At 37.9% G+C, this 72,089-nt stretch overlaps 2 protein-coding genes across 2 annotated transcripts; both read right to left on the bottom strand.

The window, feature by feature from the left end:
- Positions 1-222: 222 nt before the first annotated feature.
- On the bottom strand, positions 223-15,296 carry tmem184a (transmembrane protein 184a; the record flags this gene model as incomplete). Its single annotated transcript, XM_079253205.1, has 8 exons — positions 223-452; positions 2,353-2,547; positions 2,635-2,804; positions 3,917-4,008; positions 8,070-8,145; positions 9,622-9,712; positions 10,646-10,811; positions 15,081-15,296. The coding sequence occupies 8 exons, from the start codon at positions 15,294-15,296 to the stop codon at positions 223-225; spliced, it is 1,236 nt and encodes a 411-aa protein (XP_079109331.1).
- Positions 15,297-17,241: 1,945 nt separating this feature from the next.
- psmg3 (proteasome (prosome, macropain) assembly chaperone 3) lies at positions 17,242-20,211 on the bottom strand (the record flags this gene model as incomplete). Its single annotated transcript, XM_079253277.1, has 3 exons — positions 20,081-20,211; positions 19,073-19,295; positions 17,242-17,394 (listed from the first exon to the last, which is right to left on the bottom strand). The coding sequence occupies exons 2-3, from the start codon at positions 19,283-19,285 to the stop codon at positions 17,242-17,244; spliced, it is 366 nt and encodes a 121-aa protein (XP_079109403.1). The 5' UTR covers positions 19,286-19,295; positions 20,081-20,211.
- Between the last annotated feature and the right edge of the window lie 51,878 nt (positions 20,212-72,089).

Raw genomic sequence — 72,089 nt, forward strand, 5'->3', positions numbered from 1 at the left:
GGCTATTCAGCTATCAATCTTAAACCTGTTAAATTTCATCCTTCACTTGCTGCTTAAATTATCACTGAAACAGAAGTAGGCAGTCCGTTTTAAATACTGGGATGATAAAATTAAACACCTGGGTTCAAGCCAGCTCTGCGAGATATGACACAGCTGTTTCCTCAGGGGGTGTGAGATAAGGATGGAAAGGGCACAAACACCTGGATCTTGCCTGAAAACCAACTAGAACTCATCATCAGATGTAATCAGCATGATCTTGTCGGACTTGCGGGAGTTCTTGTTGCCTGTGGCCAATTTTCCATTGGTGCTGGGTTGGGTCACCTCCTGTGTGGATTGTTGAGTGTACTGCTGATAAGCTGGAGAGAAGTTGTGGATGGCATCCTGCACCATGTCTCCTGGGTTTATGGTTTCCTTTAGACCACTCGAGATGCTCTGCATTGGGGGGATGCTCTCTGCAGGAACAACAACAGTACAGTTACAGAAGCAGATTAATGGCTACACTGTGACGTTGCAGCTTTAAACCACAAAATAGTAAAAACTAAAGGAAGTGAATATGAAAGAGAACCCTGGACTTGTTTCAGCTTAGAATGTGACACTTATTGGAAAACAAAACAAGAATTACAGAAACTTATCCTCTGAGAAATACTGGGCATTTAATTAATTATCCAAACTAGTGATGCACCGGTACAGATACTGCTCAATACCATGTGTGTATACTCGTACTTGTTAATAATAAAAGTGATCGATACCACAACAGATACCACACTAGTGAAGCCAGTGCAGATGTGTGTGATGACATGCTTCATATGTGTTTTTCAAGAAATAAAAGCAAGACCTTTGTTTTAAAATTTAAAATTGCACATGTATAGTTGTGTTTTGGTGAAATGTGCCAAATCCAAATAAAACTGTATACCTGATCTTTAACGTTGTTACATTTGTATTGGTGAGGTAACTTAAAAAAGGATGGGTAATTTATTACAGCCTAATGAAATCTTACACAGTTAAAACAGCAATAATAACCATAGTCACAATGATGTTCACATAAACAGATTTGGTATCGGCAAATATTGGTATCTGCAGATATTCAAATTTCAGATCTCGGTATCGGATTGGAACTCCCAATAAGAGGATCGGTGCATACTTAATCCAAACACTAAAGCTGTGTTCACAGAGGAAAAAATGCATTTTAGGCAGCTAAATAACCTAAAAAAAGTGTTTTCTTGCTAATTAATAAACCAAACATTTGTGTGTTCTACTGCTACTGCATTGCTGCTGTTTCTTTGCCAGCTGTGGTGGATAAATGGACTGAACAGAAATCAGTAACAGTCCCAGTCTCCACTGATGGCCACTGAGCACCCAGCTGTGAGTCCAACTGATTCTACTCCTGCACTAAAAGATGTGCAAAGCAAAAAAAAAAAAAAGTAAAGGAAAGAAAGAAGAAGCCGACAGACAACCACAGCTTTCTGTTTCAGGGTCACTGGCACAACTGACTGCATTGGCTTATGGAGGTGGCAAAGTGAAGGGTGAGACTGGGATCTTGTGGGGTGTAGAGGGCAGTTAGACATGGTCTGCTGAGTCTCTCCTACCAGCCAGCCTGCCTGGTCCACAAAGCTGAGGAAGAGGAGGGATAAACCACAAGTGTGGCAACCTCTGGAATCCTAAAAACATCTGTAAATTTTAATTCCATTATCCTAAAAAGTTCATGAACGAGGTGACTTGAGCAGTAAACAAAACAAAACTTTAATTCTGATGCTCATTTGTAGCAGCTGCACTGACCAGACAAAACATGTGCTCCCATTTGCATTTCCTTTAAAATAACGCAGACATTGGGCTTATTTTACTTTCATGGCAACTGTCTTTTGAGCAACTTATATCAGTACCTGTCCTTCAGCTGGCTACCTCTGAAGCTGGACTAACAGGCACCCCTAACAGCACCAAGCTGGTAAACTTCAGATGAACAGATTTAGCTCATGTATGGTTTTAAATCCCTTTTTTCTCTTTTTTTTTGCTAATGAAAAGTATTTTTTTATGTAATTAAAAACTATCACCGATCTAATCTATGCAAATCCTTTAGCAAGTGTTCTATTCAAGTTATTTTATATATATATCTATAAAAAGGTTTTACAGCTCTTTTAAAGGGCATTGCAGGACTTTATGAGTGAAAGTCATTTAAGGTTCAACAGAACACTGTAATGGCAAGACTGCAATTTTAAATGCTTGCAATACTGTTACTATTGTGGCACAGAGAGGAGCAATTAACCTAAAAACATGGCAACATATTTTTGGGGTGAGAGCAAGATGTAATAATCAGTTTAAGTGATTTTCCCTGCTCTGTCTCCAAAGTCTACTCACCAGGCACATCGTTCTTCTCCTGGTAGACTGTGCAGGTGAAGGCATATCGGAGGGCAATGGCAGCAAAGAACATTTCAATGCAGATGATGAAGTTCTGCCAGCCTGCCGCCACAGTGCCGGCACCCACCTCTTGCCCATCAATGAAAAGCGCTTTGGGAATGACGCCACAGCGTTCCAAGATGGCAAGAACCATTCCTACAAGTGAACGACATTTTCTATTAGTTTTTTTTTTTACTTTTTCCATGTGAAGGCGGCAGCGGGGATGAAGGAGTATGAACTCACCTTGCCAGAATGATAAGAAGATGACAGATTTAATTGTGAGAAATTTGAGAACCGGTTCATACGGCCTGAGCAGATCACTTGTGGCGAAGAAGAAGAGGAAGAGCGCGTAGAGAGCCAAACTGACTGAGAAGTTATAGACGATCGTAATGTACAGGTATCCTCCATTCACACTGCAAAGAAAGAAAGCAGGAGAGCACCATACTGCATTTACAAAAGGCTGCAACTTCTCCCACTTGGGTATATTTATCCTTTGACTTCATTTATAAAAGCAAGCTGGATTAAAAACAGCAGCATGTAGTCTATGTTTTAGGAAAAGGTTTTCAGCCTTCTTAAGAACAAGAACTTAAATACGTATTTGTAAATGACCTTCTCATTTGTAGGATTCATCACATAAACAGGCATATTGCTTCATTTGATTGTCAGTGTGCCCTCCTGTCCCCTGTTTTTCATTCTAGAGAGGCTCTCTGAAGATTCAGCTGTGACTGCGCTAATTACTCCCATGAAGTACAGCGAGCACGGTTGACTGAAAGCGCACAAGTAAACAATCTGCGAATCATCATGGTCTTTCTGCAGAGCCTCATAAAAATGTACCCAAAAGAAAAAAAAAAAGGAAAGAAAAAAAAGCTATTTTTCCCTGATCACTTTGAGTTATTTAGAGAAATGAGAAGAACTTGATCTTATCTTTTAGCATGACAGTAAGAGGATGACGATAAAGAAAATTCTATGAATCCTTTAATGAAGTCTGCTGAGTTGTTAAAACAAGTGTTGTCACAGCTGGCTCTTCAGATACAGACAGCAAGCTGAGAAGCACCTGATAATAAAACAGGCCGGGGACAATTTTATTAGATAAATTACCCTTATTCTGCTGAGACATTTAGTGGCACTTACAAACCCCCAATTGTCATTAAAATATATTTATTGATACAAAAGCTTGAAAATGTGCAGACTGAAAGTATGAAATGATGCAGCATCTCTTACTTTACAATATAGTTTTAAATTATGTTCTTCAAGCACAGCATATGATGCTAATCACAAGGCTTCATCTTAAACACACTTCAACGTTTCTCAAGATCAAAAGCTGTAAAAGTGAGAGTGACAGCATGCACATGCAAAGTTTGATCCAAAGTTTAAAATAACTTCATTCCTGCTGTCAGAAGGTGATATAACCATCTTAATTTCTAAACTGTTTCCATGTGCGCACAAATAGCAAACAAGCCTTCTGGCAATGACATGCATGAGCAGGATACATAGAGAATGAAATGCAAAGAGAGGTGCTGCTCACTTAAAATCTCCATCATGATATTTGCCAAAGGCCTGCAGGATGATGGTGATGGCTGCCATGATGGGTTTGACAACGCAGAACTGGAGAGTCGCCTGGAGGACACATGGCAGTTCAGAATGAAACAACAAGCAAGGACACAAAGAAGAAGGACGACATGCCAGAATCTGTTTGGATGTCAAATGAGATGGGGAAGACGTGCAAGTGTCTCATTTATTGTAACCAGTGGCCATTTGTCAACATCATCACCAGAGTTACATGTTTTCTGTGAAATCACTGAAGAAAACATGCAGGTTTCCAAATGTGCTGACTTAGCGCTTTATCTAAAAAGATAAAGCTGTTGTTCAAAACAGATGCAAGGGTTCTGTCCATAAAATGATCAAAACAACATCCATGATACTGATTTAATGACACTGATGTAGAAGATGGAGAACTGCAATGCAAAGCTGCAGGACAGTTGTCCTCTACGTTGTGCACTCAAGCCCGAACCAACCAATTTGACAGAGGCTGCCATACATGAAAGCAACAGACCAGAAGTGTTCAAGCTGATTAGCCAAAAGGGAAGCTTTTCTGGAATGACCAGAGTTGGTAGTATGCTTAGCAACGTGGTATTAATAAGCATATATAATACTGTATAACTGATTTACTTTGAAGCTTCCAGTGCTGACAGTTTCAACTTGCCCTAAGCCTGTTCTGGTACCAGTTAGTCACTCTGAATATCCTCAAAGCAATTTAGCATGCTTGCTGACATGCTTGATATTTAAACACACAACGCACGTTCATGGTGGCAGTGGATTAAAAGTCAACAGTGGTTTATTCATCTTGTAAATTTAGAGTGTGTGACTACAGTTGTGTAATCTGCACTCCGTAGAGATCGGGCAATAAACTGTAAGACTAAAGAAAATGAAATGAAATAAAGATAAAACGTAAGATATGATGACAAGTTAATTTTACAGTGTGTTACGGCCCAAGCCTGCTGGAATGTGGAGGAAGATGTCCCAACACCCGCACAAGACCAGGATTGGCCAGCCTTCCGCATCTCAGCCTCTACCCTTGGTGCTTTAGGATTGGTGGAGGACTTTTCAGGACCAAGGCTCATTGGCTACCTCCTCCGCCACTCTCCTATTTAAGGGACGTCATCAGCCTCATTCAGGGCAGCTGTGTTTGAGTGCGACACAGTTTGCCACTGTTGTACTGTTTGTGGGTTTTACTGAGGTTTTGCCTTCTGGGACTTTTTGACTTGCTGTAGAGTTACAGAACTTGTAGTATTTTTGTCTGTGATCACAGAGCTGTTTGGGTTTTGTGTTATTGTATTAAGAAAGTTATCTCTTCCGTATTGGGAAGTTTTGAGTTATCCCTTATTGTTTTGGTAAATTCACCTATTTGTGAATAAATTTATTGGTGAACTTTTAGTTACTTGTTCTGTTTTATGTTACCATCCCTTTTTTAAACCCCTAGACTCCACAGGGGTCGTAACAAGTGAACGAAACAATAAAAAGTTATTTTTAATGCAAAACTGAATAATGTTGAAGAGAACAGTCTGAAATGCTGTAAAGAGTCAGTTTTGACCAAAACTGTTGTTTTTTTCACTGAAATTACTCATGACAGCTGCTAAAAAGACTATTCTTAAGACACCTGCATCTCTTTTCCAGCTCCTGAAGAAACTAATGGGTTGTTTAGAGTGCCAAATGCTTTATCTAACTGCTCACTAAAGCCTTGTTCACGTGCATTTTGACAAGTTCGACTGCTTCAACACCTCTGTACCCGTTGCCGACATGTAAACTTTCTGAGCAATAAGAGGCATTTCAGGAGCAAGCCTTCCACAGGGATGATTTCCTACTAATCAAACTGGGACACTCATGCATTAGAAAGCCAAAGTTAGCTGCTACTAATACATTGTATTTGTGTGTGTGCATACATATATAGAGGTGCCAGGTAGGTTGATACAAGTGGTGCACTAAAAATACATGTTTTTCCAGACATAGTGAATGATTGTGATTAATAATCGTGATCTACCAAAATAATCGTGATTATTATTTCGGTCACAATCGTGCAGCCCTATTAAGTTCACATTAAAAAGCTTCTTAACTTCTCACATATTTACATATAAATGTACAATTCTTGTTATTACTGGAAAACAGAGGGGTCAGAACATCATATGGTGTTAACCGTGGCACAAAGGCAAATCAGCACAGAACCACTGGCCAGTGTTTCCGGTTTTTGGCGAGACCTATCTGGACGTCTCTTCGGTGTGATAACATTAGGAATAAAATGGTTGTTGCAAGAAATGAACTCATTTACTTGTTTCAAATACTAAGTGAGCAGCATTGCCTGCTTGTTTTATGTAAAGAAATCCCGGCTAGTGCTCAAAGAGAAACCGCACACTGAACTTTCTGCAGGTGGGCATCAGTGTCAACATCTCTGTCATATAAACACTGGAAAATAATAAGGCAGCAACTGCATGTATCACATACAGTCTGATGGCTTTGTGTTGCCCCTAGTTGTGTTTTGCATTTCCAAATAGAAATTTTGTAAACAGTGTCACATGGATGGAATTGTTTTTTGTTTTTTTTTGCAAATGTAGAAGGCAAAAAGCACAGTTTGTCAAAACAACATATGCTTATGTGGACAGAGCTGAGCAGAACGCTCGCTCTTCAATGCAGAAGGAAGAATGCAGTTTATCTTTGCATTTTAATGATGAGAAAAGCTATCTACTCTGCAAATCCAATGCTTCACATTCACGTAGGATATCTCTACAGTTCTATCACCAGAGCAATCCACAGTGATATTACACTGTCTGTAAATATATACAGTTGTTCAGATAAACTAACCTCTTAATGTCAACACCTTCCAACTTCTCACTCTGTATCCTCATGCATAAATAATATAACTCAACTGTAATACCAGTTTAGGGAACCAAAACTGCTAAACCTTCTCAGACACACCCATTCAGAGTTGATTAATTATTAACTAATTTGGAACCAGTAAACAGCTACACCAGAAGGCCCACAGGGTTCCTACTTGTGTCCAGTTCCAAGAAAATAAGTCCCTCAAATATCTGAAAATATTATAAACGACTTCAAACTGTAATGCCAGTACAGCTGGAGATGCAAGAGCTGCTTATCCTCCAGCTTTATCTTCAAAAGTCCAAGCTGCTTTTTCATATCAGTGATTGGTTTGTTAAGCTCTCTGGTAACGACATGCAGAAGTTTCCCAGAAATGTGACAAGAATTCTGATGTTTCTTTATCTTACAAAAAAATAAGATCCTTGTTTTGTTTTTAAACTTTCGTTGTTATAAAAACATTTCTTCTCATTTTCTATTAATATTGTGATCAGTATATGCAAGACTATGAAGAGTTCAGTTAAAATAAATAAACATCACATTTTTTAATCAACATTTTGATACCTTGAAGAGCTCATGTCATATGGCTTTTGACAGAACTTTATTAACTCCATTAAAAAGTGCTGTTTATTCATTTCCCGTAAATGTTCTGTGTTACACATTTAAAAGTGGAAAACTTTCATTTTCAGGCCATAACAACAACAAAAAAAACAAAACAATGATAGGTGGAATTTAAATATAAAGCTTCACTAAATATGTCCTAAATATCTCCCAACTGCTCTCAAAAATATTATTCACTGTTTTCATATACGTCACCCTGCAAGGTTTTCTTATTAAAAGACTTCACATAATATTCCTATCAAAGCACACTGTTTATCTCCCAGGTTGGAAAAAATGCTCTTTACCATTTATTTTGTTTTGAAGACACACACCTCAGCTCTAATATCCATCAGTGCTACAGAGCAGAAATTTGTGCAGCATCCCAGATCCTGGAGGGGAGCTCCGTGCTGACACTTCATATCATCTCTCATTGTGTATTATCAAACTGCTTTCACCTGGACGCAGCTGCTTCTGTTTTGCTTTTCTGTTTTTAACTTGGGGACGTTATCCACTGAGAAGTGCACAGCCAATTAAAAAACCTGTCATTTTTTAAGGAGTCTGGAGATCTGAAGTAAAAAGACATTTTCAGCTCAGTTCTTTCTCTCTCTGTTTTTTTAAACAGCATTTTAATGCATTATTATTTTCAGCAGGAGAATTTCTTTTCAGTGATAAAAGGGGATCCTCTCTGGGGCAGAAAATGAGGAAATGATCACCTGTTTGCAGAATCTTAAGAAGCCGATGGAGTAGCTCATTCCAACAAGGCAACATGTTCCATACAGACAGCTTGACCTGTGAAAACAGAAAGTAATGCATGAAAAAACGGTTAATTGTATCTCTGCATAAAAAGTTTGATGAATTAAGTGGAATGTGAATATTTGATACATTAAATATATTAAAATATGCCCAAATTGCTGAAAAATTTGACATTAAAACTTAAACACTCACTGGTAGTCAACATTATGAGTAATGTTAAAAGCAAAACATCCACCTGAGGGGCCTCATGTTTAAAAATTGTGCCCATTTCCCATTTATTTCAGTATCCCAACACAAGTACACAAATACAACCAAATCACTTGCAAATAAAGAGGATAGACACTCACTCAAGACAAATTCTTCATTTGAATTTTGCTGAAATCTCTGTCGTGTTACATCTGTATCTAAAGAGGATTTCTGAAACATTTTAACTAAAAGACATGCTACTATTGATTCAATATGGACAATTCAAGTCAACATGACTGAGCTTGATGCTGTTCAGTCGAATTTTAATCTTAACAGCAACCAGACATCAGTAATCAATACGTTGCTGAATTTCAACCCAAGTACCCACATCTTTCCATTTCAGCAGCCTTGTTTTAGACAAAGTGTCTCTATGCTGCAGTTGCTTAAGTTTTCAGTGACACATTATTTTTCTGTGTTACAAAAAAAAAAAAAGTGTGAGGTAAAATCAGTCTTCTGGGCGGAGCTGACAAACCACCATAAAACAAGACGGTGAAACAACATCTAAGGTAGTACACACACAGAAGAATATGTGTGTATAAACAATAAAACAAAATTACTTTGGGTTTTTTGGGACAGATTTTAACGCTGTATTTCTGAACTGGGACAAGTATATCAGGAGAGCTGTGTGGTGGAATACAAGTTTTTGAGCCGAAACCCCCACACTTTAAGCATTTACAAGGGGCACTGAGACTTTAATTCTGCTTCAGTAAGAATAAATCATCCAATCCAAGAGACAACCCTGAAATAAGTCACAAGCAAACCACATCTGACCTTCTCTGACTGGAATGACTGATAGTGATATTTAATTTGCTGATAATATCATGCATCCCTAACTGTGAATTGTGCTTTTGACTAAACAATGCATCTGAAATGATCAGCTGGAAATGTTGGAGTTTCTTTCCAACCTCAGAATAAAAATAAATTAAATCAATATAAATGTTAACAGGCCCATCAGAGAGAAAAACTGAACTTTTCTAAATGAACACACTCACGCAGACTTGACATTTAAAAAGGGCTCAATGTTATTATATTTATTTTTTAAGACTCTTAAGCTGAGTCAGCATACAACGGCCAATAAAGATATTTCAGATGACCAGAGGTCATTTGTGAGAGCTGTTTATTGCCAGCAGTTTCCCTTGTACATCACAGCTTTTATTAGCATACAGATATAACCATAAAATAGATAATAAAATGAATTAATGTCTTTAAGTATAGTGTGTACATGTGTAATGCAGCTGTAGCATGCAGTGGACTGAGTGCACTCACTGTATGGGCTTCCCTCGAATCTCTGACATGATTGCACTTTCTCCTCCAAGATATTCAAAGGACAAACTCAGGAAATTGTAAATGACAAACGCTGCAACACAAAGAAAAGTTATTTCTTTTAGACCCGACATCAAATGCGTCTCATTATGTGATTTTCACTGCAAAGTAATTTCTCATCAGCTTCAAGTAAAACTTCACTATGAAAAAAAAAAAAGGTCAAATCATTTCATAAAAGGGAAAAAGAAGAAGAAAAAACTTTCGACATGATAAAAAATAATTAGTCCTACATTTTGGAACAATGAACATTTCAGTCCTTACATTAAGAAGCTTCTAAGGGTTCTGTGTCTTGGAAATCCCTAACTAATCCTTTGTTACTATTTAAGGAGGGATTAAATTAAACTAATGCAGATGGTGTCCAGTCAAGAGAAGGTTCATTACATTTTAGCCGGAGCTGCTGGTGGTTTCTCTGATTTCTGGTGGAACGCACTATCAATCAGCCACAAAATTGGCTTGCAAACAGGACACTAATCTGTGGAATAATGAATTTCTTATTTTCCTCCCCTCAAATTGCATGTAATCCATTTAGCAGAGGATTCACCTCTGGTATCGGTGAAGTATTCTGGCCTTAAAACTTCAACAAGTAATTCCAGCTTTACTGTACAGCAGATGTTAAACTGCATGCTAGAGATCAAGGTTTAAGTTATATTTCAATTCATGATGGAAAAGCAAAATAATTTCAAAAGAATTTCCCCAAACTAGGTGTTGTAAAAACCATTATAAAAACGGATAATTATACAAAACAAAAGCTCCGTGGAGGCTTTTAAAATGACTCATTCTGGAGTTTTACGCCCCAGATAAAGAGGTTTGTGTATCCGAGAACAATGACTAGTGTGAAAAAACTAGTTTGGCTACTTCCTCATCTTTCCGTTTCAAGCAACTGTCTGAATAAAGAGGGTACAAGAAAGGAAAAACATAACCGTAGCTGTCTAAACAGGAAACTTCATTTCCAGCTTGTGATACATACCTTCGTAGCAGTCTCGGACAGAATCAAAATAGACATAGTACTGGTCGTTGCTGATGAAGAGGAGGCTGAGCCACGAATCAAAAGCATAAACTGGGACAATAAAGAGGATGCGGATGATGTAGCGCTGCTCATTGGGAACAGTGTAGGATCGAAGGTGGGTATAGATCTACAATGAAAACACAAAGCACAAAAAACAGACGCTATGATGGTGGGAACTGAAAGACAATGTGGAACTTGCAATCTTTGTTTTAATTTTGTGAGGCACAGCAAAAGATCAAAACTAGAAAAGCACCCCACCAAGCCGCTCATTTCCACCCATACTGTGAGTTCCACCATAGGCTATAGTTCTACATTCATTTCAATGTAAAACACTATTAGATTCTGAGATTCACTCATAATGAATCCGGTATCTCGGCCACATTGTGGTCTGAATCTGTTCTCTTGCTGTGATGAAAATCCCAAAGATCCCCCGTTTATCATGTTCTGGATCGTAGATCTAACTTTGACATCTTGTAAAACCTGTTGGGAACTTCTCTATTTTTTGGCCAAGCACCCTGACGTTTTATTGTGGAGTTTTATCCATACATAGGCCTACTGAGAATGGCCTTATATTGCAGTGATGAAGAACCCTTAAAAAAAAATGTCTGGATCCAGATCACTCCCAATATTTGCTGATTTTAAGTTAGACCAAGACCCGCTCTCAGAAAAAGAAAGAAAAAAAGTGAAAGTCCAGTAGTTTTTGCATAAAGTTGCAGACACACAAACAGATAATCGCCAGCAAAAACATTACCTCCGACCTCCGCCAACTCCCTGCAGGAGGTAACAATGCAATGTGGCTAATGTGTAAAAACTGCATTAGCACTAAAATGACCAATTACAACATAAAGTCAAGAAGGAAAATATTCAACAAAAAGGCAAGTGCTCTGCAGAAGTGTTAAAGTGAGATATTAAAAATCTACTCATTAATAGTTGTTTTTAAAATATATGAGTGTTAGAATTTATGGGCTCATTAAGTCTTGGACTGACTCTTGTCTCTGCCATTATGCAAAAGCAAGGTTGCCTTGAATAAATAAAGATAACCCAACTCCCATTTTAATGACTTCCCAGAACAATCCTTTAAACCAACCGACCACACCTTATAAATTGCTCTGACTTCTCATACAGCAGCAGACAATAACATCAGTACATAAATGTTGTTTCTCGGAGCTTTTAAAGGTCTTAACCTTTAGTTTTTAACTCAAACAGACACACGGCTCTCCCTCGTGGCTCCATATGGCCTCCATAAATGGAATGTGGTGCATCTGACAACAGTTTGGGGAATACACACAGCATATGGCAGACAATCCCCTGATCATGCTTTACTGTGACCTTTAGGTTTAAGATAAGGGCTCACATTGTTAACTAACATTTGAGAGATATGGTTTTAAACCAATATGTTTAATTTAAATGTCAAAAAACATTTATGCTCAAACATACAACTGGTAATGAAGCTAAGAAATTAACAGGATTTACAGAATATGATGTACGTCAGAACGAGGAGATGGGTAATCAGCCGAGTGAGGAAAGTGCAGGTAGATTGTTCTTTTCAGGGCTTTCAGATAAGCTACCATCATCACATGACTGCAGGAACTAATGCCATGTGAGTAAACAAAATCAACAACAACGCTGTTGAGAAATACTTTTTGATATTGCAAATGCACTCTGACATGAAATAAAACTCTTATCCAACAAACAGCGGGATCGCTTCAGCTGAGCAATTAGCAGATTTAATTGGGAAAAATAAGTCTGATCCCATCTCACGCATTCTTTTCACTCTAAAGATGACTGCAGTTATGCAGAAAATGCGCTCAAAATGAAGTGCTTATTAAAGATCACAGCATTTAAGGGAATGTTTTTGTGATGCCAGTCAGAACGGATCGCAGTCGTCTTCTGGCAATCTTAATGAAAGGAAAAAACATCTAAAAAAAGGAAAATCCTCTAAATTAATCACAATGCTAATGACTTATTAGCAACTCAAATCGCACAAAGCTACATGCAATTTACTCTGACATTTATTAATTTCTCAAAAGATAGAAAACGTAGAAGTTCATAAAAGCTCACAGTTGCAACAGAGGATAAATGCATTAGCTCCTACTTCAACTGGCATGGGCTTTCAGAAGCACTGTTGAGAAGTTTTCACTATTTGGTCACATTTTTGTGTCTAACAATGGATTCTAGTTTATAATAACTGAAAAATTGTTAAATGATTAACCTGTTTTTTTTGTTTTTTGTTTTAATTGGCAATCCCAAGTGCCTCTAAATGGAAATGTCTATAGCATCGTGTGTTACTATTAGCATGTCATCAGTATCAGCTGGTAAACACTACATTAAATGACCAACTTTAGGATTGCCACTGCCTTGTTATCTAGTTTGATTAAATCAATTACAGTTTTGCTTAAAAAATAGTACACAAGCATGTGTGTTCATCCCCAACTAACTGCAACTTTCACAAATAGCAATACTAAATAATATCTTGATCCCATTTCAGAAGAGACTTGATGATCATGCATTTGTGTTTGCAATTAATTGGAAAAACATATTAGTGACTGGTAAACTTACAATGCTGTGTGATTAAGGTAAAGGAAGAATCTTTCTTTTTTTTTTTTTAATCAAAAATGAATACTAAAAAGATGACATTTTAGCATTTCACTAAAATGTGCTGAATTAGAGGAATCAATGTTAAGTTCCAAACTGAACTCCCTCACAGGTGTGACTGTACCAAAAAGCTCTGAATATTGCCAAGTATATACAGTATCTATAATAAAAAATCATTGTCGAACCCACTGGATGTTAAGTTATTTCAACATAAAACCTACTATGAATGGATATGTTTTACATTTTAAAGTCCAACTCAACATCTATGATCTCCCCTCAACACAGGAGCTTGATTAAATATCCATTAGAGGCTGAACATTAAAACCTGATTACTATGGGGGTGGGGTTCATCTCTCCATGTGAACTGAGGCAAACTGACCCTGCAGCTACACAATCGTTACAAGCTTAGTTTGATGTCTGCACTGAATATAAATAACCTAAAAAAGAAGTGCAAAGTACAAAGACTCACACAGGGGTGCATAAGACTGATCTTGATGCTCTTAATCCAAACACTTCAAGTTGCTCAGAGTCCAATGAGACCACCATGAAAAATGAGCCACCTTCCACAAATCTTTAGCCAGAATAGAACTGGCTACATCACTGGGAAGCGGATGTAAGGTCATTGTCTATCTGTGTTTAGTATTCAGAAAGTGCATTTAAGAGTCTATAGCAATTCTCCAGAGTCGAGTCAGTTGAAACACGAGCAGCATTACAACAATAGTCCTGCAGACCATTTTATTCCCCCACAGTGAAAAGATGCCTGTTGCAAACCTGCTCCACGCTCCCGCAGGAACACTTGCTATTTATTTGTTCAATTAAAATGCCTTGCTGGCAAGTGCTGGGCCAAACATGTACTATATTAAAAAGATAGAAACCAATTTGTGGGATATTGAGTTACAAATCCCTAAACAGTTTTTTTTTTTTTTAAACCTTTGTCTTACCGGATGCAATGTGTTGTTGATCTGCGAGTACTTCTCCCTCATGCAAAGCACAATCTTTTACTTACATAACACGCAATTGCATGTTAAGAGAAATTTCATAGGGAGGCTTAAGTGGATGAATGCACACCCAGCATATGAGCTGCATAACATGAAAACCACTGTGAAATGGGAAAACAACATTCTCATCCTTTATAACGCGGTAAATGTAATCTCGGTATCAAGTGATTTCCCTGCTGATAGAACACAGCGCCCTTTTGCATTCTCTGCAAATGATAAAACCTTAATGATAAGCTATCATCTCTGCACAGGGGGAACTCTGGCGCACAAGAGGAAACGCTCATTTTACAGCAGTGAGTAAATAGTTGTGGATAAAGGTAGTCTGTGCTGAGACATTTCTTCTTCCTGGTCATCACCTTCCCCCATACAGAGCCGTCTCACGGTGTTTTCATTCAGCTAGAGGACTTCCGTACATTTTTAATCTTAAAAACACTGTTGTCTATAAAGTGAGCACAATTCAAGCGAAGCCAGCACATTAATACCTGCCTGGAAAAACAGTGATGTCTTTAAAGCTGATAAGAAAGAGTTGGAATATTATAATAAGCAGTGTGAGCTCAAAATCCACTGAACTGAGCGGAAAGGAAATAGGCCTTTATAAGAACATATAAGAATATGTTTCTAACCTCAGGCAGGGGATGTGCAATCTGTTGACCCAAACCCTCTCTGATTATGCATTTACATAATTGGGAGTGCAGTGCTTTCAGGCCAAGCTACACACTTGTGGGATTCAATGAAGTGATTTTCAGACACTGACATTTGGAAAAATCCCCATCTAAAGCTTTTGTGGAGTCATATAATCTCACCTGGTGGCATGTTATGAGCAAGGCAGACCAGACAAATATCCCAGAGATGGCCTGAGCAGCTGTTGTGTTTAGAAACATCTCCTCTATGATTGACCCGTTTCCCGTTTGAATAATGGTCATGTTGGAGGGGTCCGACTTGTCTGGGAAAATCGGCGCATCCAGGTGGATGACTGAATCATTGTCAGCAGATGAATCAACGTCCATGGAAAAGTTCATCTGAAACAGACAGGAAAATAGTTAAGACTCAACATCACACCTTCCCCTGTGAATTAGTGCACCTTCTGTGCACATGATCAAAATTTATATTGTTCATCATATTTCTTTTGAAATGTTAAGCCCATATTTTCTAGGAGAGAGTGCCTACCACACATTATTGAACTGATGTTATGTTCAGTTTCTTTGCTGTCAACAAAAGGCTCACCTTGTCCTGGCGACTAGTAGAGCAGCTTTATCCTGTTCAGATGGTGCTGTCAACAAACAGCACAGGATTGTCACAAAGCCAGCTTTACAGGATCAGTATCGAGACTCAAAAAGCTTTGTAGAGCTTCCCATCGAAGCGCTTTCCTGCCATTTACTGTAAATATCTAAACTTCATCAACTAATGTTTTCACCGGCCAGACTTCCTTGTTTGAGACAGGTGCCTTTCTGAGGTCGAAGTCCAGTCCGATAGCAAAAAAGAAGAAGAAGAAAAAAAAAGCTAAACTGACATTTCTGACATCCAAACGCTAATAAAGTATGAAAAGCTTATCGGTTAAAAGCCTAAAAAGTTTTACTGTAAATTAGAGAGATTTTAGTTTATCCTATCGTAGCGACTGAGATCAGCAGCAGAGATAAATAGGTTGGGCGCAGGTGAAGACATCACGTGGTCTCCGCCTCCGAGCGTGTCGTCATCACGTCGCTTCCGGATCGACGGGTTGTTTTGACCTGGGTGCGACAGACCTGAATACTTTGTGTTCTTACAAACATATGTGGATCCCCGGAGTAAGAATCAGAGTACACGTAACCTTCAAAAGAGAAAGTTTATTAACATGAAAATGCATATTATATTGTAACATACGAAATTACTTTTACCTTTACTTTTATTTAAAAAAAAAAAAAAAAAATGTATGTATGCATATCTGTTAATTTCTCTGCATGCCCTTACTTTATTTGTAAAATAATTGTAAAATAGCTGTATTTCTTGTATATTATTATTATTCAATGTTTTTATTATTATTTTTATTATTCAGCACCCTATCACCGAAACAAGTACCGAGTCTGTGAATTGTTCAAAGACAATGGCAATAAAAATCTTTCTGATTCTGTAAGAGCAGATTTGAATGCACAAAATACTTATTTCTACTGGGAATAATAAATCTCTTTAAAAAAAAATCCAAACTATGTTTCTTTCAGTCGCTTTTTTTCTGGTTTGACTGGTCCAAGATTTTTAAAAAAAAAAAGTCATCATGTGCAATTACTATTTCACAATATTTTAGAAATTAAAATAGATTACAGTATATTTTTAATAATCATTCATGAAAATATTTCCACAAAAAACAACTCACAAGAAAAACCATTATAACCAAGCAAATAAAAGTAGAATTAATTTAGAAAAATTTCAAACTGCCAAAAATCAATATCTGAAAAGGTGGAAATATGAAAACTTTTATGTATGCATTCCCACACAAATCGATAAAGCTGTATGAGGAAATGTCAAACCATATGAACTTCTGTGTTCGCATTGTGTAAGGAATTATTTATTTAAATGCATTACTGCTTTGGATAAACAGCTATAAACTATAAAATACTATAACAAAAGAAAACAGCTTCATAAAGACTGGAATGACCTTTTCAAACTGGTCTTTGGAGTTTTTTATTTGTTACATTTTCATAATACAAAATTCATTATTTGCATTCTGTAGTACAAAAATAGTGAAAACTATTAAACATAACAACGGTAAGGCTGATGCATCTTACATACAGAAATGAAACAGGAAATATCAGTCAACAATTTTCAAAATAAAAAAAAAACTCACTTTCGTCTTGGAGGAAAAAGTTTTCATGACATCAGATTTCATTAAGAACAGTTACAGTTTCAAACTATGGGGAGGAAGGTGTGACAAAGAAAGTATCCAGAATATCGGTTGCACCAAACTTTCAGCTTTTTTTCGTTTCTGATTAACTACCACACTTTACAACTTCTGATGATGTCTTTAATTTCTTTTATTGTATCTATGGAAGAATCCTTCAGAGCCAATCCCAGTAAGACAGGCCTGTTTCCAGCTTCATGGGATATGAACATAGCCAGGTTTTTGGCACAGACATGTGTCAGTGGCTAAAAAAAATGGGAAACACAAACATAGTATTGGATTATCACACACATAAATGCAGCATGTCTCAAGTTAAAATCAGAACTAATTTGTAAATTATCTTGTTTCAAAAGCCGAGCATGACTCCAGTGGTCCGTATAACATTCATTCATTATCCTAACTGCTTAGTCCAATAAAGGGTTGCGGAGGAGCTGGAGCTATCTCAGTTGTCTTTGGGCGAAAGGCGGGTACACCCTGGACAGCTCGCCAGTCCATTGCAGGGTCAGTATAACAAAGGTGTTTTAAATTTACCACGAATATCTGAAACACAACAGGCTTTCTTGTCTTGAAAAAGGATATATTCATTCAAATAATGTGGCATTTGCTATAATATAGCTGGTGAATAAATCAATCTGCTTCTTCTGCTGTGCAGCTTCATTAGTTTTTCTCCCTCGTTCACACACTTCGAGTCCAAACAAATTAATTTTTTTGACACTTCTCTAAAGGAGGCAGCATTTCTACATCTTAGTATGAAACTTGATTCTATTTTATTTATTAAAGGGGTGCTATTATGGTATTTGGAGTTTTCTAAGCTTTCTACGGTGTTACAGTGTTGAATGTGAACGGCACTGTTTTTTATCACCTAAACGCATGTTTGAGTTTGAGTTTGAGTTCCAACATTCTCTCCCTTCGGTTTTCATGGCAACGAAAAATGCGTTGTTTTAGAGTTGTTTCTACTTGGAAATCCTTGTGACGTCCCGGGGGATAAGGTTCGGTGATTGGTTACCTTCTACTGGTTAACAAGGGCATGTACAAATACATCAGGCGGGTGGAAAACGTGGGATAAAGTTATTTCCAACGATGGCTGGTGAGTTTACCAAAGAGAGACATCCTGCTGCGTTCGTTGCTGTGGGTTGCTGTTTTCCACTTCGTTTTCAGGGTCTGATTCAGGTTCCAACATGTAGGGCTGTATGCCATGTGTTGACATTGTATTTTGTTTTTTTTATTGAGTTCATATTAGCCTAATCCTTCTGTTTATGAGATATGTTACAATGACGGCAAAAGCAGTTGCGGTGCGCATGTAGTGCATGTGACAGGAGGCGGGGCTTAATGCGGAAGAGTCTCAATCCACTCGTTTTGCCCACAGGCTGATCTGACAGCCTACGGAGAGAGTCGGTCTGAAGTAAATAAAGCGATTTGTGACAATAACTCGATCAATCCCAGCCCTTCTGGGCTCAGAAAAAAAAAAAAATTAGCCTGAAATACACATAATAGTTCCACTTTAATGGATTACATAATGTAATATGGCTTCTGTGAAATGCAGGTTATGTGACAAGAAACCTGATTACTTTTCTTCAGCAGTCATTTAAGAGAAAGTCTTGAAAAAAAAAGTTTAATTCAACTTCATCTACAAACTTTGTACAAATTTATTTGTCTACTGATGACACATCCCCTGCAGTGTGTACCTGTTAAATGACAAGCTTATGCAGTGATGAAATGAGTTTCCTTGTGTAAATTTTAAAAGATCACTGAATTACATGCCAGCATCTAATTTCTCCACATTCCGCCAAAGCCATTCAGAAGAAATCTCATCTGCCCTTTTCACCGCATGAAATGAGTTACTCCATGCGACGACACGTCTGTCCGACATCCCGTGGACAAGTCTATAATCACACTGACACAATATTCATCTGAACAGCATACCTCGTCTTTGCCCAGCAGTACTTTCGTGGAGAACGTCGGAGTGCTGATGTCATTAGATCTGGAGTCGGGTGTGACCGAAATCAATGTCCCGATTTTGCCGTACTGAGTGAGAACTACAAATATGTAATTACTGAACTCTGTGCAGACGACTTCTGTTGCAATTCCATTCACTTCTTTCTGTGCTTGTTTTGATTTGATGATAGCTTCAGACATCTTTTTAATCCTGGAGAGAAACAAACAAACAACACTAGACTAAGACAATTGAAAAGCATCACTCTGACTTATTTGTCATAATATTGATCAGAAATAATGATCTCTGAAGGCTCATCTCCCATGGCAGGCTTAGGCTGTGTTTGTTTGATTTGGCAAAAGGTTTATCGGTTTAGAGTGATCAGTCTTCATGATGACTAAAAATTAATTATTCACTATCATAAAACACACGCAGTGAAATCACTTTTTCTAAAATAAATAAATAAATGTGTGTGTGTAGATGGTGGCAGTTAATACTCTACCATGTTGCCAAGGATTTCAGCTTTATTTGGTGCTGATTTGTTACAATAAATTCAAACATGGTTACAAGTTTAGTGATAGCTGTATTCTTTGACACAAAGGAGATTGCTCTGTGCTTCCGTATTTTTGATAAACTACACCTTGTCAAATATGAAGATTTGCTGGACTGTTATGGGGACAAAACAACAAAAGAGGATTTTTTTTTTTTTTTTTTTTACATTTCATTACTTTACAAAGAAATCACTGTTTATTTGCCTTATGACTCCAAACAAAACACAATTGGCAGCTAATTGAGGCAATAAATGCCTCAACGGGCAGAAACTATAACAATATATGATAAAGTTTAATTACAAGCACGGAGAGAAACACTAGCTCAGTTAAGCTGGTGCTATAGCACGCGGGCTAACATTAGCTTCAGCTACTGTAAGCTCCGGCTGTCAACTCGACGCTTTGAGCAATAATAACTATTATATCTACATTAATGTAAGATTTTCTCACTCTTTATCTCCGTCTGTCCGTAGGTTGATTCTTTTTATGCTCGTAATTGTTATATGTTTAACAAGTTCAACGCAGCTCTGTCATTCTTGTCACGCCTCCATGAAAACAAACTGAAACCACAACGTGCCTCGTTTTGCCTGGAGACGCACTCTGCGTAATGACGACACTCCTGACGTCCTACCGAACGTCACACGGCTCTTGGGAAGCTTCAGATATTTCCAAAGAATGTGTAAGAAAAGTGGCTCCATCACATTGATCCTTTAGATTATATTGCTCTTTTTAAGCAAATGAATCTGGAATTCGACACAATCTTATGAAATATTGTCTTGTTCATTTTAATGTTTTACTTTATTTCTGTTTCCCAATTCTGGTCCTCAAGTACCACTGCCTGTGGGTTTTAAGTAGGCTAGTCCTACTTTAACACACCTGAATGAAATGACCGGCTGCAACAGTCTGCAAAAACCTTAAAGTGGAAGTTCATTAATCTGTGTTAAAGTAGGAGAATGTCGAAGACATGCAGGGCAGTGATCTTTGAGGATCAGGATTGGGAAACACTGCTTTTTAATTTTTCTGGCACTGAGAAGAGTATTTTTCTCCACTAAGTGTCAATATGCAGTCGCCAATTTTATTTACTTATTTATTTATTGCTTCTGTCGAACATTTCTTGCATAAAGACCATTTTAGAATCCCCTTAGCTTTTCTCATAAATGAATTCAAGGTTCTGTCTCTGTTTTATGTTATTACACCTAATCTGTAATGCAATTTCCCTAGAAATGGCAGTGGAAAAGTGAGGATGATTAAACATAGCCTTCATAAAGCACTGCATTTGTGAAAATAAATTAGTTTGTGTTTAAATTAAGCTGCGTCTCTCGCCTGGCACTTTTCAACAAATATTTGGAAACAGAAACAGCTGTTCCAAAGCAAGCATTCTCACAAACAGGATGCATTTTAATTAATTTTCAGTGAAGCTTTAAAGCAGAATATAAAGTCTTGTTTTTAATTTTATGTAAAGTACTGTGAGTAATACTTTTTTTTTTTTTTTTTTTTTTTTAACTAAAACAACTTTGTTCCACTTCAGGCAGAGAAAAATCCAAATGGCCAGAGTACATGAGCATTGGCTGTCAGTGAGACAGGCATTTCATCTCATGTCTCACAATGATATGAAATGAGATCAAATCAATACATGGAGGCGGATGACATGATCTGCATGACTTCTTTTGTCTGGGGAGAATTTTCTGTGTGACTGACAGAAATAGATATGGATAAAGTTAAAAACTTGTTAATTCAACTTCTAAATGCCCATGGGGGTTAAATCAATACAGAGTACCGCCTTGATATATGAATTGTATTCCAAATCTATGTATAGTACCTGCAAAGATGCAAGATAGTCGGCTCTTACTTATGCAGTCACTACTGCTTTTACTGCTACCAGAGATGGGCTGTTGAGGAATTTTCACTGTTTGCAAAAGTGCTTGCATGACATTTTTATTTATTTATTTATTTTTCCAGGTGAATGTGAGGCACCACTGAAGTCTGTGAATGCTGCATCTGGCTGACTCAAAAGGAGCCATCCCTGTGAACATGACACATTCACAATGTCAAATAGAACCGGCTCAGCGGAATTGTTATTCACTCTGAGTAGGCAGCAGCAAGTATGAAATTGGTTGGACCAATCCCTCTCCTCCCTGACTGCCCATGAGTGTCCTTGAATGATCACTCTGAGCTAAACAAAATTCTAATGTAAATATAAAAAAGCAGCATTTCTGCATTAATGTAAAGAAATCAGTTTGGCCGGAGGTACTGCGCGTTGAGAATCGTCTACTTCATTTTCACAGAGTAAATCAAAAGGCTCAGAGCTTGGAGTGGCAGCATGAGTCTTTGAATGTAAACTTATGAAGGTACAGAACATTCTGTAATAAAAAAAAGACAAAAACTGGTAATACTAATTATATTATGATTAGTATCAAATTTAAGGCAGAAAACACAACATCTCTGTGAATCCATCCTTTTGATTAACTACTTAGTCCAGCCAAGGGGAGCCTATCCCAGGAATCCGAGGCAGGGTACACCCTGGACAGGTCGCCAGTTCAAATATAAGATATATTAATCATTCATTCATTGATTATTCGAACCGCTTAGTCCGATTAGGGGTCACAGAAAAGCTGGAGCCTGTCCCAGCAATCTTTGGGCCAGAGGCAGGGTACACCTTGGACAGGTCATCAGTCCATATAGCCTATGAGATATATTAATCAATTATTTATTTATTGTCCTTTCTACTGTTAAACTTCAGAATTTATTGGAAATATTCATATATAGTCATCTTTAATTAACACTTTTCTGCATTTCTTTTCATTAATTAAATGTAATGACTGACATTGTTAGTTTCAGATTTCTGAAAATAACATGAAACCAAGGTCCTTCCTGCACCTGTAAATCAATACATTTTCAACAATGAGATAAAAAAAAAAGGAAGCTCTAATTAACATTTGTTTCTACATTCATACAACTCTTTCTATTTGCAGATGCATACACTCACACAAAAACATTATGCCTAACCAGTGACATATAAGTCATCTTATAACAATATCAATGTGGCATCTCCAATTTTTTTTTTTCATTCGCTGAGTGGTGGCAGTTAATCTCTTTGAATCTTCAGCACATCCACTTTGACATGACAACGTAGAGATGGGTTGTCTTTTTTTTTCTCTGATGAGAAAGGTCTTCTGAACTGTGTTTTTTTTCTGAGTCATTGATTTTGACTTTACATTTTCAAATGTTAGCTTCTGCTCAGAGAACTAAAACCAGCGTCTGACAGCAGGTTTCTGACAGCTCCTATAGAATTTTTTTTCATGGTTAAAAATACCAGAGAGACTTTAAAAAGTGTTCTGGACTCAGATCCCTCAGTCCATGTCAGGTCTCATTGTGAATTACTTAGTCTTTGCTTTGCATAATGAATTGCTGCAGACTCACACTAATGGGTGCAATGGCTGACGCAGGGCTTTGAGGATGCTTTTTGTTTCCAGGGAAAATGCAGAACAGTTTAATTCATTTTGATGTGATTCATGTCCACATGGCGCTGGTTAATGTTCTTCTTTTTCCTTCAGTTTAGATGTTTTCATTCATTTTTCCTCATTTTTTCTGTTTTGTGCTCCATCTTTTTGAAGATGTAAAACTTCTTCTCAAAACCTGAAATCATTTTTAAGTTTGTAATGAAATATGTGGGCCATTTGGTGAAAATAACACAATTCCTCTTTATCCGTCTCTTCTGCAGGGGTTTGCTCAAGTGGAAATGTGTCTATAGCATTGCTTGACCATACAAAAGGCTTGGTACAATACACAAAATGCTCACATTTACTTTGTTTAATGTTTGGTCCTGAACCATTACAATCCCTCTGGCTACAGCCTTAAAGTTAAAATGGTCTAGCTTAATATAAAACTAGACCAAAACATATATTTAAGATTGTCAATCACACATCAGCTCCACAAACTGTGTTTAAGATTTTGAAGGCCACTGTTTAGAACTATTGCATGTATTAGCCCCATTTCACCAGTGGTTTAAGGTATCATGCTGAGTTCTTTGCAGTGACTTATTAATAAATAAATGGGAAATCTAAATGTCCATATTCTGACTGTGAAGTAATTAAAGAAAACATAAAAACAAGTCAGATTTTTTTCGTTGAGAAAACCATTATCTAAATCACTGCTTGAGTATAATTAGCTAATTTGGTTCTTAAGTGAACTAACAGCTAGTGAAAATTTGCTCTTAGTAGCAACACAACAGGCAAGAGGAAAAATGTCTGATTTCTGACATCCTAGACACAGCGAAAGCAACATCATTTGAAGTTGTGCATAGAAATCAAGATAAAGATTTTAATTCTATGAGCTGGACGAGGAATGTGATGGACTCATTTCCAACTTGTCACATGTAATTCCACTTTATTAAGAGTCCTCCATGTCAAGATTTAAAGCATAGGGTTTGTCTATGCCATGCAGCGAACATTTATATTTCTGCATATTAATACGTTGTAGGCAAAAAAAACTAAAAGCAGCTAAAGTAACAACAAGAAAAAGCCTGCTCTACAAACAACTACAAGTGTGTATATTCAGAATAGAATACACACATTAGAATATAAAATGTTTATGTAAATTGATCCTCCAAACATCTGATTGAAAAGAAATAGATTTGAAATAAAAAGTTCATTTCACTTCACTAAAATTGTATTTTTCACATTTACTTTGCAGCAAAACCTTGGATGTTCAGTTTGAGCGTAATGGGATGTGTGTAAGTCAATTTTCTACACCTACTCTGATGGAAATATCCAGGTTATTTATATGTTAAAATGGCTGCTTGCTGTCGGGGTATGGCTCAGCGGTAGAGCATTTGACTGCAGATCAAGAGGTTCGCAGTTTGATTCTGGGAGTCCCCTTTCCCGCAATTTGCTTCGTATATACTAAGCCCAGTAGGTGAGAGCCACTCCATCATGTTCATGAAATCAAAGTATTCAGATTATGGTGTACACTCACCTGCCACTTCATGGGTACACCTTGCTAGTCGTATGTTGGATACCTTTTATGGTCAGAACTGCTTTTATTCTTCTTGGCATAGATTTAACAAGGTGCATGAAACATCCCATATCAAATAGTATTACACAGCTGCACCAGAAATTTAGATGTGATAAAGATCTCCTTTTCCACATCCCCAAAGTGCTCTGTTGGATTCAGATCTGGTGCCTGAGGAGACCATCGAAGTACAGTGAACTCTTTGTAATGTTCAAGTAACCAGTGCAAGATGATTTGGACTTTGTGACCTGATGCTATATCCTGCTGCCAGCTGAAAGTAGCTATTATGAAGAGAGGTACACTGTAGTTATATAAGCATTACCAGCAATACTGAGATAGGCTGTGGTTTTGGTACTTTAGTATGGGGTCTATATTGTGCCAAGACAACATCCCCCACACATGACATCACATCACCATTCTGAACCTTTGATATAAGATGGGATGGATCTATGCTTTCATGTTGTTTATGCCAAATTCTGACCCTACCATCTAAATGTCACTGCTTTAATAGAGTCTCCTGTTATTCATTTCTTTTGTTGTCCAGTTTTTGTCAGTCCGTGTAAATTATAGCCAGTGTGGTCAATGGCTTCTGGAGGAGCATTAGCCTCAAACTTTGACATGTGTGCTCGGAGATTATATTCTGAATTGGTTGGCCTTAATGAGTGGTTTTATGCAGTTACTATTGCCTTTCTATTATGTCCGGACTACCCATTCACTTTTGACTATTAAGGCCTGATCCAAACAACTGCTGCTAACTTAATATTTTTTCTGCTTTGGAACATTCTCTGCAAACATTTACACTATTCACAAAAAGTTAGGGATATTCAGCTTTTGGGTGAAATTTCACAACAAGCCTAAAATGCATTCAAACCTGTACAGGTGAACTTAATGTGATCTTCTCTAAGCTTTTAAATGCACATGTCCAACTGTTAAATGTTTCAATAAATTTTGCACAAGTTGCTGTTCTCTAACAAGGAGCTTAACGGCAAAAATCACAGCAGGTGTGTGATCCTTGAATTGACCAATAAATGTCCTGGTTCAATTAGAGCTGGTGTTTAAACAGTTGTCCTCATCATGCTGTTCACATTTTGACATCATGAGACCAAGACGACACCTAACAATGGAACAACAGTCCCTTGCCATTACGATGCTTCAAACAGGACGTTCTCAGACAGAAGTGGCCACTGAGCTTGGAGTGTCACAGAGTGTCATCAGCAGGTTGCAACAGAGATATCGAGAGACTGGAAGAGTCACAGAAAGACCTAGAAGTGGACGTCCTTTGGCCACATCCCGTGCTGATGACCGCTACATTGTGAACACTGCCCTGAGAAAGCGGATGATGAATGCCACTCAACTCCAGGCCCGTTTAAGAGAGGTGAGAGGCACCCAAGTGTCACATCAGACCATTCGAAACCGTTTCCATCAGCGTGGTCTGCGTGCTAGACGACCTGCACGGGTACCTGACCACACCACCAGGCACAGGCATCATCGTCTTGCATGGGCCAGGGAGCATTTACGCTGGACGAGGAACCAGTGGGCCTCAGTGCTGTTCTCTGATGAAAGTCGATTCACACTGAGCAGAAATGATGGCCGGCAACCATGTTGGAGACGTCAGGGAGAGCGCTATGCATCAGCCACTGTTGTCACCAGGCGAGCTTTTGGTGGTGGCGGTGCTACAGTGTGGGCAGGGGTGTCCACTTGGTACAGAACCGCCCTACACTTTGTGAATGGTACAGTGACAAGCCCATACTACCTGAATAACATCATTAATCCAGTGATTGTGTCCCTACATGAACAGCACAGGCCTAATTTCATCTTCATGGACGACAATGCTCCTGCTCATCGAGGCCGCATCATCAGGGAACGGCTGTTGGAGACTGGTGTACCTCAAATGGAATGGCCTGCACTCTCTCCAGACCTGAATCCCATTGAAAACCTGTGGGATCAGCTGAGACGTCGTGTAGAGGCTCGAAACCCTGCACCCCAGAACCTCAATGACCTGAGGGCTGCCCTTCAAGAAGAGTAGGATGCCATGCCTCAGCAGGCAATAAGTTGCCTTGTGAACAGCATGAGACGTCATTGTCAAGCTGTAATTGATGCTCAAGGGCACATGACGAGATATTGAGATGTTCAAATGTTTTGTTGTGGTGTAACTACCATTGTTGTTACCTTTTGTGTTGAATGAATTTTTTGAGATGAGGAAATCAGTAGTGCATCCTTCTACTTAAATGACTTACTTTTATGATATTATATCACTGTAGCATGAACATATTGCATTTTCCATAAATTTCACCTGAAAGCCAAATATCCCTAACTTTTTGTGAGTAGTGTATGTGTGAAAATCCCAGTAGATCAGCCATTTTTTTAATTTTCCAAAGTCACCAAAATTCAAGCTTTTCCTCATTTTAATGTTCAATTTAAACTTTTGCAAGTTGTCTCGACCATGTCTACACGCCTATATGCATTGAGTGTTTGCCATGTATTTCATATTAGCTTTTCATGCAACAAGCAACTGAACAAGGGTGTCTAATTAAAATGGCTGGTGAGTTCATTTTTGATGTTAGACAAAACTGATGCATTGTTTTGAAAAATAATGCTTGTCAGGTGTTTGTTTGGTCTGACTTCCTGATGTTTCTGAAGTTTGGCTGTGACACTTTAAAGTGGAACTATTATGTGGATTTCAGGCTAATTTATTTTTATTTCTGAGCCCGAAAGGGCTGGGATTGATCGAGTTATTGTCACAAATCGCTTTAGTTACTTCAGACCGACCCTCTCCGTAGGCTGTCAGATCAGCCTGTGGGCAAAACGAGTGGATTGAGACTCCTCCGCATTAAGCCCCGCCTCCCGCCAGATATAAGTTGCCACTGATTGGTCAGCTGCCACTGCACTACATTGGGAGCGCGCACCGCAACTGCTTTCGCCGTCATTGTAACGTCTCATAAACAGAAAGATTAGGCTAATATGAACTCAATAAAAAAACAAAATACAACGTCAACATGTAGCACACAGCCCTACATGTTGGAACCTGAATCAGACCCTGAAAACGAAGTGGAAAACAGCAACCCACAGCAACGAATGCAGCAGGATGTCTCTCTTTGGTAAACTCACCAGCCATCGTTGGAAATAACTTTATCCCACGTTTTCCACCCGCCTGATGTATTTGTACATGCCCTTGTTAACCAGTAGAAGGTAACCAATCACCGAACCTTATCCCCCGGGACGTCACAAGGATTTCCAAGTAGAAAAAACTCTCTAAAACGACGTGTTTTTCGTCGCCATGGAAACCGAAGGGAGAGAGTGCTGGAACTCAAACTCAAACTCAAACATGCGTTTAGGTGATAAAAAAAACAGTGCCGTTCACATGTCTGATGAGGATTTAACACCGTAACACTGTAGAAAGCTCAGAAAACTCCAAATACCATAATAGCACCCCTTTAAAAGACCTGATGATAATTAAGGAGTCTCTGTTCAGAAACATCCTTCTGCAGCTGGTTCAAAGCATTTTCTGTGTTTGGGAGCTTCATGCTCAGGTCCTGTTTGTCAAGATATCTTTCGACATTAAGACATCCCATTTGCCAAATTAATTAGCTTCTGGTCACCACTGACCTGCATATCATCTTTACATTTAATTGGCTGCTTGTTTGCCTCACCAAAACTCAGTACATAGTACATACATATCAAACATGCAGATATCTTTCTTTTTTAAATCTTAGACAGAAGTAGTTTCAGTGAAATGTGTTCCCACACTTACATAATAAAGCTGGGGAACAAAAAGCCTTTGATGCCTCACTGTAAGAGTCACTAGCCTTTAAACTCATGCTTGATTTTTTTTTTTTTTTTAAATTAAATATTTATTTAAGTTTTTTTTTTTTTTTTTTCAAGGGAAATGACTCTTGGTATGTACTTGTGTACCTCTATGTGTTGCAGTGGACTTAAAAGAGCATCTCACTACACACTCAGTGAGAGGCTTGTTTCCTTACTGTGTTATGCAGAGGGTGCAAAGAAATGTATATAATGTTCAACAACATGTGCAACATTCTTCTCCAGACAGTCAGCTCAGGCAGTTCCAGTCTCTACTGCTGCCCCTGTTGATGGCTTCATAGCAGACTGTCATTTATTTCTTTTTATTTTATCACAGTATTTCTACCTTTATGAGGACACATACGTATGCAGTGCATTTCTTGGCACCTTAATCATGGCTATACCACGTACCTACCCTCACCTTTAGGTCTGCCATGAACCCACACCCAAATTTTATAGCTCAAAGAGAAGGAGAAGACCAGTATAAATGACCCAAAAAACACAAGGTTTGTAATTTCAGCTGGTCCTCATAACTATAGCCATACAACACACACATACAGATATTACCCTGGTGGCCACTAGAGTGCTGTGCTGCATTACTGATAGAACTCAAAAACAACTTTATCATGACATTCTAGGTTTGAGCTCATCCATTTTGAGATTAAACACTGGGGATTGTTTCCATTAACTGTTTTTTTTTATTTTATTTTTTTTTATATAGCCATAGGGGGAAATATTAGCTATATTTAAAGAGGGTCATACACAGCCAGTGAGTTATATTTATTTTTTATCTGGAGGCCATGTGATTATTATAGTTTTGTCTTTGTTATTTCTTTATTATATTACTGTGTGGAAGTAGTTTGAAAGTGTAGGTTTTAGAAAAAAAAGGACTGTATCCTAGGAGAATAAGAATAGTTTATTAATAACCAAGAATTGCTTCACCAACCATGGTTTTTGGACAGTTCCAAATCCGTAAGTCTCACATGAAAAAATAAAAAAAAATCCCCAGGAGCAATCCCATGCTTGACCAGTCTGCCATCCACTTTTCATTTATTTTAAACTTCTCTGTAATGGAGGGCACTACAACAAGCAGCTGTTCAGCAATGCAAGACATTTCTTTCTTAAGACAAAGACAACATTGCAAAACCACAACACTATGCTGAAAAACAAAGCAAGTCTCTTAGTTTTAGTCTCACACACTCCTGTCAAACACGAGATCATTCTTGTTTGTGACTGACAGACGAGAGATTCCAATATTTTAGAAAGGAAAACAGAAATCAGGGAGGCATTAAAGACATCTCCATCTCTGTCTCATCTTGGCTCCTGACTGTGCTCCAGAAAACAGTACAAGATATCCTGACTGAAACATCTTTCAGTCCATAAATGTTTTTGGATCAGTGTTTGGTTGTTTTTAAATTGCTCTGCTACTGAAATCTCATCACACATGAGCAGGAATGACGCCTGCATTTTTAAAACTGTGGGCCTACATCCTATTTCATGACTCATTCAAAGAGTTGTTGCAAAGTTGATCTTCATCAATGACTCTCAAGTTTTCAGATAGTAATTTAATAGAAACAGAGATCTAAGGAAAAATCTAACATTTCTTCCACTGGTTTATTAAGGAAAGTTAATAGTCAAAGTTTGGGTAGATCTATATTCTCCTCAAGTGAGTACATTGATGTTTTCACATGTTTTACTGGTAATCTATGTGTTCACAGAAAATATATATAAAGCAGAATGAGAGAGAAGGAACAGAAGAACCTCACGATTTTAGAAAGCTGTGTGAAGTGAAAGCAGTTGTAGTAATTCAAACACTTAGTATGTTGGCCTTCTTGACTGTGACTTTGTAAAACAGAGAGATTTCTGAAAAGATTTGACAAAATATAAATTATTTTTTGCATATTAAGTGAACTTGCTGTCAGCTACTTAAAAGGTTGTATCTTATACAAATCAAATAACAAACAAAATGAACAATTACAGCTCTATTTGTTCCTTTTTTTATTCAAACTTCAGATTTTTATGGATAATTATAAACTATGACACTATACTAAAATATTTTAAATGCTATGATTTAAACATTACCCCAGGAAAAGGTTGAAAAAGCACAATTTGGAAAATTGTGCTTTTTCAACCTTTTTCAACCTTTAGATTTATCATATGCTAGCATTTATTATAAAAAAGCCATAGATGAATGAGCTTAGCAAAACACTCATTTTGTTTGAAAATAAAATTGTAAAGTCATCAATGCAAAGCAGTCCATAACAGACAGAGAGGAGTTCATTAAATCACCACACTGAAAAGAAGATAGGATAAAGCATTGGAGAAGAGGTGGGTAGAACATACTCAATTAATATTTCAATCATGTTAAAAGTGAAACTTCATTCTTTGGTTGAAAGCCACAAGGTGTTACATAACTGCCAACCCCTCAGCACCTTCAGATTCCTCAGTATTCGAGTCACTGAAGCACTTTGCTTGCCCTTGTCTGCAGACCACTTTTACAAACATCTTTATCTCTTCTGGATCATCACACAAACGTGTCTAGTTACAGCGTGGAAAGACCCTAAACCTCACTTTTGAACAAGATTATTTCAATAATTAGCTGCAACACAGCCCTGCTTTGAACAAATTGCTCTCATCTCCAGGGTACTTAACATGTTAAGCTCTTCAGATTTTCTTTGTTCTCACGCATTATGCCTCAGTATTATGTCTTCAATCTTATGTTTACGATGATGAATCATTACTAATGACCTTCGTAAGGTCTTAGCTTATCTACATGTTCATGTTTTTTGGGTGCCAGCTGAGAACCAGACTTGGCTAATTAAGAAAATATAATGGTCAACCGAAGATGAAATTAATGTCATTAAAGTGAGGAGATGTTGATGGGGTTTCAGCCAGACTGTATAAATTGTGAAGCATGTTTGGCTGATGTGTTCATTAATGGTAATCAGTTTCTCTTGGCTCTTGACACATGTATAAAATGAAACATAAGTAGTGAGGCCTTTAGTGTTGTTTAAATTTTCACTCAAACATATCCCCTGACTGATTGAAATAACTGTGTTAATTTGTGCCACTGATTATCTGCCCGGTCTGTGATGCAGCACCTCATTAGATCAGAATGGCCAGAAGGCAGTCTTGCTGAGAAATTAAATATTCCAAACAATTAATGTGGTATACAGAAGCACGATGTGCAACAATACAACAAAGAAATAAATCCACATTGATGTGTTTGAAAGCCAAAACAGCAGTGCACTCCAGACAAAACAGCTGAAGGGACTGAATGCACTTTGGAGTTTCTGAAGGACAATAGATAGATTGCAGATTTAAGTGTGTGAAAAAGTATTTTCTGTGTATGTTTTCAAAATGGATAAGAGTTTTTTTTTTCTTGATGCTTCAGGAACTGCGCTCGAGCAGCAGTCATTAGTTTTCTGTTGTGTTGCTGTGTAGTCCCGTGGAGAAAACACCCCACACCTTCAGACCACTGATGCCTGGAAACCCAAGGCCTCCAAGAGAAACTGGGCATGTAAACAATGGAGTCCATCTTCCATATAATATGATTAGTTTAAAGCACAAGCTCTGCCTGTGTCAAAAAAAATCTTTGAAAGTTTATGGAAAGGTCTGTGAATTAGAAAAATAAATATTAAAAAATCCGATGTTCTCAGGACTAAACTTTGAGGTCATTTTCTTTCCATTCATGAAACATCAAAGACATATTTTATCCTCTAAAACATTTAAACAACTATGTATGAATAAAAAAGAAGGTATTTGCAGTGAAAGAGAAAGCTCACTGTATGTAGGCAGCAACATTTAGCTTTTTTTTAAGCTAAATGCTGATGCCTATATTTTTTTCTAAAATGTTTACAAATGAAAGACAACATTTTTAGTAACAACAGATCCTTCCTTACTGACAAACTAATGAACTTTCTGCAGCAAATGATCCAATTTCTATGTGATAGGGCAAGTTTATTTTCACACACGGAAAAACAAATGCTTCTCTACAAAAGCAGTAATACTGTGAGGTGAGGTGGCCCCAAACAATGACTAATTCAGGATCAGTCTTGCATCCTGCCTCTGTCCTGAGGTCTTTAGTGAGTAAAAGTCAGTGTGATGCTGACTCTAGTCTTATCTCTTGCTCTGTATGTCTCTCTTTTCCTCCGTTCCTCTGATAAAGTCCTCTCACATTTAGTTAATCAATGACTCAGCTGCTATGCAAGTTCAAAATGGCCAGTGTGTTGATATCTTGTAGGTGTCTGATGTGGTGTGGTGTGTAAAATGTGGCTGAAAAAGTTGTGAAATGCTGTTTCTCAGCCTTGGTATGCAGTTGGGCAACGGCAGCTCGAGGAATGTGCATAATGTATGCCACCCCATATCTCTCCTTAAAAACATTTTTAAGCATGTTGCACATCATGTCTTTTGAGAGAGTTTAGTTTAATCTCAGATTTAAAATGAAAAATAATTGCAACTGGAAAGATTTGGAAAGACATGACTCAATGAGTTGTTTGAGTCATCTTCACATGAAATTGTTTTATTTACTGTGATTTTACAATGAAACATTGTGAGAAAAACTCACCAGATAAAAACCAGATCATTTCAGATAATACCAGATAATATATTGTTTGTCTCTGTGTGGCCCTGCGATGGACTGGCGAGCTGTCCAGGGTGTACCCTGCCTTTTGCCCGTAGACTGCTGGGATAGGCTCCAGCTTCCTCGTGAGCCTTGATTGGACTAAGCGCTTAGGATAATGAATGAATGAATGTGTGTATGTATATATATATATATATATATATATATATATATATATAGGGTTACCAACACAGTTTTAAGATTCAAGATCAAAGCCACTGCAGGGGATTGACAGGTCACTGGAGGAGGAAGACAGCAACATTCTTCCAGTGTCACCATACCAGAATTTTTTTTTTTTTTTTAACCACCCATCCTTTAAAAACATTGAAATTTCTAAAATTTAGCACATTGTGCAAAAGCAACTTCCAACATTATAACCTGATATAAGCATGAAGCTACACAGCAGTGCTGTTCTAATAAAATGGTAACACTCGATAAATTATAAGATTATGCGGGGAAACCATGTGATATTTATTTTTCAGTGAGTGTATGGGAACTTTGTTTATATGTTGATTTGTCACTTTGTTAATGGATATTATTTATTTCACACTGCCTTTTAAAGAGGAAGATGTTTCAGCATTCCAAGGGGAATGGGCACTGTGACAAGGACCCCCTGTGTTCCCACCACATTTGCCTACGTATACACAGAAACAAACACCTGCTGATATTTATTCAGAGTAGGAAGACAACATAGAAAACTCAGGTTTTAGCCTCTCTAATGAAGACAGACACAAGAGGGGCAAAATGGAAGGAGATGCAACTTCTGTCCAGACTGCAAAACTGCAGACACTTGTTTATATCAGGTATTCCATCTCTCAAAAAAATGTTGAATTAATCTTGCAAATTAAGATTGTTTTAAAGGTAAAATAAAGACCACTAGAGTCAATAAAAAAAAATGTAATTATGATTTTATATGATTTACCATTGCAGACAGCTGAAAGTTTATGCCATTTTTAAATGTAGTAAAATGTATTCAAATTATCATGGCTTTAATGTTTTATGTAAAACTGTGTGATAGTAGTAGTTTTTCTCCAAAAGCAAGTGTAATAAAAACCTAGAAAATACACTTTCTTTTCTCTCTGAAATATTTATCAGAGATTAATGCATTTATTTATGAGTTAAGAAGCTATTTAGACATTCTGAGTAAATCTGTAGTTTAAAATTTTCATAGACACTTCCATGACAGAAGTCGGCCTGTGTCAAAGTTGACTCAGGCTATACTATGAAGGCACAAAACCACAATAGTATGTGGCCTGTAGGTTAAGCCAAGAAGATGGAAGTGAACTCGGGCGCCACCTCATTTTGACCTCCTTTTTTTGCTACAGCTTGAACCAGGCTATAACAAAATAAAACATGAAGTAAAATCACATTACACTCAACATACAATTTACATTTTGTTTATAGCAGAGCTGTGGTGTTGCAGCTGTCAGTGGAAATAATGACCCCATTAGCCCAGAGGACTATATTATTACAGCCAGAAGTTTGCTTTCTATCACGCAGTTAACATTGCTGTAGGGTCTGATTTAAGTCAAACATCTGATTCTAAACGAGTTAGCACGTAATGAAACAAAACAAAATGGGTGTAATCCAAGCAGAAACAAGATCAAACTGATAAAAACAGGAAAAATATTGTTTTAATAGAGGAAAAAAACACCTTTTTTATATTTCTTCATATTTGCAAAAGTTCACACAATAGATGTCAAACAGGGATTTCTTTTCTTAATCTTCTCCTGCAGAAAATGCATTATTGCTACATTTGTTCACATCTTTGTAATCTCGCAATATTACCATCCATGGCTGTGAACTGTGAAACAGAGATGTATCCCTGGGTGGTTGGTTTTATGTATGACAGTGGCTTGCATAACATAATGGGAATCATCACCCATAACTGTAAAATGTTTAACCTCATGACCATGTGCTATATCTTAATTCTGGCCATTGGGAATGAGAGGGAGGTCAGATGTAAGTTAAGAATGGGTGTCATCATTTTTAAAATGGCTTGTTGGTATGTCTGCAGTGTCTAAATATAAAAAGTGGCTGGAATATAATGGGATGCATGAGTACATTAGACCCCATACACTAACAAAGGTGCACACGTTCCAAGGAAGTGAGCCAGGAATGTGCCGTAAACCAACTATTGCAAGTTTTGTCATGGGAACAGGTTGTTGTTAGTCTTGTCATCATTCAGATTTATTTATTTTTCTAAGTTTGATTGTGTTTTGCTCCAATCAGTCTAAGTCTATGACTGATATATTCAAGACATATACTTGAATATCCAAAGGTTGAATGATTTTTCTCTACTAATACAAATATTAATTGCAATAATGCTCTAATCTGTGTATGTTAAAACAAGTGACGTTTCTAAAGTTAGTCACTAAATAGCAGCAGGAGGCTAACAGTTGAGGCATTTTTTCATTCCCGAAGTGATAGTAAATGATGGTATTTATAACATAGAAGAGTGAAAATCTCTGAAACTACACTGCAATTAATTTGCTTAACCACAGACAAACAAAACAAACACACAAAAAAAGTTATTGACTTTTATTATAACAGATGGAGTTGTTTTCACATCCAAGAGGTATTTCATGCTGAATATAAACTTCACATCTTATGCATTTTTTACAGTGCTGAAACTACTCATCGATGCATTACAGGGAAGAGGTGACACTTCTGATATGATTGAGTGATCCCTCTTTTGACTTGAATGAGCTCAACCCAAAAACAACCGATGAATAAAACAACACTCGCTGATTCAATCAAAGTGAGCGTTTTAAATTTTCCTGCCCAGATCAGCCTCTGCACAGCAAGGAAATTTTCAGCAGCCTATCAGAGTAGTTTCTGACCCTGTTGCAGAGTGCTCTGTCGCTTGTCACCTGTCACCTGTGTGGCACTGCAGAAGAACCGAGAGGTTTTGCCAGCAGACAAAGAAACCTTTTAATCACAGATGTGGTCTCGAAAGAGACCCATAGAAACAGATTCATAACAAATGGCTACAAAAGAGCCTCATCTAATATTCTTAAAGGTGAAAAACCTGGTAGACAGATTTTGGGCTGAGCCAAGGAAAATTCCATCTGTAACCTGTAAGCAGATGAAAATGCATTCTTTATTTCAGCGAACTCTCTTTTGGAGTTGGCTTCTAGTTATGCTGTTGTGCTGAGTGTGGTGTGGCCTTTCTGTATGATTCATCACCATTGTGATGACTGTTCACATGCATTGTGAGCAGTGTCAAGACTTGAGTGGAGGGAAAAATTAGCCGAGACGGGCTTACCTCTTCAGTATATGACATTTATGCTAATTTGAAATGAAGATCCTCATTTTGAAATACCAGCCTTTACATTTCTGTTCACCACAGCTGAATTTCAGCAGCAGTATCAATCTCACATTTGGCGGGCATTCAGTTTGTTGCTTGATGAATACATGACACCAGTGGGTATTGTTGCTCGTGAGACATAATGGGCACAATATTTTACAGTGACATGGCAATGTCTTTGCAGGCGAGTCACCCTAAATTCATTCATCAATCTGGCTCCTGTGTTGGATGACTGGTTGGCATTTGGTGAGGACTGAGTGCAGGTAAGGTGGTGCATCTGTGATTCTGCCTTGGCATTGTTTAGATCAGCACAAGGCTCAGAGATATATATTGTTTACATCTGAGAAAAGGTCACAGAAAGATGGAAACAGCAAGTTGCCTCTTTGCCCCAGTACTAGTCTTTATCATACGCTACCCACATTATGAGGAGGTGGTTAGACGCTCACTTAAACTTCACCCAAAATAATCTGTTTTATTTTCTTCATGTCCAAGTTAGAAACAAACTCCCTGTTGGATTACCATCCATCCATCCATCCATCTTCTGCCGCTTATCCGGGGTCGGGTCGCGGGGGAAGCAGCCTAAGCAGGGATGCCCAGACTTCCCTCTCCCCAGCCACATTTGCCAACTCTGCGGGGGGGATCCCGAGGCGTTCCCAGGCCAGCCGAGAGATGTAATCCCTCCAGCGTGTCCTGGGTCTTCCCCGGGGTCTCCTCCCCGAGGGACGTGCCTGGAACACCTCACCAGGGAGGCGTCCAGGAGGCATCCTGACCAGATGCCCGAGCCACCTCAACTGGTTCCTCTCGATGCGAAGGAGCAGCGGCTCTACTCTGAGCCCCTCCCGGATGACTGAGCTCCTCACCCTATCTCTAAGGGAGAGCCCGGCCACCCTGCGGAGGAAACTCATTTCAGCCGCCTGTATACGAGATCTCGTTCTTTCGGTCACGACCCACAGCTCATGACCATAGGTGAGGGTAGGAACGTAGATCGACTGATAAATCGAGAGCTTCGCCTTCTGGCTCAGCTCCTTCTTCACCACGACAGACCGGCGCAGAGCCCACATTACTGCAGACGCCGCACCAATCCGTCTGTCGATCTCACGCTCCATCCTTCCCTCACTCGTGAACAAGACCCCGAGATATTTAAACTCCTCCACTTGAGGCAGGACCTGACTCCCGACCCGGAGAGGGCAATCCACCCTATTCCGGCTGAGGACCATGGTCTCAGATTTTGAGGTGCTGATTCTCATCCCAGCCGCTTCACACTTGGCCGCGAATCGCTCAAGCGAGAGCTGGAGACCACGACCAGACGAAGCCAACAGGACCACGTCATCCGCAAAAAGCAGGGACCCAATCCTGAGGCCACCAAGTCGGATCCCCTCAACCCCTCGGCTGCGCCTAGAAATTCTGTCCATATAAGTTATGAACAGAATCGGTGATAAAGGGCAGCCTTGGCGGAGTCCAACCCTCACCGGAAACGAATCCGACTTACTACCGGCAATGCGGACCAAGCTCTGACACCTGTCGTACAGGGACCGGACAGCTCGTACAAGGGGGTCCGGTACCCCATACTCCCGGAGTACCCCCCACAGGAGCCCCCGGGGGACACGGTCGAATGCCTTCTCCAGGTCCACAAAGCACATGTAGACTGGTTGGGCAAACTCCCATGCCCCCTCCAGGACCCCAGAGAGGGTATAGAGCTGGTCCACTGTTCCGCGACCAGGACGAAAACCACACTGCTCCTCCTCAATCCGGGATTCGACTATCCGGCAGACCCTCCTCTCCAGGACCCCTGAATAGACCTTACCAGGGAGGCTGAGGAGTGTGATTCCCCTGTAATTGGAACACACCCTCCGGTCCCCCTTCTTAAAAAGGGGGACCACTACCCCAGTCTGCCAATCCAGCGGTACTGCCCCCGATGTCCACGCGATGCTGCAGAGGCGTGTCAGCCAGGACAGCCCCACAGCATCCAGAGCCTTAAGGAACTCCGGGCGGATCTCATCCACCCCCGGGGCCTTGCCGCCAAGGAGCTTTTTGACCCCTCAGCGACTTCAGCCCCAGAGATAGGAGAGTCCACCCCTGAGTCCACCAGCTCTGCTCCCTCATGGGAAGCCGTGTTGGTAGGATTGAGGAGGTCTTCGAAGTATTCCCTCCACCGACCCACAACGTCCCGAGTTGAGGTCAGCAGCTCCCCATCTCCACTGTACACAGTATTGATGGAGCACTGCTTCCCCCCCCTGAGCCGCCGGATGGTGGACCAGAATCTCCTCGAAGCCATCCGGAAGTCTTTCTCCATGGCCTCGCCGAACTCCTCCCATGCCCGAGTTTTTGCCTCGGCAACGGCCGAAGCCGCATGCCGCTTAGCCCGTCGGTACCCATCAGCTGCCTCCAGAGTCCCACAGGCCAAGAAGGCCCGATAGGACTCCTTCTTCAGCTTGACAGCATCCCTCACTGCTGGTGTCCACCAACGAGTCCTGGGATTACCGCCACGACAGGCACCAACGACCTTGCAGCCACAGCTCCGGCTGGCCGCCTCAGCAATAGAGGCACGGAACACAGCCCATTCGGACTCAATGTCCCCCGCCTCACCCGGGACATGTTCAAAGCTCTGCTGAAGGTGGGAGTTGAAGCTCGCTCTGACAGGGGACTCAGCCAGACGTTCCCAGCAGACCCTCACAACACGTTTGGGCCTGCCAGCTCTGACCGGCTTCCTCCCCCACCATCTGAGCCAACTCACCACCAGGTGGTGATCAGTTGACAGCTCCGCCCCCCTCTTCACCCGAGTGTCCAAGGCATGTGGCCGCAGGTCCGACGATACGACTACAAAGTCTATCATTGAACTGCGGCCCAGGGAATCCTGATGCCAGGTGTACATATGGACACTCTTATGCTGGAACATGGTGTTCGTTATAGACAATTCATGACGAGCACAGAAGTCCAACAACAAAACACCATTTGGGTTCAGAGGGGGGGACCATGCCTCCCAATCACTCCCCTCCAGGTCTCACTGTCATTGCCACGTGAGCATTGAAGTCCCCCAGCAGAACAATGGAGTCCCCAGAAGGAGCACCCTCCAGCACTCCCTCCAAGGACCCCAGAAAGGGAGGCGGAGGGAAACTACCCTTTCATCCACCGGGGTAAACCCCAACGTGCAGGCACCAAGCTGGGGGCTGATGAGAATGCCCACACCTGCTCGGCGCCTCTCACCATGAGCAACTCCAGAGTGGAAGAAGGTCCAGCCCCTCTCGAGGGTACTGGTTCCAGAGCCCAAGCCATGCGTCGAGGTGAGTCCAACTATATCTAGTTGGAACCGCTCAACCTCGCGCACAAGCTCAGGCTCCTTCCCCACCAGAGAGGTGACGTTCCACGTCCCTAGAGCCAGCTTCTGCAGCCGGGGATCGGACCGCCAGGGTCCCCGCCCCTTGCTGCCGCCCAGCTCACATTGCACCCGACCCCTACGGCTCCTCCCGCAGATGGTGAGCCCACGGGAGGTGGGGCCCATGTAACCCTTTCGGGTTGAGCCCGACCGGGCCCCATGGGCGAAGGCCCGGCCACCAGACGCTCGCTCTCGTACCCCGCCTCCAGGCCTGGCTCCAGAGGGGGGTCCCGGTAACCCGCGTCCGGGCAAGGGAACATTTATGCCCAGGTTTGTCATCGTCATAGGGGTCTATGAGCCGTGCTTGGTCTGGTCCCTCCCCTAGACACCTGTTTTCCATGGGTGACCCTACCAGGGGCATAAAGCCCCCGACAACATAGCTGCTAGGATCTTCGGGACGCACAAACCCCTCCACCACGATAAGGTGACGGCTCAGGGTAGTTTCCCTCCGCCTCTGGGTGGGGGGACGGGTCCTGACTGTTGTCTGTGCTTATGCGCCGAACAGCAGTTCAGAGTACCCACCCTTTCTGGGGTCCTTGGAGGGAGTGCTGGAGGGTGCTCCTTCTGGGGACTCCATTGTTCTGCTGGGGGACTTCAATGCTCACGTGGGCAATGACAGTGAGACCTGGAGGGGAATGATTGTTGGATTACCTCTGGTAAATAAGAACTAATGGAAGGTCGTGAAATCATACATTTTTAATTGTGCTGTTAACAGACATTACTGATTGTAATAATATTTGTGGCTTTGAAATATTGAGGTGACATGTTTGACTGTATGTAAAACTTGGAAACCTCCATACTGTGACTGATAAATCACTATGTTTTGTGTTTCTCCTTCGGAAAAGCACTGAAGTCGATTATGATAAAAATGCATGAACCAAGATTCACGAGGTATTGGTGTTGCAAAGAAACTTGTGTTTCTTTAATTCATTCCTCAGGTTCGCAACTCAAATTATTAATCAGAGTCAGAAATGTGAAGAAAATGCAAAGACACATCCTAACTGAGCTTCAAAACAGGGAACTTCTTGCTGTGAGGTGGCACAGAGTGAACCACTGCACCACTGTGCAGCTCTGTCATGGAACATCTTCTAACTAATTACATTCATTAGCAGGAAGACAGTAACATGACTGGTCATAGAAATGAGCATTAGAGACTAAGTAATTTGGAGGAGAAGTTGGCTCATCAGTGTGTGAAAGATTATGGAGCCTGAAAAGTTCTTTTTTCAGTCAAAGATTCAGAAAATCTGAGAAATTTCAGCATACAATGGACAGAAGCTGAGGGGGAGGAAACTGTTGGACCTATGAGATCCAGAGATGACGGCAACATCTCTGAATTTGTGATCCAGATCCAGATATTACTTAATTTGAATGAATTTGAAGCGGAAAACTGTTAAATGGAAAACTTCCTGTGGAAATATTGATCAAAGAGGGGAGAGAGCAGTGGGCTTGAAGTTAACCAGGAGTTAAAATACAATAAAAATGGCTTGTCTGTTGACATGTTTGTGGCTTAAAGATCTTCTGTTTTCTTCTAAAATAGGCTTTGTTGAGCTTTTAGCTGACATTCATCTGGTTATGTTGATTTAACATCACACACACTGATGTAAGAATGTGAAAGTGTTCTTTTTTGTTAAAAAAGGGTGCAGGAACAAAGCTGTAGAATGACAAAAAAAAACCGCTATTTTTAACTAAAATAAAAGTAAATAATATGTTAAGTTTGTTCTATAATAAGTTTTCTTCTTTTCCTTCAGTGTCCTAGTTTCTGATGTAACGCCTATATATGAGAACACTGCACTCAAAAAGCTTGAAGTCCACACCACAGGCGGTTGTTCTTTCTTATTCAAGATGGTTTCAGTTTTCAGCTGTCTGGAAGTGCTTGATGGTGGTCCAGGCTTTTCATCTTGGATGCATAAGCGCAACCATGAAACAAATTAGCATAATGCACTCCATGATACAATGGATGAACAGCTGTGAGACAGTTTCTTACCAATCAGACAACCAATCCGAATAAATCTTCAGAATTAAGGTTATAAAGAGATCCAAGCTAAAATTGATTGATACGTGAGGAAAGTGCTGCAGAAATACACCCTATGAGAAAAATGTAAATGATTTGTGAGCAAAGAAGCATGTAAAATCATTCTAGCAATCATGTGAAATTACATTTTAAAACCTATGAATGAGCATTATATGGCCACTTTAAATAAACAAAAAAAAAAAAACAACAACCTAGATTCAGTATTTGATGTGTTTCTTAGTTTCTTAGTCTTAAAAATAGACATTTTGCAATAAAAGAAAGCAAATGACTGCATATTAAAAAAAAAAAATTCTAATAAAAATGTGAATATATTATATGCTTTGTATGTCTCAGTGAATGTCAAGCTAATATCTCAAGTTATGATTTTCAACTGGTCTTCTTCACTCATCATGGCCACGTTGCTGTGAAAGGTGTTGCTCGATGAGGAGAAATGCATCTTGTACACTCATTCCTCTTGATGAACCAATCAGTTAGCGTTCTCTCTGAATTGTTATTCCATGAGTTGATTCATCCGAGAAACAAAAAAGCCAGTGGAGTCTCACAATGGGGAGAGGAGACAGAGAAAAAACAATCGGGACAGACGTCCACAGACGTTCACCACATGTCTGATGGCAACATCCAGCATGGTAGGTAAGGTCTCTTAAATTACATTCATGCTAACCTGCCAGATTTCCAGTTTACCTTAATCCCTCTATGGCATTACCAATATTGCAGGAGCTGTCAGAAGTGGAAGCAAACTAACTGCCTTCATTTATAAAGGCATTTGAGCATCAATAGGACAATTTATATGTGTGTGTATGGAAGTGTTAAGGGGGAGAAGGCAGTGGCTGATGAGGTTAGGGAGGTGCATGTGTACCTCTGTGGGTCTCTGTGGTGTTTGCTTCCATTTACAATCTGTTTTGGGGGGACTCGCAGCTAAAGCTCAGATGTTCAAGGCTGTGTTTCTTTGAGTATATCCAGTGTCCAGGGCTCGTCAGGCACACAGCAGAAATCTGCCACTTTAATGTGCTCACTGAGCAAGAACATTGTGTTTGACAGCGGCTGTTCTTATCTGCCCCTTGGTGGTATCCTTCTCACATTCTAATTTACTTCACACCAAAAGGCATTTTTTTGTTATTAAATTATTCAAATGAAGGCTGTCACTGTATATGGAATAAACTTAAAGAGGATGGGTTTTAGGGGATAATGGTCGCTGGTTATTTTCTAGAAAGGAGACTTTTTTTTTTCCAACTGATAACCCTGAAAATCTGTGGGAGGTAAAAGCAATAATGCCTGTTTTGTTGCGGCGTGTTCAGCTCTCTTCACATCAGAAAAGGATGAATTCAAGTGTTGCACTTCTTTATATTTGTTCCAGGTAGAAATATGAAGGGGGGAAAACAATCTTTTAAAAAAAAAAAAAACAGAACCAGTGTTTGATGTTTGAATATGATGTCTTAAACAAAGCGGCTAATTTTCTCTAGTCACAGTTGCTACAAGTATGGATGCACTTTTTCCTACTTTGCATCTTTTCTCTTTATATTGCAGATCCTTTTCTAAAGTTGAGTAACAGTCTATTAAAACTGCAGAGGTCAGGATTCAACTCTGAAAGAATACATTATGAGTATCACTTTAAAGCACAAAGGCTTGATCACTAGGCGGACCTGACAGCTTGATATTGATTCATGTAGGTACTGACTCATTACATTTGGTTCAACAGAAACAAGTGGGCTGCCAGAAACCAGCAGCTGGGTTGGGCCAGCTGAGAAAATTTCAGTGCCTTTATAGAAAATGACAGGAGAAACTGTGGCATCGTGAGACGGGGCTTTTTAGACTGATATCTGCTGTCATTTGGATCTGTGAAGTTCAGCAGTGTCTTCAGCCAAAAAACATGAAAGCACAACAACAAAGTAGACCTTTTGACAGGTTATTGCAGCATCTGTGACATGAAAGTACAAAAAAACCCCCCAAAAAACCAAAAGACTTTTAACAGGTCAGACTGATGACTGCGAGTAATAAACCATTAAAACAAAAAAAAAAAACAACATACAGTACCAGTCAAAAGTTTGGACACACTTTCTCATTAAATCCAAGAACTGTGAATCCGGTTACTCATGTCCAGGACCTTTGATTAGTAGTGTATATTACTAATGAAGCCATTATGTTCTTGCAATTGGAATCTTCACCTGAGATATACACACTTCAGTTCCCCATCTTTGCCATATCTTAAATGAACTGTAATCGCCATGTAATGAAAACTGTAGAGGTAATTAAGCAACAAGAAGACAATGGCGAATGCAAATTAAAATGGAAATCAGAAGACTCCTCATTAATGTTCTGTTTTCCTACTGAGTTAAAAGCCTCCATCGCAATAAAGCCAGTGTTCAGCGGTGCTCTCACAAGGTGCATGCTGGGAATATTATATGCTAAAATTTTGAATACTTTCATCAAAATCTTTTAGATGCACCAAAAATGCACCCATTTTTCTAACCCAGCTTCACAATACCTCATCGATATGAAGCTGTGCAAAGAACTGTTTACTTTCCTCCAGCTGAAAGTGACTTCAGACTCCTGAAATCCTCTGTAATAGATTAGAGATTTCTCATGATGAAAACCTACTGTAGTTGTGTATAATTATGTCTCAAACTACAGGAGGGGCTAGCTGTAACTTTGATAGAGGTAGACAACAAATCTGCCTTTTTGCCATTATATTTCCTTAATTAATGTTTCAGTCAGTGTGCATACACATTTAATACACATTCTGACATCTGATTAATTCTGTTAACTTATAGGGCTGATTTCAAGCCGATGGTCATGATATTAAATAAATACATCAAATGGCTTTTTATATACAAAGTCCCCTTTCCCCCTTTTGCATTTTTTGTTTTTCTATCGTTTTATTATTGTTGTTTCTTTTATGTGCAACAATATATTTACATCATATGAGAGATTACAGCTGGGAATAAGAAAGGCCTGAGTCACATGTGGATGCAACAGGTAAGCAGAGGCAGAAGTGTTGCTATGGTGTTGGTTTTAAAAGTACCCTTTATGTTTCAAGATATGAGACTTGCGTGGGCAAAGTCTGTGGAGTTGTCATCCATCTGACATCGCAGCTCAAGTCACATTTCTCTGCGCTGTATTTGATCTTGGATATAATGTCTTGATATAAATCTGAACAGTAAGCCCATAATATAGCAGTGAAAATGAGTAAAAGGAATCAGTGAATCTCTTTCATGTGACTGCAAGCAGCATAATATTAAAAAACTCTCCAAACTAAGAAAAAAAGGGGATTTGTTGTGCTTTAGAGAAGCAAAAAAAAAAAAAAAAAGTAAAAAAGGTTTATTGTAAAGAATGGTTACATTTTTGGTCCTTTCAGCATCCAGGTTATAATAGCTGGGACAAATAAATAGATAAAATAATGTACAGAATGTCTGCACGAGTTTAAGCACAAAATTGTTTTTTTTTTTTTTTTTAAATAAATATGTACAGTAGACACTTCAAAAAGACACAAAACCAAAACATTTCTCTGCAGCAGTAAACACAGGTAAATCAAAACACAATCTATTACAAAAAGGAAGATGCATCTGTTCAGGTAATGAATTTGGAAATTATATATTTGCTGAAGATACTATTTCACCATATAGGTTATTTTCTGACGCTGTAGATATTCTCGCCTGTGAAGTTAGCATCTCAACCCCCTTGTTAAGCTCTGGCACATAAAGGCTTCAACAGACACACACAGCAGCACAGCACACAAACACTTCATCTTCCCTTGTTTTCTCTAGACGGCCAGTCCAGTGGCTGATATACAGCATCTGTTCGAAAGAGTCCCATCACTGCAAAATGGGATTCAGCTCAGTTCACAAATTGTTTGCCCTTTTCCCTCCCAAACTCTGTATACTTACTCTGCTTACAAATGACAATTTTTCCAAGCCAGGATCAGAGAACGAACCCAACACACTGTATAGGAATTCCAGGCAATTTGGTTTATGGAGATTCACATATGTATGCATGAAAATACATCGTAGTCAACCTGCGGCAGAATTACTCTCACTTTCTTTTTTTTTTTTTAAGGTGTTTCCTTTCAGTGGCCACCAGATCCTGAAAATTATATTTGATTATAGAACAACATTTACAAACAAACAAGTGATTTCCTTAGCAGAGATCAAAACAATTGAGTTAATGTTAGAAAACAGTTAATTTTCTAAATCTTAGAAAACTACAGATGGAAATGAACATTTAGCTAAATCCTGGTATATTTACAGTCAAGTTGAGCTAAAATACATTGTCAGTGCTATTGTTACCTTCATGCAAGTAAGGACTTCATGGCCATTTGGCATGCTGTGCATTTTCTAGGTTGGCTCACATGGCTTTTGAGTAGATTTAATGGTATGACTGGTGCATGAAATTAGTTGTGGTCCAACAACCAAATTTAGAAAAACCACCTTTTTACTGTGGTTCCTGTTGCTTGATAATTAATTCATCCAAATAGTTTGCAAAAAAAACTTTTTCCTTGATCTGTCAGTCTATTGGTTCTCTGCTTAAATGACACCGGGCTGAACCAATCACATACTTTAAACCCCTTTCGGCTCTGTACCAGCAGATGCAGCTGTCAGAGCCAAGGGAAGCAACTGGAGGCACAGAGAAACTGTACAGTTTTTTTTTCTTTTTAAACCTGTCCTGTCCAGCATCATAACAGCAGAATTATGGCCTGTTTTTTTTTTTTTAAAGGCTCCCCTTGATTTATAAATACTATTCTTTATTATTCTTTATTATAATATTATTTCAGTCATAGATATTTCTACCTATAACTGCTGGACTGGACAGGAGAGGCAAAGACAAAAGGTGGAAAAAGAAAAAAATGGGGAAAAATAAGAGAAAAAGGTAGAAAACAAGCCACAGCAACTGCAATCATCCTCAGCAGAAAAACCAAACATCCTCTACACCTGGAGGGCTTCAAAGAAAACACAAGAGACTTCATCAGGAGCACCTGTGGAAGAAAAACAGCTTAAATCATGAACAGCTAAGAACAAAATAGGACCAAGTGTGTGCGTGTGTGTGTGTGTGTGTGTGTGTGTGTGTGTGTGTGTGTGTGTGTGTGAGTGAGTGTGTGTATGTGCATATGTGTGCAGGGATGTGGATGTGTTTCTGTGACTATTCATTTGTGTGCATGGGACTGTGTGTGTGTGTGTGTATTAAAACTAAAGTTGTGTTGAGTTATCTTGCAAATGCTACTCCACTCCCACCAAAGATTGGGGCGAACCAAGAGGGTCCTGGGTAACCAGGAGCCAACAACGAGAGACGAGACCGCTGCCACTGCAGGGATAGCCATACACCCGCCCAGAAAAAGGAAGAGGAAAGCTGCAGGCAGAGTTGTAAAATATTCTGCCTATAATATGTATAGTTTTAAGCCTTAAGGGACCAAAAAAAAAGTAGATATTTTATTTGTCACATATTATTTAAGTCAAGCGATTAATTGGTTATCAGAATTTGGCCTCAATAAATCCATATCTTTCGGACCCTTCTGCTTTCATCACTTTGGTTCTGTTGTGATTAAAAAGATCCATTAAACCTGGTAAGTCTGATTCATGCAAGCCGGTTAGCAGTGAACATGCTAGCTGTTTAAAAAGTTATGGCAAAGTGATGATAATGCAGCAACAAAACAGTCTTTTTATTTGTCTCCTTACATTTAAGATAAGATAAGATAAGATAAGATAAGATAAGATAAGATAAGATAAGATAAGATAAGATAAGACAAGACAAGACAAGACAAGACAAGACAAGACAAGACAAGACAAGACAAGACAAGACAAGATAAGATAAGATAAGATAAGATAAGATAAGATAAGATAAGATAAGATAAGACAAGACAAGACAAGACAAGACAAGACAAGACAAGACAAGACAAGACAAGACAAGACTTTATTTATCTCACAGTGGAGAAATTCACTGTTACATAGGCTCTCAGAAACAACAAGGAGGGTGCAAATAGTAATGAAAGGTGCAAACAAAGTAGATAGTGCAAATAGGTAGTAAATAATAATAATAAAAATAAAAATATAACTAAAATCCACTACGAGTTAAAAAAATCTAAAGAACAAGCAAAACGAGCAAAATACTATATACAATGCACATTAAAGATGTGATATACAATATATATATATATATATATATATATATATATATATATATATATATATATATATATATATATATATATATATAAAAATATCATATATATTTATATATAAGATATATACATCTGCATCTGCACTATTTACACATTTATGGACTTAGATGACAACATTGTCTTTCCAACTGAAGAACAGCTGGTTAACTGGTTGTGTTCACTGGTTAAAACAGCAAATCTTAAATTTAGTTCTTCTATGTCTTCCTTAGTTAAATTGTGAAAGTGAGAAGATGTTTTTTAACCATCATTCAGCAACATTAACAGCAAGTCAGCAGCTCTCTGATTAACAATAATTTATTATGTGTTATTGGCTGTGGGCTGATAGTCGGATCCTTTTGAGTTATGTTAGAAGCTGCTTCTGTGTGGGTGTTTACGTATAATACACAGAAATAAAACACTTATGGATTTTCTAAAAGTGTACATTTCAGTCAATATGTTGATACAGATGCAGCTTTTTGCTTATTTATCAGACAATCAAATTGTTCGAGACCCGACTACATTATTGCAATACCAGACAAGTCTCCATTTAATCTTTAGTTGAACCTTATAGAGATAACATCTGCAGATAAGAAGAGCAGGCAGCAGAGACAGACACACTGCTTTAACACTTTAACTAGGAATGATCTGCTCCATCTTTTCACATGTCTGTTCTGTTTCCTTTCTCCCTAAAACACAAAGTAGAATAAATGATGCTTTAAAATTATCAATGTGTGAGAGTATGCATTTTTATTCTGTTAACAAACTACACTTTTTCAAAGCATTTATCATTAATTTTATTTATTCCTGCTAACTCCCTGCATAATTTTAGCAGTTTTGAGAAGTCACAGTTGCCTGTTTATGAGCCAAAATGCCAGGGCCTATTGTTATTTTTATTTTTTGTCTCATTCCACCTCTGCCTTGTTGGACACAATTTTGCTGTTTGCCTTTGGTGCATGTATACAAAACACATTATAAAAAAAAAAAAAAAGCCCAGATGTTAAACCAACTGTGTAAACCAGTGTGGCCATGTCATGTTATTTCAAGCTTGGAAGCATCCTCGTAAACTCTTAAGCACTCACCATGATTAGCTATTGCATAACCTGAAATAGTGCCAGGGTTAAAAACCAGTTTAAATGTAGTTCGGCCATCACTGGGCTCAGGCAGAATTCCAAAAAGACAATTTAAGGGAATTACTGGAGGCACATCAACTTGTCAAGATACCATTCTGTCAATGAAGCCAGCAAAAACATTGTGTTGCAGCAAAGAATACATCCCTCACATGTGGCCTTTGATAGTAAGCCACAGGCATATCCTGTATGAAAACCAGGGTGGTTAAATGTCGGCCTTGTACAAAACATTTCTCTTGAGTAAACCACTGCTTCATGCTGTGGGACTGTGCTGCATTAATGAAAAGTGAATTTTGTTTACACTGCGTGGGCTGATGCAGAGAAATCCATCATTACATAACAGTGGTTGTCTTTTGATTTAATTTCAGCACATTCATAAAGAGTACAACTACTTTTATTTGGAAGAAATAAAAAGACTGCGTCGCAGCCGCGTTTTGTGTGCATTATCTGTAAGAGTTGGAGGGAAAGCTAAAACATTTGGCAATAAAAGCACTAAGTAACCTGTAAGCTTAATGGTGAATTTCTTTATTCATTTTGTTTTTTCACTGTTCTATAAAAGAAGTCCTTAAAAGCAGGCAATTAATGGTGTTGCCACTTTAAGAGCCAAACTAAACATCTGTATCTGTCAAGGAACTTTTGAAGGTTTGTTCAGTTACAGTGTGTGCTTTTAGGAAACCAAAGGCTTAACTGAGTGCTGAAAAAATCAGATCATCTTTGCACAGTTACAGGGAGTCTTTTTTTTGGCTTATTTTAGGCATTTTTTCACACCAGCTGTTCTCTGTGTTTGCAGTTCACATACAGACTATTAAAGATGAATAAATATCAGAAGTCCCTAGTATATTTCTAAATTATCTGATTTTCTTCATATGCAAACTTTTTGACACTAATAGAAAAAAAACAGACAGATACAAGATCAATAATGTAATTGTCTGTCTGGAGATTTAATTCATACTTTAACACAATCAAGCTCTGGATTTGTGAGTTCATCTGTATCCAACACCATGAGAAAGCATTCAGAGTCCCCAGTTCTTTAATCCTCATGAATTTTGTTTATTATAAAGTTAGATTAGAACTACTGGCAGAGATAGTGTACAGATGTGTTGCTTGAGTACCCACAAAAGATAAAACCATTTGGCAGCAGATGTCCTGCTAATAGTTTAAGGTTGCAGATGGATCAGACCTCTGGTGGACTCTCTTCACAACACTAACAAAAACACACTTTATATCCTGAAAATGACGTAATTTAACTGTTGAATATGCAAAGAAATGAGCTGCTTTCAGCCTCTCTGAAGGTGCTGGGGAGAAAGAAATAAAGCTGAAATACTGATGAACTACTGCATGAGTCAGCATTGGTTGGGGAGGAAGATTTCATCCTTGAAAATGGAAATAAAAGAGAAAAACAAACGTTGGTAGACTTTGAAAGAAGTGAACTAGCACTAACTGCTCCTCAACTCTGCTAAAGAGTTTAGGCTTCACCAGGCAGAGTATTTCCTTAGTTCCAGCTGACCTTTTGGCTGTCGAGATTCATAAAACAATGCCGGAGCCACGGGCGTCATTAATGAACGGAGCTAATTGCCAATTTTTATCTCAAGTATAATAAAAACAAAAGATGTCACAATATTATCCTTATTAAAAGGATTCAGTGTGACAATTGAATTATTAGACTGTTATTATCTAAACAAGTTTTTTTTCAGTTACAGCTACTAATAAAAATGCTGTCTCTTCTTAAATTGATTTAGCGTAAATATTGCTCTTTAACAAAAAAAAATAAAGAAATAAAGAAATATATAAAAGAAAAGGAAGCATTGAGATGTAATTATATGATAGACATGACAATGATGTGTGCTCTGATGTGGAATCATCAGGTGTATCTCCTTTATTCTTCTTCTTGGAGCCATATTTTAGAAGAGACAATTATTAGTTGCATTTAAGAGCATAAACAAACTGCAGAAGTGTCAATTCCAGTTGGAGGACTTGATACTGTTTTATATAAAGTTCAGCAGTTTTCATACATATTATGTCATTAGATAAAATCTCGTCTGGGATTGAAGTTCAGTTTGAATAAATTACCTGATTTCAAGACTGTTTACAATGTCATTCATTCATTCATTCATTCATTCATTCATTCATTATCCTAACCGCATAGTCCAATTAAGGGTGTTGACAATATCACACAATAGTGATATGATAGGTGATAAAAACAAATAAATACATAGATAAATACATAAATAAATAAAGGAATAAATAAATAAATAAAAATAATCATTTTAGTATAAGAAAGAATCTTCAATTTTTATCTATCAAAAATTGAATTTCATTTTCAGGTAAAATTAATGAATCACAAAATACCAACATGCTTTCTGAAAGGGCCGGATAAAGCTAAACATAAAAAGGTTTGTTTTTTTTCTTTCACATTCCCCCAACTCTTTAAAAAAAAGTGCACAAACAAACCTCCAGATTACTCTTGTAACAATTTAAAAAACCTAAATGACAGGATAAGTTGGTCCTCAGTGTTGTCAGTCGATGAGTCACTGTACCTGACATCTGTCCTGCACAAGATTACATAACGGCAACAAAAGGAGCTGCTGTCATCTCTGACAGGACTCTGAATGAGTCCTTTGTCTCTTTCCATCACCTTAATTATCACCTATAGAATGAATTTTTATTGTTTAATAAAAAATGGAAAGTGTTATGTAACATGTGTTGATACTTGTATCAGTGTTTTCTTCCCGTTTTTAAATTTGATTTCTTTTTATTTATTTTTCATAAAAGCCCAGACTTACCTAGTGTGTTTTATGAAGTGCTGGCCTGAGCTGATGGGCACTGCCTGGACATAAATATTCAAGCTCTGTGGCACCATCTGTTCCGCCACATTAGAAACAGCACACTCATTTCACAAAACAAAAGCTTTAATGCTTGCACCTACTTGTAGAAGTACAATGCTGCTGTTGCAGCTTCAAAAACGCTGTGACATTTTTAAAAGTGCACCATCACCCAAACTCTAGAAATGTTTAGCAACAAAGGCTATTTACATAATGCAAAAATGAGCAGAGATGTTCAAAATGTGTTTTTTTTTTCACTTTCACAGAAGAGGGAGATATGAACTTACAAGGAAACATAAATCAACATTAAATTTTTGTTTATATAATGTTATGAAATGCTAGTAGTAAATAAATACATAAATACATGAATAGATAGATTAGATAGATTAGGTAGATGGATGGATGGATGGATGGATGGATGGATGGATGGATAGATAGACAGATTAATAAGTTAAAGAAAAAAAGTAACATACAGGGAACAAAACAGCTTTAAAAGACTCTGCAGCTGTGCACTGCAGTGTTACAGATGGTATTCATATATGTATTCATTTCCTGATACGGTGTTGTGTCGTTTCTAAAGCAGCTTGGTTCTCTTGACCATCACCAAATATAATAATCAGGGGAAATCTGAGTCACAAGTGTTGTTAATTAAAGTCTCCTGCTTGGAAACGTCTAGAAGAGTCTCTAATCATAAAACAGCATGTTGTTGACGGAAGGGAGATATTATTTTCAGACCAAATTATTATTATTTTTTTTCTAAACAGGTTACATCTGAATCAAAGACCTAGAAAATGAACTCTCTAAGCAATCAAACTGGACATTTTTCTTAGCTGTAGAGAGAAAATAATGTCTGATGTCCATGTCCATGTGCAGCTTTTTATGCCAACAGCTATTGAACAGCTTCATTCAGAGCTCCTCAATAAACTACACATCATTTACCTCTTTCTATTTTTACAGCCTGCTTTATCTCCCTTAAATGGTGTAAAAGTAAGGGATTTTATTAGAAATGTAAGAAAACTGGAGGTAAACAGCATGATGGAAGAACTCTCAGGTCTCCCACATTGACAGATGGTAAAATATTTCATTTAGGAATTTCTACATTTACCTTGTAATAAATATTTAATTTAGCAATCTTCTTCATTTAGGAATTAGTTAAAAATTTAGATTGGCAAACTTTGTAAGATTTAGTTAAATATTCATTTTGGAAGTGAATCTTCAGTTAAATATTTTATATCAAACCTGCTTCTGCTTTCATGCATGTTTGCATATTTAGATAAACTAATAATCTGGAAAAAGTCTGGAAAAGTTTGTTTTATGATGTGAAAACCTGAAATTATCCACAAAGAACATGTACTTACATATATATCGTATTTGTTTAGTCCATTCAGGTGTTATTTTAGCAGCCAGATTCATGTAAAAATTTCATTTAGAAGAAAATTCTCCCACGTTTTAATGGTAAAACAGCACTTACTGTGGAACCTTTTAAATCTTATCTAAGTTTTATGAAGCATCGAGTGTGTTTACCCATTCACACAAACATTTATGTGGCACATCTGACTTCAGTATGCACTCTACATACTGCATGCAGTGTGTTCTTTCAGCAATCACACTGATGAATGTATCAGGTTCATTGTTATTCCTAAGGACATCTTGAGTGGACTTCAAACATCAAAACACAACCTTTCAGTATGAGACCAAGGAGTTCAACCTCTAAATAAATAAATTGTGACCATTTCATGTTCATGCCAGGATAACATTAAAACAATCAGGGGTACATTTACATTAACATATGTGTGTTGCTGGTTCTCATTACAAAGTGTAACTTCAGACATGCTGAACAAATTTTAATATAAATCTAGAAAAATATGACTGTGCAAACCTGTTGCTGTGGTGACAAGTTTCAGAAATATGACAAAAGCGAATACTGCCTAAGTCAGCCAGCCTGCATAGAAACTTGGCCAATAAACAACCAAAGACAAAGGGAGAAGAAGAAAAGCTCATTTTATGCATTTAGATTATTATGCTCTAAGGTAGGGGCTCCACCATCATCATCTGCTCACATCTGTCTGTCATAATGTCTGAAAAAAACAGGGATCTCATAAAAGCTGACAGACACAATATTCAACCCTCAAAACTAACTGGTACATTGCTTGACACGTACACTATACTATAAAAATTCAAGATAATAGTGAAATGGTTATGTTTTTCATTCTGTTGTTTTGTAAAGGACAAAGTTAAAGCAGCATGAAATGCATCTATTTTATTTTGTGCTAACCCAAACTAACAACAGCTTACAGCCAAGCAGAAAGTGGAATATATCAGGAAGATTTTGGGTGGAATGAAGCTCAGGCTTGGTTGTCTGATGTGACAGTCCCTGCTGAAATATGTGTGACAGTTTTGTATAATGCAACATTTCAAATCCTACACTTTGCAAAGGAAAATGTAGACATGGAAAATATTATAGCTTTGGAATGTGTCTATCCCCTCAGTTTGTTAGCCTGTCTGACTCTTTCAAGTAAATGCCAAGACATTTTGTGATTCCAAAAATGAATTTGAAAGCGAGGATATGTAGTTGTGTGATCATTGTTTGGCTCTTACAGCGAAACTGCTACTTTCTCCAGGACCAATGTGAATGTTTTACATTCTGTTTGGAAACTGCATTCAGATAACCTACATGTAGATAAATGTCCCACAAAGAGAACAAGTGGCGCTGAAAAGGTAAAAGAATAACAAAAGAATATATTTACTGCAAAATGACTGAAGTTAAATTATACATTCAAAAGTATAACAAATATCACAGCTATTATTAAGTTTAACAGCTCAACACAAGTAAATCAGGAAAAAGCCTGACTAGAGTGTTATTTTAGTGAACAGCAGTGTTTTGCTTCCAATATCTCAAAAACCAAACCACACATTTAAGTCAGACAGTGTTTAAAGGCATCATGCACACAAATGCACATAGTGCATGGACACAAGGCTTCACAAACCCTCAATGTTAAACATCAGTTAACAAGCAAAAGTTTGACACTGTGCAGTTGAAGCATTTTACTTGTAACAAACCCAACTGAACTGAAATGGTTTCAAATTTTGTAAAACATTTACTTCATGGCACAAAAGCAAACTATTATCTAGCCCACAGGGGGGGGATCAAACTATACAAAGGACTTGAGAGGAGTGCAACTTGTGAAGAGAAAAAGTTTCCTTGCTAATGGAATAAAGAAATAAATGCTTCAAAGGAGCTGCCAAGTAGGGAGCAATTTAAAAGTTTCAAAAGATAGCTTAAAAATGAGGGGTTTAACATTTTCTGTGGCAACACTGTACAGCTATGGGTCAGAAAACCTGAAGGTTCTTTGACCGAATAGCAGCAGTTGATCAAACAGAGCCGAGAGAAAAAGTATAGGAGAAGTGCATGAGGTTGGATGAGGTCAGTGAATTTAGAAAGTCTGAGAGGGATTTGAGGAAAACCTGCGGATCTTGTTCTAGATATCATATTGAAGTGGAGTAAATGTGCCAGCAAGATCAAAGCCATGTGAGAATAACCCGAATATTTTGGAATACCAATATCTACAGTAAATAAAAACAGGTTTTATTCGCTAAAGGTCTGGATGTTTTAGGTCTCAGTTTGTTTGGTTTTTTTTGTCAGAAAAACAGGAGGCCCTCTTTATCCACATACATGCCCATAAAAACACACACACACATCGCTGCACTGACTTACTTGATCCTTCATCTCTTTACTGTGTCTGAAACCTGATGTAAGCGTGCACTCTTCTTCGTTGTCTCAATGGTCACTTTCCGTACAAATTAAGTACCTAATTTTACCTTTAAGATAAACAAAGGATAGTTGCTGGGACGGCACCTCAACGTCTGTGTAGTCAGCCAGCTATTTCAGCAGGTTCATGGTTGGTTAATTTTGACATCATGGCACAAAATAATAACAGCAGTATTGAAAATAATATTTAAGCCTCCTAAGCTGAGCTAACCAAGTCTTGTCTTCAAAGTTTTTTTTACCTCTGTCTACTCTATGACCAGTTTGGACCCTACACTCCCCCTACTTGGCTTCTGGCAAAGCCCAGATTGAGAAAGCATTGTGCAAATTTCTCAAGACGAGCACAAACGGCATCCAAAAAATGGGCAAAATATGTGTGGCAGCCATTACAGACATGTAGACAAGCTATCAAATATATATTGTCTGCCCAACTCCTCGATCATGTACCTTGCACTTTTAAAATGATTTTAAGTCAATCTCTTGGAAGTGCTTTTCAATGGTACAGCTAGAAAAAACATCACCATGGTTATTATTTTGCAACTAAGTGCATGTTGACACAGTAGCATGATGTCTGGACAAAAGTGTCCAAAAGTGTTGCCCTGAGGCAAAAAAACCCCCATTATTTTAATATATAAAAATGGCTAAATATGTCTTAAAATGATCAAAAGTACTTCTTCACGTCTTCATGCACATAAACATATGAAACACAATTTGCATGTTGCCAAATGCCAGCAGTCTGTGTGCTTTGCTTTCTGAAAGGACTGCTCCACTCCTAACTAAAAGGTCACAGCACTTCATCCCCACTTTTTATTAGACATAGACATGTTTGGTGATATTTTTAAGTGTCAAAAAAGTTAAAGGAGCTGTGTGAGGACCAGATGTGATTTACTGGGCAACACCATGCCATATAGGTGTGAGGTTTGACACTGCATGAGCCGATGGGGATGAGAGACCATTTCATTTAAATACTATAAACATTGTGATTAGTTTGGCTTTAAATAACAACATGGCTGCCAACAATTCAACACTGTAACCATTTTCACATATAGATTTTGCCTTATTGTTTCAAAGACAGACAAGCCAAAAAGAAGGAGATCTGCAATGCCTTAATACATGCAACCAGACAGCTGAGAAGATTCAGAGCTCCATCATAAACTTTACATTATTTTTTACTACTATGGACAAAAACAGCTGCATAAAATTTAACTTCCCAAAAGCTTTCTGAAACAATCCCCTTAATCTTCTTTTGGGATTTTTGTTTTTTACTTTAATTACAGTAAAAGTTATTGACTGGCAGTTTATTTGTCTGCTAAATCCAGCAATGATATTCATGCCAATATCCAAATATCATTGATGTTACTAATTACAATTTTATCTGAAGGGAGTCTTAAGGTACAAGCTGATAAGACACTGGGAGCTAATGTAGCCATTTGATTGGAATAAAAATATTTTGCAGTGCACCAATTGCTCTGTAGTCATCAGAAAAGGAGACACAAGAAAGTACCACCCAACAATATGTTTACAGAACAGCCAGAATGTCAACATTTATTCAAATTGAATATGGAAATATATCCTGATGTACCTAAATATAATCATGTCATAAAATTAATTTAAAAAAAAAATGTTTGGTGATTAGACTCTGATAAATCAGTTTATTGAGCAGTGACAATAACAAAAGAAGGTGACAGCAGAACAGGACTTTGAAAGTCTAGAAACTGGTGGTGCATAGGCAGAGACAGGACAAGGCCACGGTCCTTATGTTCCTTTTACTGAAGAGAGTGTTAGCTTATATAGGAAATGTGCTTGAACAGGGGTAAATCCCCCTCCCCTCCAAAAAAAAAAAAGAAAAAAAAAAGAGAAAGCGTGAAGAACAGTCTGCATCTGAAATCCCTAAAAAAGGTATTAAAATCCTTAACTGTAAAGTTAAGGATCTTATTCCAAATAGGACTCTTCATCATAAAAAAGTGTTACAGATGCTGTTTGGATGAGTTACTTTTTTCGTTAATGGTCTCTGGACATAGACAGGTCAATTGCAAGTGCTCACAAATGCACCTTATTCCTTCAGCACCTAACTGTAGATCTGCTACCTGTGGAAATTCATTTAATTTGGTTTTATGGTTCTGCAGTCACACATAGAAAGTATACTTAAGCCTCATGGCTCTCAATCCCCCAATGTACCGTAAAACCTTGGGTAAGCATTTCCAACAAATGACCTTGGTCAGGTATACAGTAGTTACCCTGCCAGGAGAGAGCCAGACTGGGCATGAGACTACAAAAGTAAAATGACATGTAACTATAGCTTGTTAAAACTAGATGCTAAAGAGCATGTGAACTGGGAAAAAAATAGAAAAGGACAGAGTCCACTTTTGTCATTCGGAACAACTTAAACCATTATTTACAGAAGAACTGGTAGGTATCACCATACTTATCTCTATTTATACCTTCTACCCTTCAATTCGACGCTTAGCTTCGAAAGGTCATGCACAAACATCCGAAAGACTAACATTTCTGCTCACTGAGCATCTGATAAGAGATCTGCACAATGACTTGTGACAATCCCATTTTGACTCATGAAACATGTTGAAAAATATGCTTATCGGGCTGTAACATGGGGCGAATGCTAATTGACCAGAGTTTATCACAATGATGAATGTGAATGACAACAACCCTGTTTGGGAGATAAAATTATCATTTTAAATGTCTTCCTATTCAGTACCCCTCTCACCTTCGCGACCTCTTCTCAGAGTGAAGATGCCCTGTTGAATTTTAAATCGGCTCCATAAAACTCCTTATTGTTAAAAGGTCACGAGGTCTCATTTTTCATTTAGCCTTTGAGACTGTCACCGTCTACAACATTACAACATTATTGGCAAACTAACTCCGTTCAGATTGCCGAAGTCTTGATGTATCTGATGACATTAAACTTTCAAGTGTCACTTTAAATATTGATGGAAATTTATAATCTTTTTTTGAATGGAATGAAAATGCCATCTGTGCAGTAAAACTTTAATGATTTATTGATTTAAAACTGGAAATAAAACATTCCTGAGCCTTTGAAGAGAGAAATCACATCCCATATTTTTCCATCCATCTGCTATGCTCATTTGCCAGCTTTTACACACTGACTTGTTTTGTTTTTTGTTTTTTTTTCTGCAAACACATTATGCTGCAACTTCAAACTTTTGCCAAAGTAATATCTTTTTGTTGTTTAGAGTGGACAAGGAAGACTGCATGTCGAGAGCCAATCTTCTTCTTTAACTTGTGCACAGAAGAAAAGAAGAAAGAAAAAAATCACTGCTCGCAGCAAACCTACTAATAATGTAAATTCAGCACCTAATTGGCAGCACACCAGCTGGGTCTCATCAGAATAATGAGTCTGTTTTTCTTTTATGAGAAAACTATCCATCTTCTCTGGATGCTGAAAGCTCAGCTTCAGTAGTTTTTTTTATTTTTTTTATTTGAGGAATACAGTTTGTCCTGACAGCTCTGCAAGAGCCCGAGGTTTTCCAGAGCCAGTCTGAACCTGTCCAACATCACCAGCTGCCTGAATAGAGAAAGGGAGGCTTTTAGCACCAACAGGCATCTCACTCAATCAGCCCTGAGTAGCGGTGAGCCTGCTTTTGTTGGTCAAGACACAAGAGACCTCTTCTGGAGTCTTCATCTTCATCCTCTGGAATGGCTCACTGCACAGTTTGATTATATGCATATGAGGGAACCTGGCGAAGTCAGCTGTTGGGCACATGCATAACTGCAGGGTTTTTGATCTGCCACTTGAGTGCAGCTCATTAATGATTTCTGGGACTCCAACTCCAACGTATGCACTGAGTAATATGAAAGGTTAATAAGTATTTTATTTTTTGCCATTTAGAGGGTTGGAGTCAGTTGTGATGACTGAAATCCTTGTTGGGCATTAAATAAGAGCTTTCTTGCATCAAAAATCAGACGGAATAATAGCCTTTCGGTGGCCATATTAAATAGCAGATGTAAAGAAAGTGCATCAGCTCACATCGGCTACATTTACATGATGTTTTTTCTGAATTAATTTTAAATTAATTCAGAATTTATCATTCAGAATTAACATATTCTAATCTTTGATCTAATATTTGATATTAGATCAAAATAACAATTCTGAAGAAAGGTTTACATGAAACACGTCCTCACTTAATTCCTCTTTAAAGCGACGGGTTGGGAATGGTTCTGATTGGACAGAGGGTTTGAAGTGCACCCTCTGTACCAGCAGAAGTAGCAGCTCAACACGAGCATACGACTTTACTTTTTGCAACGGAGAAGGAGACGAACAATAGACCACCGAACACGAGAGGCAAAACAACGCGCGTCATCGGGACAGGACAAGGTAACGAGCATGCGCAGAACGACCGAAATTAACTTAGAGCAGAATTAAGGTTTACATGAGAGGAATTAAATAGATTGGAATTAAAATGCCAATAAACCAGCCACTTCTATCGGAATTGAGTTTAATTCCGAATAGAAATTTGCATTAGGAATTAAGTGTCTACATGGTCATTTTTCATCTGTTTAAAGCGGAATTTACTTTTATTCGGAATTAAACAGGAATTAAAACTCCCATGTAAATGTAGCAAATGAATGAAAAAGTGAAGATGTCCAGTTTCTAAATATGCGGTTTGATTTTAATGATTAAACACTTAAGGAGTGTCTCTCATCCATTTGTGCTTTCTATACATAGAAACCTTGGATATTTCTTGATGCAGTTTGAAAAGAGAAACTATTGTGAGACCAAAGCTAGGATCGTGACAAAAGCCACGTCATCATCTTTCTGGGAGGATGACTTAAGCTAAATGTTCAAATCAGAATGCTGTCATGTGCTGAATAAGAGTGCTGATAATACAGTAATGTTAACCATGTTTCATTGTTCAAATTTAGCTTACAAGAAATTCCTGCTTGCAAAGAATCAGAAAATTCACCTGAAAACAATGTTGGCACCTGTGATGAATGAACTGGTCTTAAACATTCGCTGCAGTCCTAAATTTTCTAGACTTGTTCCTGAGAGGTTTGACACGAGAGCTTAAAATCTTTACAACATACTCTCTTCTTTACAAGGTTATCCAGCCTGAAACCTGAAAATTCACTGAGTAGAAAGAAGGGATGCAGCTGTGGAGAAAGGCAGGAACTGATTCTCCTCGCATTCCCCGTAAAATGTCCACGAGTTCATGAGGTGTTCCTCTTCAGATGACGGTAAAAATAGATTCTAGGTACAATGGAGAGCACTCAGTGGAAAATGTCTTCAGCACACCATGAATAAGCATTCCTAAGTGATTGTGTTCGCTGATGTAGAGTTGAGAGACATGATGCAGACAGCTCACAGCTTCTGATGTGATTAATTGTCATAGCATATGTTACTCCATCTTGTCTTTTTTTTCCCATCATTGTCAACTTTGACGCCTTAACTGTGATAAATTAAACTATTTCATTCTCAGTATCCGCCTCTATCACGAGTCAAAAGAAAAGGAAACCTAAACCTAAGACATTTTACATGTTTCAGTGTGCAACCTGTGCATGTAAGGTCAAAGGGCATAATTTGTATTCTATTAGTTGACAGATATGTGTTTGGACTGTATTTTATTATATTTCTTCATTTTAGCAGAAAATACAAACCAAACAGCCCAGTTTTGGGGGTAAAATCTTGCTATTTTAGATGTTTTATAAACCAAAGACACTTATAATCTTCATAGTTCACACAAAAAAACATAACATGTAACTCACTCCTCTGGAGCTATAATTAACACAAAACCATGGTCTGTATCCAAAACCAAAGAGACAGACAGAAACACAAGATGGTGTGTGTGTGTGAGAGTGCTTTATATATAACCTGTTTTATACATATTTTATACTTTGTCTAAGTTACAAGCCAGTGAGACGTGCTTGTCTGTGATTTGTCAGATCCCTTGCGGCACCAAAGCGAGGCCTACCGAGAAGCCCTGTTAAAATAAAGCTGTAACCTCCTGTTGCTGTTGATGTAAACCAGAGACAGAGAGTTGCCTTAGAATGAAAATAATTGCTCAACCACCTGAAGTGAGAGAGTTCGTTACTGTCAAACAGAAGCCGACCAAATCAGGTCCAGTGGGTCCTCACAGAATTTGAGATTCATTATGTAATTCGTGAGGAACTGTGCATACTCCACTCATTGTCAGGGTTTTTTTTTTTTTTTTATGTTGCAGATTTCTGACTAAAAAAGTTTATTGATTTTTTCTTCCTAGTAGGGAGGGTTAGTTCTTTTGTTATAATGTGATGCTCCCTGTGTTTTGCAATAATAGGCTCTAATAGCACCTACCACCCTGCATTGCCATCTCCTTCAAGTCTTTTACACAATCCAGCAAGCACTCTGCTGCCTCTGGTTAAGTTTTCCTGCTCTTTTAAAAAAAAAAAAATTCCCAACATGCTGGGGATATTCCAAGTACCTCTTAAGCTTCCTTGGCTCTGTGTGAGTTTGAGCCAACTTCTCTAACCTGAGATGTTGTTAGGGAACAATCATGATACTGTACTTTGGCAGAATTCATTTATTCTTTTCTGGATGTTTGCTATTTGAATTGTTAGTTTTGTTTGCCTTCATATGGTAATGTGATCTATTTTTACTTCTGTAATTTTTTTTTGTTGTCACTCAGATGTGGTACGTTCTTTGAATTCCTTCTATATGGCCCCCTGTGTAAAAAAAAAGTCAAGTTTAGTCAAGTATTACAGATTGTATCAATGTCAGCTACCCTAATAGATTAAATGCATTTATTTATTGTAATTTTTTACTTATTTTATCTGCTGGTGCTATTTGCTGTTATATGTCTGTATTATGAGGATGCTCCTACAGAAGAACCTGTTGGTGTATTCAAAGCAGAAATATGTAATATATCAAATAATTATCTTAATTTAAAAATGAATAAGAAAGTAATTTATTATTTTAGGTGATTGGCCAGTTTAACTGCTTTTTCATCTTGCAGTAATATGGAATAATTTCATTATATCATTAAAATTGCAGAGCAGTTCTTTTTTTTTTTTTACACCAGTACAATATTTCTCAGCTGGCTTGTTGTAAGACTCATAAATCACAATCCCTCATAGTAAATTGAAGGTGACCCCAACATCAGTGCAGTGAAAAAAAACACAAATTCTTGTTTTTTTTTTAAATATCAGAAATAAGTGAGAAATAGCTGTGTTGAACATCACCAGCAAAATGGAAAAGGTATGGTGGTTTTCTGATTGATTTAATAACAAATAAAACTGGTAGAAAGTGGTATTTCAGAGTATTCATTCTTAATCCATAAATTTACCACTTTGATGTGGAAAAGCTCTTTGGGCAAATTTTACAAGAGGCATTAAAGAAATATTTCTATTGTTTCTTGTTGTTTGTCTTTTGTTAAAGCCACATCTCAGGCCTTTGTGATTAAACACAGTAAAACATAAAAAAATACTGATAAACTGCTCAGCAGTTTTGCCAGATGATGTAGCCAACAGTCTGTTTGGAATATTTATCTTGGCGCTTTTTGTATTGTCAGCTAAGTAAATGGTTGTATTTATTCATGTTGAGCTCCATTCACAGATAATGGCGACAGTAACAGTCAGGTTTGTTTGTTGCCTCGGTGAAAACCAGTCAACTGCTTTGAAACTGTTAATTATCTTTGCAATGCATGTTTGGTGTCTTTTGTCAGAACAAATTCAGATTTGGGAGTAAAGTGTCAGTTAAATTTAATGTTTATGTACCGTATTTGTGCTGCTGAGCAATCTGAGACACCACAAAAGTTCCTTTTCAGATAGAACTAGTTTAATTTCGGCCTTGTTGGTGAAGTGATTAACAAGCATCCTGCAGATTTAAATGCAGGTTACATGAATTCTTTAATAGAAAATACTTTATTTGGTGTGACATAGCACAAGCAAACTCCAAGGCATCCTCTGAAACCTCCTTTTGTACTTTAATTTAACTCCCAGGCTGTTATGGATTTGATGTTCAGAAAACAATGAAAGAGGAAGGAAAACTTGTAGGTGTCAGAAGAAACTGTATAATTGAAAATGAAATCAAGAAGCCCCCGAGGACACCTAGTAATTTGCATAATAATGAATACGCATGTGTTATTGTGTAGTTTGGTACATGCTGTTTAACCACACAGAGACTTTGAAATGGTCTGTTCCTGTGCTTTGAACCTCTTGCTGGATGGCTGATGACTTTGCGCTCAGCAAAATGACAGGAAAATAATGAAAAACCATGTCCCTCACATCAGAGTTCTCTGTAAATTCATTTGAACACATCTGTTCCCCTGGAGTGTCATCAAGTGATGCAGCTGTAAAATGTGGGAGCATCATCTGTTAATGGGGAGGAGCACAAATGGCTAACATTACCCATCAGCCACCATTTATTTAGAAATAAAATGGGCTTATTTGTGTACTCACTCCGTTCTCTTTGCTCAGGGGATGTCTGAAATGATATCCTATCAGTGGAAATAAATTGAAAAGGTACTAAAATACTGAATAAAAACCAGTTATCTAATTCATCAATTAAGAGACGTGCTTCACTCGGCCATATGCCTGTCATTAGCAGTCTGTTCCTCATTGTGTTGGCAAACAAGTGTTTTTTTGCCCTTGACCTGAACATAACACACACACTCACACCCACACACACTGAGCTTGTGAAGCACACGCAGGTGTTAGCTTGGGGTGAGCAACAAGCAGACATCTTCATCTAGCAGCCAGTCATCAGGGATGTCATTGCTCCTCTCTGACCTGCTCCGAGCTGCCTGACGCCTGAATCATTTTAATGGTTTCATCATGTGAAGCCTCACACATACAAGGAAGGATCACCGAGGCTGCATCTGTCCCACTCCACTGATGTCTGTATGGTGGCATCGCCAGGTCACACAAGCCAGTGGCTGAGGAAGCCACTGCAGAATTTAACAAAGCTGAAGTCTGTCGGAAGAGGAGTTTCTTTCACATTCACATGGTCATTTGAGGCATATCTTCCATGACAAAACAAGATGAAAATCAACTGCATGTTCTGGCCTTTGGCTAGTATCACAGTTTAGTTATTGTTTTAATTAACACTGAAGTGAAATAAACAAATAAAAAAGTCTTATATTCCTATTAAATGTAATTTTCAAATGTATTATTTCACGTGGAGACACAAACTGGGATTATGAAAAGGTTAAAACCAGTAATGCCCTGTTTTTAGGGCTTCTAAAGGCTTTATGAGTTCTGGACACCTGACCCAAACGCAGTGGATCTCCCCAGTGAGTCGGGTCATTAACAGGCTTGTTGTTCAGTCCTGCACAAACCTGTTACTGAACCAACAATTTGAGTCAGTTGTGTTGATGCAGGACATGTCAAAAACCTACACAAGTGGTCTTGGTGTCATGATGTGTGTTTTGTATCTTTAGCTCTATCTTCCCTGTTTAGTTCCCTTGTTTCTTGCTTAGCTTTTGTTCCTGTTCATTAGATTCACCCGGAATCATTAGTTGATTCATTACACCTTTGTTTTGTTTGGTTTCTCTGCATTTATACGCCTTAGTTTCTGTTCTCATTGCTGGTTTATTGTTTGTGGTAGCCTCCTGTGTTTGCTTCAGTTCAGTTCAGTTCACTTCAGTCTTATTCAATTAAAACTTCTTGATTCTCTGCATCCCTGACTCCTATTCCTGCATTTGGGTCCTCATCACCACATTCTTGTGACACTTTGAGGATATTTAGACTTGGTTAAGGCATTATATATTTTTAAAAAAGTTAATGTATTAATATTAAGAATATATTGTTCTGAAAGTAAACATTAATTCTAACTTTCAAGTTTGTATATTTTATCTGAATATGGATGGGTTTTCTCTGGGTCCTCTGGGCTTCTCCCTAAAGACCAAAAATATGGATATTAGGTTAACTGGTGCTGTTATGTGTTTAAATCCTGCTGGGCAATAGCAGTATACATCATATGCCATCTCAGCATGCCACAGTGTGCTGCAAAGCTGACTTGATGCCTGAAAATCCATACATGACAAGGCCATTCTGTCTCTGTTACCACCTCCTATGCAGGTTTAGAAATCACAAATCATACCAATCTGCAACAAAGAAGCCAAATCCAGTCCAATCCGATCCAGCCTTATTTATAAAGCACTTTAAAACAACAACAATGGACCAAATTGCTGTACAGATGAATAAAAGCATGGCAAATAAAATTAAGAAACAATATAATTAGGTCATGGAGGACCCACTAACCCCCAAATACAATCTATTACACTTGTCCATCTGAGTGGTGATGAAGGTGTAGATTACAATCTCAATATGCTTCAGAATGATTGCTTTCCCTTTGGCTAGCTGCCTTTAGTGAAAAATGTTTGACTTTGACTGCCTGTATTTGAGCATCAAGCTTGAAGTTGGGTTCATGTGTCTATGGCTACATAATCTATGGCCCTGAGCCTGCTGTGCCAGTTTTAAACATGCAAGGACCACTAGAAACAATGCGTCGGAGATCCAGGGTTTTACTTCACTCGAGAAAATGCACTGGCTGTTTTGAACACACAAAGTTGCAGATTCAGCAAAGGAATGCAAGAGGATTGAAAGAGAGCAAGGGACAACTCAAGAAAAAATATAAGATTGTGTCTTGCTGGCTGGAGAATGCTAACAGGTCGGGTAAGATGCAAGATGGATGTCGAATTAGTCAATAGGCTGTGTGTGACAGGGAAAATTGGCAAAAGTTCTGAAGTGTGTCTTTAACACCTAAACATGATGTTTCCTGACAATAGTCAAGTAGTCCTAGATGCATAAGGGACCAGACACAGAAGACAGAAAAAAAGCAGTCATAGTTGGTCTCAAACTCCCATGCATGTTAGTCGGGTGACTTCTCCACACACCTTTAAACTTCTTACAAAGTTTGTGCCTTATAAGCAAGCACCTGGGATTGTCCTCTCCTGTCTGCTAGTCCTACTGGTGCAATCACGCAGAAGTAACCGCTGCAGAAGGTTAACTTTGTAATATGCAGCAGCAGATTATTTTCTTTTGTCTTGATGAAGAATAAAGACGCTGTGGATGTAACACGTTGGAAATGACAATGTGAAGTAAATCTTCAAATTTAAGGAAGCTGCAGCTTCTCTCCTTACACACAAAATCACCGACGGTGGCTTCGGGTCAACTGAAGAATCCATTTCTTCTTCAGCATACAACAACTTGTTACTATCATTGTAACTGAAAAATTCAGGTAAGATGGCAGTTTGAACTTTTTTTTTACAGTGAATGTTTGATAAGCATGTCATAAAAAATAAACTTTGTTCAATACATTTTTGCTTTGTTTTACACAGCCTGTGTTTGACAAGCTGACATGAATTTTTATCACAACAAGACATTTTCCTGTTAAAAGATATTGAATAGGCACCAAATGCCTCTTTCCATTACTATATGAGGAAATTTGTAAAAAATAAATAACATTAATGTAAAACCGACCAGTCAATAAATAACTGAATGTTATTACTTTATAGGATTAATTAAAGCTTTAATATTCTCAATCGCATATCTGAAAAGGGCTTTGATGTAGTGATGTGTGTAAGTTTTATTTATTTACTTTCAAACACATTCAAGCTTGTGGTTTGCTCTGATTTCCTGATAATTAAATAAGACATGTCACAATAAAAAAAAAAAAAGTGTAATATTAGAAGGGTTTTGTACCTACCTTTAACTTGTGGCTTTAGTGATAATTGCAGTGAAAGAACATTTGAAGCGAATACGTGTGAGTGCAGCTGCAGCTTCGTGTGAGATATGATGTGTTAATTAATGGTTTTGTTGCCTTTGGACAGAGCCAGTTGAACTATTTTCTCATTGTTTTGCCATGCAAACAAGCAGCTTGACGTGGCTTCATATGCAGAGTACAAACATGTCACTTGTAATTGGTTTATCATTTGACTTGAGGAGAGAGAATAAACACATTGCTGAAATTCCTGGGCTTTTCTTGGAAATGATTAAGAGTAAAATTAAATGGCTTGGTTACATACGTACCGAGCAGGAGAGCGTCTTATGCTGTCTTTGCTGGGAGAGCCAGTGAGCTTTTCAGATGAATGCCCCCATATGCTGCATGCCTCACACATAAGAGCTGCAGGCCGGAAACAAGGCAGGAGTTGTTCTCAGCGGTCCTTCAGACATTCTGCTCTGTCTCTGGGGGCTCCCGGGATTGCATGTGTGAGACCAAACTCATACAGAATTAACACCGCTCTTCTGTTTCACATAAACTCCCTCATTTGCTACTTTCTCTAACAGTAAGAGAGCCTTTAGCCTAAATGAGTATCTTAAACTTCCAGCTTTTTCCTAAATTTAAATTCTAAAAGTCTCCAAGAAACAAGTCTGCTCCTAAAAAACTACAACTATTTTTTGCTGACAGTATTTGTTTATTAGATCATAAAACAACACCAGCTGCTGCCCTGAGCTGATTTGTGCTTTTGATGTCTTTGTAAATGCTGCATGTGGAAGCGTTCTTTATTCTTCCTGAGACACTGACAGATAACAGGTAATTAGAGCTTTTTTTTTTTTTTTTGTTTAACTAAATTGTGCAAAAAAAGAAGCTTTCGAAAGTATTTTCCTCTGATAGCAACTTTTTCAGAAAGCAGTGTATGATTAGCTCCACCTGTCACTTTTCTATTTATAAAAAAGGTTCAGATGTTCCTTCGTGCAAGCATCGGGGGAGATGTTCACATAAATCAGATGGCAAGAATCATTTGTATACTTTCTTCTGCCATGAACAAATCATGAGAACATTTAAAATTTATGTGAGACCAGTGAGGGCTCATTGAAACTTTTAGCAGCAACACAGGACATTTTTTCCTGCTAAGTGAGGCAATGTTTTAACACTGTTTAGCATATCTTTTGAGAGTTTGAGAGACACCCCCACCTGAGTATTTGTGACAGAGGCTGCCAAACAATTAAAATCTCATAAAACAATCCAGAGTTGCAGGTGGGACCTGAAAAAGGATCCATGTGTAATGATACTGTCAACAAAATAATTGTGCAATGAAGCTCCTGTCACACACACACAAACACACTTATATTCAGTGCCAGTTAATAACTAGAAGAGTCAGATTTTCCCCAGATGCATGTGGTGTGGAGGAAAACCCCTGAGCTCTGAACTCACTGAGATTGACCCCTCTATCTCTTTAGCATCAACCCACCATTCTTCATGACTAAAACGGCCTTCATGCTGCTGTCACAGATCATCAACTGGAACTATCTAAAACCCCTGCAGTATTTGTACATCTCTGTGACCAATGTCCAGCTAAAAATTAGCAGTTTGTGAAGCACAAGGCTCATGCATGATTTCACTTTGTCCACCGGGTTTTTATTGCAAGTAGCTCTATCGTGTTATTTATATATATATATATATATATATATATATATATATATATATATATATATATATATATATATATATATATATATATATATATATATATATATATATATATATATATATATATATATATATATATATATATATATATATATATATATGTATTAATAATATTATTAATTATTAATAATATTAATATTATTAATTATTAATAATAATATTAATAATATTAATATTATTAATAATATTAATTATATATATATATATATATATATATATATATATATACATATATATATATATATATATATATATATAATTAATATTATTAATAATATTAATATTATTATTAATAATTAATAATATTAATAATATTAATATTATTAATAATTAATAATATTATTAATACATATATATATATATATATATATATATATATATATATATATATACATATATATATATATATATATATATATATATATATATATATATATATATATACATATACATATATATATATATATATATATATATATATATATATATATATATATATATACATATATATACATATATATATATATATATATATATACATATATATACATATATATATATATATATATATATATACATATATATATATATATATATATATATATATATATATATATATATATATATATATATATATATGTATGTATGTATATATTTATATATAAGTATATTAGGCTTCCGGATAAGTGGCAGAAGATTATATATATATATATATATATATATATATATATATATATATATATATATATATATATATATATATATATATATATATATATATATATATATATATATATATATATATATATATATATATATTGTGTGTGTGTGTGTGTGTGTGTGCATTAGTCTTTAATGTATGAAAGGCAATACGTCATTTGCCATCGTGGAATTTAAAGAGCTTCAGACAGAATATTGAAAACCTATTTCTCCAGAAAAAAAATCTCTTGTGCTGAGACTTGGCAGCCCAGACAGAATCAGAAAATGCTTGTTTTCAATATCTTTAATATTTGGATGACTTGGCTGGGGTAAGAGGTGAGGCTGAATGCAAATGAGTTTTTCTTGCTGCTGTCTACCCATCATGAAACCATATAAGTTTGACAATGAGTAATAAGCAGCATTCTGCTGTATGCAGACATTTAAAGTATTCTTGTATATTATTAATATGGGAAACCTAAATTAAACAAAATGATTCCAGTGTACATTGTAATATATGTTTGAGTGCTAATGAGTATTAATGGACATGACAAGCTAATAACCTTATGAGTGATATTTGATGCATCAGACCCTTCATAAGTTTCTGCTGAGACTGAAGCGGTGCATGACTGTCAATTTGAGAAATATGTGTGGCTCTGTGAATATTCCCGCATTCCTGTATGTGCGAGCATCATGCTTTTATTGCTTTATAACATTCACAACACCACTTGCAATAATAGCTGAACATGTACCCGTGTGAGTGCACTTGACATGCCCTCCTTTTCACCTTCTCAGAAGCAACTGCATATAAAGGAATGACATATAGCCACAGATTATAAAAACAATCCTTTCTCTGCACAATCAGTCAGAAATCACAGACCAGCTCACGACCTCCAACCCTCTGCTCCTTTTATTCAGCTTTGCAGAGCAGTAATGAAAAGTTTCAGAGGAACTGAGGTAGGTATTTTTCTAAACACTTTCCAGCCTCCACTGATCATACACTTCACAATCTGCTGGGCTTTTTTCATCGTTACGTGAGCTGAGGAATCATTTAGACAACACAGTGTAGGCGGATGTCCTTTTGTCAGTATGCACGGCATCTGTGTGGGCTGCTTGCTGGCCTCAGCTCTCTTATGGATGAGGCACTGGAAGGCACAGGCTCCCTGGCTGCAGTCTGACAGATGCAGACTGGTGGGCGCCTCATTGCTAACTGCCTGCAGACAGACGCACAAACAGGGGCTACAGTATACCAACTCTCAGTGTGAAATCACAGCAAGACTTATGTGGGTACACTGCACATGTGTGCCTGAGTCTTTTTTTTTGGCCTCTGACCTGCTATCAATCTGTTTACATCATGAATCAGACATTGTGAATGAAGAAAAACAATGCTGTGTAGGATGGGGAATGCCTCATCAGTATTTGCACATATATAATGGCAATTAAAGTATTGTTGTTTGTCTCCTTATTTACATAGAAAGAATTAATTGAGGGTTAAAGGAATAATCTGTTTCTTATAGATGCTTTTGCGTGCTTTGTTGTTGAGTTTGGAGAGAAAATCAATATGCCTCCTTTGTTTGTTTGGTAAAATGAAGCCCTCATAAGCCGCACACTAGTTTAGTTGGGTTTTATTTTTGTAATGCTCTACACAGTCTACTGTGGGTTCTTTGAATATTGTTGTATTTGATTAAGAAGAAAGACTGTGTTAGATGTTGGTGCTGACATTGGCATATCACAAGATATATAATTCAGTTTATCCATAAAGCACTAACTCACAGAAATAATCATATCAAGACACGAAAAATGAAGTAAACAATCCCCATTATGAAACAGTCATAATATAATTTAGCATCTTGTTTATTGCAGTTGTATTGATATCATGCAACATTTTTAAAAAGCTGGAAAGAAAAATCCAATGGATTTAATGAGATCCTCACTTTGACTCTACGCCCTTTTTTAGGCATACACCAGGTGTTTTTGGACAGTGCAGAAGAAGAATGCCCTTTTAACCAGAAGACACCACCAGCCAAACCAGACAGAGAGACATCTCTGTCGGCTACAAATGGGTAAAAGGAAAGAGGATTAAACAGTGAGACAGACAAACACAACACAAGGCCAATGCTATGAGAACAAAGAATAAAAAACAGTAAATGACAACAATAATTTTATGCATATGACTAAAGAGTAAAAAAGGATGAAGGAAGCCACCTGCTAAATGCATCGTGGGATATCTCCTAGAAGCCTTGGCCCTAAGCAACATAACTAAAAGGATGATTAAAGATATTCTGAGCTAGCCATAACCATACACTTTGACAAAATTCCAATTTTTAGGCCTAATCTCAATGGTAGTAAGGTATCTAAGTTCTAAGATC

The sequence above is a fragment of the Telmatherina bonti genome, assembly GCF_933228915.1.
Source record: "Telmatherina bonti genome assembly, chromosome: 14".
NCBI lineage: Eukaryota > Metazoa > Chordata > Actinopteri > Atheriniformes > Telmatherinidae > Telmatherina > Telmatherina bonti.